At 41.3% G+C, this 60,560-nt stretch overlaps 3 protein-coding genes across 15 annotated transcripts in view; 1 reads left to right on the top strand and 2 right to left on the bottom strand.

The window, feature by feature from the left end:
* Positions 1–238: 238 nt before the first annotated feature.
* On the bottom strand, positions 239–7,283 carry LOC121451240 (zinc finger protein 120-like). Of its 5 annotated transcripts, none has more exons than XM_041656701.1 (3): positions 6,924–7,283; positions 2,946–3,612; positions 239–1,629 (listed from the first exon to the last, which is right to left on the bottom strand). In XM_041656701.1, the coding sequence occupies exons 2-3, from the start codon at positions 3,490–3,492 to the stop codon at positions 1,595–1,597; spliced, it is 582 nt and encodes a 193-aa protein (XP_041512635.1). In that variant the 5' UTR covers positions 3,493–3,612; positions 6,924–7,283; the 3' UTR covers positions 239–1,594. The 5 variants fall into 5 exon arrangements, with proteins under 5 accessions (XP_041512635.1, XP_041512636.1, XP_041512637.1 ...); XM_041656702.1 differs by having other exon boundaries at positions 3,048–3,612; XM_041656703.1 differs by having other exon boundaries at positions 239–1,625; positions 3,048–3,612.
* A 76-nt stretch (positions 7,284–7,359) lies between these two features.
* Tcea1 (transcription elongation factor A1) lies at positions 7,360–32,802 on the top strand. 6 transcript variants are annotated; one of them, XM_041657636.1, is made up of 10 exons: positions 7,360–7,563; positions 14,264–14,326; positions 17,550–17,655; positions 19,666–19,753; positions 22,905–23,047; positions 24,052–24,108; positions 24,961–25,115; positions 27,300–27,446; positions 29,939–30,010; positions 31,425–32,802. In XM_041657636.1, the coding sequence occupies exons 1-10, from the start codon at positions 7,501–7,503 to the stop codon at positions 31,431–31,433; spliced, it is 903 nt and encodes a 300-aa protein (XP_041513570.1). In that variant the 5' UTR covers positions 7,360–7,500; the 3' UTR covers positions 31,434–32,802. The 6 variants fall into 6 exon arrangements, with proteins under 6 accessions (XP_041513570.1, XP_041513569.1, XP_041513573.1 ...); XM_041657635.1 differs by having other exon boundaries at positions 7,361–7,563; positions 22,902–23,047; XM_041657639.1 differs by lacking the exon at positions 7,360–7,563 and adding an exon at positions 7,742–7,852 and having other exon boundaries at positions 22,902–23,047.
* A 5,197-nt stretch (positions 32,803–37,999) lies between these two features.
* Positions 38,000–60,560, bottom strand: part of Rgs20 (regulator of G protein signaling 20) — a 75,290-nt gene continuing 52,729 nt past the window's right edge. For all 4 annotated transcript variants that reach the window (XM_041657258.1, XM_041657259.1, XM_041657260.1 and 1 more), the window contains 4 exons: positions 53,609–53,757; positions 50,396–50,479; positions 42,865–43,099; positions 38,000–39,348 (listed from right to left, as the gene is read on the bottom strand). In XM_041657258.1, the coding sequence (XP_041513192.1) occupies positions 39,160–39,348; positions 42,865–43,099; positions 50,396–50,479; positions 53,609–53,757 (657 nt within the window). In that variant the 3' untranslated portion in view covers positions 38,000–39,159. The remainder of the gene's footprint in view (positions 39,349–42,864; positions 43,100–50,395; positions 50,480–53,608; positions 53,758–60,560) is intronic.

Genomic DNA, 60,560 nt, shown 5'->3' with positions numbered 1-60,560 from the left:
CTGGTCTCGAACTCACAGAGATCTGCCTGCCTCTGCCTCCCGAGTGCTGGGATTAAAGGCGTGCGCCACCACCGCCCGGCTCAATTTAGCCCATTTCTAATCATCCGTGTTGCACCCCAAGGCGCGCTTACCGGGAAGATTCTAGCCTACGTCCATCCTGGGTCGGAGCTGAATCGCGTCTGTCCACGTGGGAGAGCGGAGCATGGCATCTCTGTCTGAGGCATCTTACCTCACTTCCTCTTCCTCCCAGCATTCTGTTCTGTTTACTCCACCTACCTATGTTCTAAGCTATGAGCCCAAGCAGTTTGTTTATTACTTAACCAATGAAATCAACAGATTGATATATGACACTCCCACATCACATGAGGTATTTAGTGTTCCGTACATTCTCCCCTCTTAAGCATTTTAATGTTAACATTTTTAAAACATGTTGACAATAGAGCAAACATTGAGGATATATTATCTACCCTGGGACTTCTACTCAGGGCCTAACAAATAAGGCTCATGAGTACAACTGTGTCTCAGACAGGTTACTGGCATCCAACCTCAGCTGGATAACAAACATCTTAAGGGAATTTGTCAAAATATGAAAAAAAAATAGAACGGCAACCCACTACCCTTTCCCAGACACCCTTATTTGAAAAGAATAATCACACATTGCCCGATATTTAAATGAACAATTGGCTATTGAGATGATGGGCATCCCATTCTACACATTGCAATAAAAAAATATGTCTCTAAGTGAAAGGACAATCAAAGAACAAAGGCCACAGAAGGAATATAAGGAACACAAATTAAATTTGCCTAAATAGATGTGCCACACACATAGCACACTTTGATATCCACCTCAAATGTTGAAAACTAGAAAGCACAATGCAGTGATCTCCACATCAATCTTGAGTCAACATGCTATGTAGTTTGTTTCAAGGCTTTAATGAAAATAGATGAAATAAGCTTTATTTCCTTAACCTGAAGAAACTGTGACATCTAAGTTCTTTACAAAATCATTTACATAAATAGGATTTTTCTCTTGTATGAGTTCTTCCCTAGTTCCTGATATCAAGGCTTTAAAATATTTAAAGGGCTAGAGACATGGCTGAGCTCATTCTCAGCATTCTCAGGAACAAAGACAGAATTTTGGCAACTTCCTGTAATTCATGCTGCAAGATGTTTTGAGGGTCTAACCTTGGGAATCAGAATGTACATATCCAAACAAAGACACACTGATATTGCATTACCTAAATTTAAACAAGTCTTTACACAAGCGTTCTCTCTTGAATGGTTTTCTATCATAAGCATTCACTCCTGTAACGGGTATTGAGACATTTAGAGGCTTGCAGAGTTCTTCTTCATTGAAGTAGTTCATGAAAAGAAAGCTGGCATGTAGGCTTGAATCAGGATTGAAATCAATTCTCAGCTGGTGTTCCCATTCGGGAAGTTTTAGGAAATGCTGCCCTGCTGAAGAAATATGGCACTAGGCGTGGGTCTGAGTTTCCAGTCATGTACCATTTCCAGTTTCTACTCTCTGTTTCACGGCTCAGGCTGAGGATGTAAGAGTGCAGTGTCTTGCTTTAGCTGCCAGGTTTGACAATTGTTACCAAGTCACTTTCTTGATGATCCTGTATCTGTCTGGAACCAAGGGACAAATTAAACCCTTTTGTGAGTTGACTGAGACATTGCTTTATTACAGCAACAGAAAATGCACTAGTAATACCCGTAATGTTTTACTCATGGATTTCTTATTTCCTATGATTAAAAAGAAGTATGAAATCTAAAAGGGTTACTTTATAATTCAAACTCATAGGCTTTTGTCTATGTGAGTGTGCATGTACAAAGACATCATAATTCTTTAACAAATTGCTGATACTTGCCAGGTTTTGTTTTTCCAGAAAAAAATTATCTTGTGTAATGGAATGTAGATATATTAACTAAAGATCTTACCAAATCCTTCATAGTATTTTTTCCTATAGTATGCATTTTTCAGATCATCAAAGATTTATTTATGTGATATGTACAGGCATTAAAAGCCCAGTTACATAGTAAATGTTTACTCTTGTGTAAAGACTACCATGAACTGCATAACTCTGCCACACTGACTACATTAATAGGGTTTCTCTGCAGTATGTTTTTTTCTCAGTATTTTGAAGACTACTGATACATGCTAAGGTTTTACCACATTGATTACATTCATAAGGTTCCTCTTTAGTATGAATATGAGTTCTTTTAAGTTTTAGGAGACTACTTTAACTTACAAATGCTTTGTCACACTGATTACATTCATAAGGTTCCCCTCCAGTGTGAGTTATTTCATGCATTGAACATATCTGTGTTGTGTAATGGCTTTACCACATTTATTGTATTCATAGGGCTTCTCTTCAGTATGTCTTCTTTTATGTCTTTGGTGATGACTGTAATATGCAAAGGCTTTATCACATTGATTAAATTTTAAGGTTTCTCTCCAGTATGTGTTCTTTTATGTTGCTGAAGATAAGCATGACATAAAAAGGTTTTGCCACATTGGTTACATTCATAAGGTTTCTCTCTAACATGAATTCTTTCATGTATTTTGATATTACTGTGATACGCAAAGGCTTTACCACATTGGTTGCATTCATAGGGTTTCTCTCCAGTATGTGTTCTTTTATGTATTTTGAGACTACTCTGACATACAAAAGTTTTACCACACTGCTTACATTTATATGGTTTCTCTCCAGTATGTTTTCTTTTATGTATTACAAGATGACTATGACGTTTAAAGGCTTTACCACACTGCTTACATTCATAAGGTTTCTCTCCAGAATGTATTCTTTTATGATATTGGAGATTACTGTGTTGTGAAAAGGCTTTACCACACTGATTACATTCATAGGGTTTCTCTCCAGTATGTTTTCTTTTATGTATTACAAGATGACTACGACGTGTAAAGGCTTTACCACACTGCTTACATTTATAAGGTTTCTCTCCAGAATGTATTCTTTTATGATGTTGGAGATTACTGTTTTGTGAAAAGGCTTTACCACACTGATTACATTCATAGGGTTTCTCACCAGTATGCTTTCTTTTATGTATTAGTAGATGATTATGCCGTGTAAAGGCTTTTCCACACTGGTTACATTCATGTGTTCTTTTTTGACTTTGGTGATGACTATAATATGCAAAGGCTTTATCACACTGATTACATTCATAGGGTTTCTCTCCAGCATGTGTTCTTTTATGTATCTGAAGATGACTGTGATATGGAAAAGTGTTAACACATTGAATATTTTCAAACAGTTTCTCTTCAGTATGATTTCTTTCATGCCTTCCATGTCTTCTAGAACTTTGACAATATTTTTCAGTATATTTGTCTTCCCAACTGTAGCCTACAGCAGTTAGGTTCCCATAGGTCTCCAGCATCACATCTTTGTACAGATTCTTCTGGGAAGGATTCAGCAAAGCCCACTCTTCCAGAGTGAAGTTAACATGAACATCATCATAGGTCACTGTCTTCATGTCGTGGTGTTGAAGTTCGCCCTGATCTCTTCTCAGTTTCCTGCAGATGCAAAGACACAGCACACAACACTAATGGTGGTAGCTCCTCTTCAAAGCCCAGCCTGAAACCTAGAAGAAAATCTTAAAGAATTGATAGATTAGAAGAAGAATCAATAAAACCAAAAGTTTTTTTGAAAAACCTTTGAATTAAGGAAAATAAAGAGTTACTTTCTTACTTTGGGTTATTATTGCTACGATGAAATAATGACCAAAGCAGCTTAGAGAGGAATTTTACTTCAGCTCATAGGTAAGAGTCCATCACTGAGGGAAGTCAGGACAGGAACTCAAACAAGGAAGGGACCTGGAGGCAGGAGCTGATGCAGAGGCCATGGAGGGGTGCTGCTTATTGTATTGCTCCTCATGGCTTGCTCCACCTGCTTTCTTAGAGAACCCAGGACCACCAGCTTAGGGATGACATCTCCCACAATGGGCTTGGCCTTCTCCCATCAGTCACTAAGAAAATGCTTTATAGGTTTTTCTGCAGCCCAATCTTATAGGGGCATTTTCTTAATTGAGCCTTCCTCCTCTCAAATGACTTCAGTTTATGTCAAGTTGACAAAATTACCTGGCACACTTAATGAAATAAGAATTACAATACTATGAACAACTCTTATGTGTGAAAAGTGGGCTATGGGTAGAACATATGAAGTCATGGGTCCAACCCACAATGCTGTGAAAATATTAAACAACCTAGATAAAAATGAAATAAATTCTTATACAAACTGCCCAGACTGGCTCTAAGAAGACAGAAACAATGAACTTGGATCAAAAAAAAAAAAATCCACAAAGAAAAGCTAGATGGATAGAGATGATTGAACTCTATCAATCTATAACATTAAAAACTGTAGGAGGCTGTTTTCATTATTCCAGACTGCACTATAGCCCAGCATATACCAAAATGGAGCCACTTATTCCAAACTCAAAACTATCTGATCTTCCCAGATATGAAGGGGAAAGTCAAATTTGCCAAACAAAAAAACAAAAAAACAACAAAAAAAAAACCTAGTTTCAGTTAGTATAAGGAAATTCACTCTCCTTAATCCTCACATAAAAGACACATGTTGACTGTATTTTAAATTATTCTTTGTCCTAGCTTACAAGGAAAGTAACTGAGTAATCTAATTTTTTAAATTGTTCTTTAATTTCTGCTTCCTACACCTTTTTTCCTGCCCGTGTAACAGCTCTTGTGATGAGTCCATCACTGGGTTCCACCTCAGTGGGATGGAATCTTGTTAACGCTAAAGAGGTGTTGCAGCCAACTGAGATCTTCACATTGTAATTCTGTCCTTCCACAAAAATACTTTTCAACTATATCAAACTACATGGAAAAACATCTCCAAGCAGTCTATGAAACTAGTATTACCCCAGGTACCAAGGCCCCACTATAGGTTTCCATTCTTTATCAATAGAGATTGTGATAAATTTTTTAAATAAAATACAAGCAAACCCAATCTAAGATCATATTTAAAACTGGGTTATCCAGAATTTAAGAGTGGTTCAACATATAAAACCAGCTGTATACACATTTGTAGTGTTAGATTTATTATTATTATTTTAAAGCATCTATAGAAAGAGAAGACAGGAAGCCAGGCTTGGTCTGATCTAAGTGGAACCATATTTATTCAGGTCAAGGGGACATCTTGTCACCCATGTGTACAGATGGCTAAATGGGTGGGGATGACTACCATAGTCAGCAAGGGAAGCTGGGACCTATAGTAAGTCCTTCAGCAGGAAACTAGCAAATAGGATAAAGGAAATAGCACCTAATCACCTCAACACTAAATTACGATACAACAAATTAAGACAAGGAATATAGCATGCTGAGGAGTGTCCACAAAAAACAGCCAACATCCTACTCCACGATGAAAGGACAAAGCTTTCCCTCTGAGGTCAAGGACAAGAAAAAGAACTATGTTTACTTATTCAACAGCATACTACAAGTTGTCGGGCTACAGATACAGCTCTGCAGTCTTAAGGACCAATCACAGCCACAGTACTGGGGAGAGATTGGAATTCAGCAGACTCACTGTCTTAGGGTTTCTAAGAGGGTTATGTCTTAGGGTTTGATGTGAAGAGACACTATGACCACAGCAACTCTTATAATAAAAGAATTCATTGAAGTGGCAGCTTACAGTTGAGAGGTTTAGTCCATTATCATCCTAGTGGGGAGCATAGTGGTATACAGGCAGACATGGTGCTATCTACATCTTGATCAGAAGGGAACAGGAAGTGAACTGTCTCACTGGGAGTAGCTTGAGCATGAGAGGCCTCAAAGCCCATCCCTAACAGTGATACACTTCCTTCAACAAGGCCACACCTACAAAGCCACACCTCTTAATAGCGCCACTCCCTTTGGGAGCCATTTCCTTTCAAACATCACTTGGGCTGTTTCATGCTCTCTGGAACACTCGTTCCTGGCCCACCTCTGTGTCTAAACTACAATCTTGTGACTAATAGATAAACCTTTTGAAATCTTAACTTAGCAGACCACTGGCTCTATCAACCCAGAAGCTAAGAATATCATTAGACTGCATCCTGGGCCTTTAGAAAAAGCTTCCCATATCTTGCTATAACCACCTCTGATATATCCACCAATGTATTCTAAACTTACTTTGATTTTTAACTTTCTTAGTTCTGTAAAAGTATAAAACTTTTCTGAAACTGCTTCCACACTGAAACACGGAATTTAGGATAAATTAAATCTGTGTTCCTAAGTCATGGTCACTCATAATGACTCCAGAATAAATTATATCTTATTCTCTTTGAGATGAAAACTGGTTTTTGCAGCAATACTTTCTTTTTTCTGGGGTTAAAATTGAGAATAGTACGAATTGGTAGTAAATGGTCTGATTATGTATGTATGTATGTGTATACATACACACGCACACATTGTTTGGGGTTGTTTACCGCTAGAGACCTAGTTTCTCATGTGCCAATGAGACAATTTTTGTCCCCTCTTTATTACCTCACAAGAAGCGTGAGAGGAGAGGTAAAAGAATACAATAGAAAGCAGGAGTTGTGGATTAACACGCCGCTTAAACCCTTCATTACAATCCAAACTGTGATTGGTCAAAACGGAAGTGACTGTGTCACACTGGGAAACTACACTACTTGTTCACTAGAGAGCCCGAAAGAGTGAAAGCACACACTAGTTACTATTTCTATTCTAACAAGATCTTCTTCCATGTTTGATGACACATGTTTAATTGGTGCGTGACACGGCATGTGGTGTAGTTAATTGTTTTCATTGGAAAGAAGACATTTCGAGGTTTAATGTCTGTAATGTTCATTGGCTCCTGATTTATTAGAAAGTTTCACACAGGAACAAAGTAAACAGCCCCAAACAGTGTGTGTGTGTATGGACACATACACGTATGGAATCAGTTTCCTACCTCGGCTAGGTCAAGGCCGTCCTCTCCTAAGTAGGTTTCCATCAGCAGGTGAGAGGGTTAGTACAGCTGAGGCCAAGAGTGGATTTCAGAGCTCGCTCAAGCTCTTGCTTCAAAATGGACCAGCCACGACTACTCCGCGCCCCAAAGGACGCTTACTCGGAGGGCTTCCCTTGGAACCGATAGCCGTCTACCGCCAAGGGCTGGGCTCCCGTAGGCATGAAAGCCCGGGCAAGTCCCATTCCAACTCTCCAGCAACGCGAGTCGCGGTAACAGAGACTTTCTAGACCTCTGCCTCCGGGAGGAGGTCAGGACGGCGCGGGATCGTGCTGTCCTGATCCCAACGAGCCACCCTTCCCAGGCCTCCGCGCGATCGATTGATAGCGCCTGCGCGGCGCGTGCGGCGCTCGACTGGCGCGGCCTAGGGGGCGGAGCGTTCGCCGCCACTGCCGCCGCCGCCGCCGCGGGCCCGGTCTGTGAGGAAAGCCTAGGCTGTGTGCTTCCCGGCTCGTCGAGCGTCCGCGCCGCTTCTCCCGCTTCCCGTCCGCTGCGGCCGGGCGAGCGGAGGCCTTCCTGAGCCATGGAGGACGAGGTGGTTCGCATTGCCAAGAAGATGGACAAGATGGTGCAGAAGAAGAACGCGGTGAGCGGGCGGGTCTCGGGCAGGCCGCGGCCGAAACCGCAGCCCCGGCCCACGCGGAGCCAGCCAGTCAGGGCCGGGCCGCGCCGCGCGCCCTTCCGGCTTCCACGTCGGTGCTGACAACGTCCGCGGGGAGCCCCGGAGCGAAGCCCTCGCCGGCTGAGAGAAGACGCGATGGCCGCGGCTTCTCGGGGTGGCGCGGTCCGTTTCAGGCGGGCGGTAAAGTGTGTTGATCCCAGCTCCGCCTCACCCCGGGCATCGCGATTAGACACAGCCCGCCGTCTCTTAGCAAGTAGGCCTGGGTGCGATGACAGGACCGCCACGGTTAAAAACCACACTCCTTCCTGGTGGGCCCCTGGTGGGTGGCTGTGGTGCTGAGTTAGTGGCGGGCCGGCGACATCGTCTGTGTTAGGAGATCCCACTTTTCCATCCCTTTGCTTGACACCTGAGTTTATTCTTCGGTGCACTCGGCACATTTTCATTATCAAAGTGCTAGAAATAATTTGTCCCCATTTAAGAAATTAAAGCCGTAAGGGGATGCTTACATGTGTGCCGCGCTTTAGAGTCACAAACCCGTGCAGAATTCTTTTGTAGCTAGGACACAGTTGTGAGTATATTCATTTTGTAAGCTTAAGTACTGTGCAGTTGTGGTTGAGCCCGGAGCTAGCTAGTTTTCCACTCACTGCCAGCTTAGGAATTAGTGTTAATACCGAATAATTAAGACTTCGGATATCCTTGTTCCTCTTTTTCTTCAATAGGTGCGTTTGCCCGGCATTTAATTTCATGCCCTGTTAATCTGCATTTGCAATTTTATTTTCAGCCATTTCCTGTTTGTTTTCTGTTCCAGATATTAACCTGTGTCGTTTATCGCCCTTACTGATTGAGCCATTTCATTCCTTGCTGCAAGAGATGAGTTTGGGTTATGATAGGTTGAACATTTTTATTTTTTAGATTAAATTGGAAAACTTTCCTCTATGCCTGGAGGTCCCTAGTTTGCTACACTCAAAGCTCTCAGGAGGAAAAACTTATTAACTGGGTAATTTCTTTTCCCTAATCCGTCAGCATAAACTTCAAGTAATTCTCGAGTCTGTTTTCTGATAGTGCACAACCTTAACCAGTATGAAAATTCGCCTTAAGAAAGAAAGATAAAGCTGGTTCTTTTCATTGCTTTTTCTTTCATTTTCCTCTCCACTAAAATTCAAGCAGGCTGATGAAATAAAGAGAAAGGTCAAAATGACAACTCTTTCTCCGTGAATTCTAAAGTTGAAAAACATTAACTTTTATTTATGCGTGTGCACGCGTGCATAGGTCAGAGGACAACTTGAGGCTTTCTCTGAATAGCCCTGGCTTTCCTGGAACACGATCTGTAGACCAGGCTGGCCTCAAACTGCTAAAGACTGCCTGCCTGCCTCTGCCACTTTAGTGCTGGAACTAACGTCCTGGCCCATAACCCTGCCCACTCTCAACCTCCATTGTGTGTGTGTGTGTGTGTGTTGTTTTGTTTTAAAGATGGGGTCTTGCTCTGTAGCTGGAAGCTGACCTGGAACTCCTGGTCTCATGTGATTCTCCTGAGTCCGTTTCTTCTTAAATGAGATTACAGGCATGAACTATGAAAAGGAGCTATTTTTAAGTTATTTTAGACCATAAAAATGGAAACTGCTTGAAGTATGATAGTTGTCACTAATAGACAAATCTAAGTACTGCTTTTTAATAGGCTTTTTTTTTTTGGATTTTCGAGACAGGGTTTCTCCGTAGCTTTTGGTTCCTGTCCTGGAACTAGCTTTTCTAGACCAGGCTGGCCTCGAACTCACAGAGATCCGCCTGCCTCTGCCTCCCGAGTGCTGGGATTAAAGGTGTGCGCCACCACCACCCGGCAAAGTACTGCTTTTTAAATATCATTTCATTTTAATAAAGCTGTAGAGTAGATGTCACTTAATTAAAAACAGCTACCAATTATTGAGCTGGTACTCTGAGCCATGTATTCCTCTAAATCCACTAATTATAAATCTTTTTTTTTTTTTGGATTTTTCGAGACAGGGTTTCTCTGTAGCTTTTGGTTCCTGTCCTGGAACTAGCGCTTGTAGACCAGGCTGGCCTCGAACTCACAGAGATCCACCTGCCTCCCCTTCCCAAGTGCTGGGATTAAAGGAGTGCGCCACCACTGCCCGGCTACTAATTATAAATCTTACCAGTTTTTATTACTCAGATAGTTTTGCTAGTATAGTAGTCCCATTCTATAAAGGAGAACTTGGAAACGTAAACACCACTACGTACATTGTGTCTTTACTGGTTCTGGAAATTCCATATCAATGAACTCTTACAGAATGTGACATAACTAGTTCTTTCACTTACTGTAGTGTTTTGTTTTGTGTTGTTTTTAGACAGAGTGTCACTATGTTGTCTTGACTAGTTAAGAACTCCCTGATTCTCTTTTTAGTATCTTGAGTAGCTGACTGGGACCCAAGATACGTGCCACCATGCTTCGCTTACTATATGTGTTTTAAAGTCTAATCTGTGTCATGTCTTCTTAATATTTCATATTTCATTCTTCATTATTATAGAATAGTTTTTTTTGGGGGGGGGCACAATTTTCGAGACAGGGTTTCTCTGTAGCTTTTTGGTTCCTGTCCTGGAACTAGCTCTTCTAGACCAGGCTGGCCTCGAACTCACAGAGATCACAGTGCTGGGATTAAAGGCGTGCACCACCACCGCCCGGCTTATAGAATAGTATTTTATTGTACTGGCACTTATATCACATTTGGGTTTATCTTTTTGATGTGCATCTAGGCTGTTTCCACTTTAGGTTGTAAAACTATGCTAAGATATTCTTATGTATGTTTGTGTTGGCGTGTTTTTATTTCTGTTAGGAATATACCTCGGAGTAGAAGTACTGAGCCTTGCAGTGTCTGGATAACATTTCTTTTTATCCTGGGTCTGGATGCCTAGGCAAACACTATATTATTAAACTACACCCCAAATCTACTTAACCATTTAGGAAACTATCAAAAAAAAAAAGTAATTCTTTTTTTTTTCCTCCCACAAAGTGGCTCATACCATTTTACATTGCCATCAGTCGTGCTTGACTGTTTTGATCTCATATTGTTCCAATTCTTGTTGATACTTGTCCTTTAAATTACTCTTTAGTGAAATGCTCTGGACATCTTTTTCATATTTACTGGACTTCTGTGTGTCTGTTTTGAAGATAGATCTATATGGGGCCTTTACTCTGCCCACCAAACTGTCTTGTGCCCGGTGTTTCTGCGTTTTAATATTTCACTGTGTACTAGACCATTTCATCTACCTCCTAGGGGCTGTGTTGTTCTCTTCAGTATGTGAAAAGCTTCAAGAGGATTTTTAAAATTAGAAAACAAGAGTATGGATTGGAATCTAGTCAGGCGGTAATACAGCACATGTTCTTAACTATAAGTCCCTTGTACCTCCTGCTTTTGCTTGTGGAGAGGAAGGATATTTGAATCCTATAGTTTTATATAAATTAGGTTGCCTGGAAGTTTGAATACTGTGTTTTGTAAAAAAAAAGAAAAACCACTTCTGTTAACAATAAGAGCGCTAAAAACGTAATAGAATAGTGTGATAGCTATAGTTTATTTTTCAGTCAGTTCTGTGAACTAAATGTGGCTTTGGAAGTTGAGAGTCAAATCTTTCTGTCTCTTGCATCATTACCTATAGGTGATGCTGCAATGAACTTGATGCTGGAGGTAGGTGACTGGGAAGGACAGAATGCAGCTTTTGTGTGGTAGTAAGTTCAGAGCACAATTGTCAGCGGTGGGCCAGAGGAATGGGAAACACAGTTGTGCCGGAGCACAAACTGTAGAGGTTTTTATTGTTTGTTTTGTTTTAATCCCTGGGGCTGGGTGTATAGCTTGGTAGTAGGTTAGCATGTAAGAGACTTTGGCTTCAATCTCCATCATAAAATGAAATTCTGTGAAATCCTAAGGGATTACTGTCTTTTATTGCTATCTGCTCACACAGAATGGAACTTTCTTTTTTTTTTTAGTTTTTCGAGACGGGGTTTCTCTGTACCTTTGGAGCCTGTCCTGGCACTAGCTCTTGTAGACCAGGCTGGCCTCGAACTCACAGAGATCTGCCTCCCGAGTGCTGGGATTAAAGGCGTGCGCCACCACCGCCCGGCCAGAATGGAACTTTTTATATGGCATTAAGTGTCTGTTGAAGGACTGAAGAGATGGCTCAGCTGTTAAGAGAGGACTTCCTGCTCTTGCCGAGGACCTGGGTTTAGTTCCCAGCGCCCACATTGGGGGCTTAGAATTAACTGTAACTCCAGTCCCAGAGGGTCAACTTTCTCTTCTGGCCTCTACAGGCAGCACACACACCAATACATTGCAGACAAACACTCATTCACATAAAATATACAAATTTTTGAAGTACTTAGCACAATAGCTGGTACAGAGTAACTTGATAAGTTGTCACTGAGTTATAATATAATCATACTTTTTTATTCAGCTCATCTTAGTTTATTTTGTAAAGACCCGTGAGTGAATACTGGTTGTAACAATGGTAGTTGTTGAAAACAAGCATAGTTGTGTCTCTTATCCTTTCCTCCCGTCACAGCCTTGGTCTTCTAAACCTATTCTCCCCCAAGGTCTGAGTAGAAACAGAAAGTCAAGTTAAGGTCACTCTGTTGTCTCTACTTGGAAAACGGCTTAAATCATGTGTTGTGTTACTGATATTTTTTTAAAATCAGCTTTCTGTATGACATGGCATGTGTGCTTAGGAGAGGTGCTGCTTTTTAAGAAGCACCTATAAATTTGATTTGTTAACCTCTTATTGATCTGTAGTCTAAAATGGATCAGAAAGTCCATGAAGATGTGGCTTGAAGAAAAATGTGATTGTATAACAAAAGCCAGGCTGTGGTGGTGGCGCATGCCTTTAATCCCAGCATTTGGGAGGCAGAGGCAGGCGGATCTCTGTGAGTTCGAGACCAGCCTGGTCTTCAAGAGCTAGTGCCAGGACAGGCTCCAAAACCACAGAGAAACCCTGTCTCGAAAAACCAAAAAAAAAAGAAAGAAAGAAAGAAAGAAAGAAAGAAAATAGAGAATACAGATAGATCTACCATTTGTTAAAAGCCTTTGGACTCTTGAGAATTCCAGAATTTTTCATATTGACAAGATATTATGATACCTCATGCTGTATTACGTGATAGTCCTAAAAGGGATTTGGGCAGCTCCTAGTAATGAGGCAGTAACATTTCTATAGTGAATACAGTACCCTTAGCATTAAATGAGGTTATGTGAGGTGTGTAGATGGATTAGCTTTGCACCTCTTGAGACTAGCAAGTGCTGTGAAATGAATTTCTTAAAACTTGTTCTAACAGTTTCACTGTATTTAGTTCACTTTAAGTATGAAGTTTACAGAATTTTAACATAAAAAGGATCTATAAGCTACAAATTGTTAAAATCCTTTGTAATAATCTATTTCATAATTTTTCTTTCAAATTTATGGTTAAAGTAAAATGTTCTATATTGATGTTTTCAGAAGAGATGTTAATCTTTTATTCTGGAAGGTCAGGTCTGACGTAGGATGACTTCAAATAATCATAACTAAAAATATTTTCTTGGTTTTATTTATTTATTATTTTTAAAGATAACAGTACAAAGGACTAGAGTGATACCCCAGTTAAGAGCACTCTTCAGAGGACCCAGATTTGATTTCCAGTACCCCAGATAGTGAATAACAAGGGCTGTAACTCCAGTCCTAGGGGATTCAACATGCTCCTTTAGCCTCCAAATGCACTACGCATGTTTGTGGTGCTCAGACACATACACAGCCAAAACACTTATGCATGTTTACAAAAATACTTTTAAGAGTTTTTAAGGAAATACAGTATTAAAGTCCTTGCTTCTTTTTATAGCATGCACTATGGTTTGGGATTTTTATTGTTCCAAGGTATGCTGTGTTTTCATTGATTTGTAAGGTGAATTATTTTCATATTTTAAGAGTTTGATAGGCAGCATGAGTTACATATATAGTTGACCAGATGGCTCTTTGTAGTGTACTGTATACTTTTATAGCAGAATGTCAAAACTTGTGGAGAGAGGGCAGATGAGATGTCCTAATAGTCCAAGTGCCATCCCTGAAACCCTAAGTGGGGGCAGAGAACCAACACTTGAAAGTCGTTCTCTGACTCCCCCAAGTGCAGTATTCATTAACCAATGGTAATAAAACATATCCACAGCATGCAGAGTGTTATCCCACATCAGTATAGCCTTAGAAGCATAACAGATGTAAATCCTGATTTTTTTTTTTTTTTTTTTTTTTTTTTTTTAGAAATTGCTCTTTACTATTCTGTAAGAACCAGGTAGATAGCAGTGTTCTTGTGACTGATTGTTAGATAAGCAATATTGACCTTCTCCTCCTCTCCATGTGCACGGATAAGCACTGAGACGCTGTAGCAGCTGTTCATTACAGTAAGAAGTTTTACATTTCTTCAGGGGAGACACATTTGAAAATACAATTCAAAATTACTTCACAAGTGCTAGCCATAGTTCAGAAAGCAGGTGTTATGAACCTCTGCTGTTTTAATCTCTGTTGTAAGGTGATGTATATATGTACATGCATATATGTATTGTTGTACTCAAGTGAGTAGATGAGCCATTATAAGTTGTTAATTGGCTAGTCCTTGCTTTACTTCCATGGGAATTCAGTATGAACCTGTTTTATTTTATAGGCTGGTGCATTGGATTTGCTGAAAGAGCTTAAGAATATTCCCATGACTCTGGAATTATTACAGGTATGTGTTTCTGTGTATCACAGTGTTTAAATTGGTAATTGCCATAATTATAATAATGGGTCATCTTCATTACCAATAACATGTTTTTAATCTATCCTTTTATAGAATAGACCATTCTTTTTTTTTAAGATGTCAACATTAATCAGTCAATTGCCATTGATGATGTATGTATATAATAAAATACAATGCTCTTGGTTTGCTCTCAAGAACCTGATGCTGAGAACCCTTGAAGACACTGACTTAATGAGCTTGGAGAAGTTGAGCTGATGCCTGACTAGAAGCTTCAGTCCTATTGACTAGTGTTCATGGTGCTAGAAAGTACATTGTATGGCACTGAAGGAGAAAGGCAGTATCACCCAGCTACAAATCCTGTGACCTGTCTATAAATATACTGTAAAAAATAGTGCACAAATGTTATGGGAGTGAGTAACCAAACACTTTTTTTTTAATGGATTGAGGCCCACTCCATGAAATGAAACCCATATCTGAAATGAATAAAGTGGCCAAGGACCTGAGACTAGATAGGTCGTGTACCTAGCAGAAAAGCTAATACTATTACTTTACTAAAGGGACTCTTTACTAAAATAATTCAGTGACACATCAGTTCCTCACTTCACTCAACCCAATCAGAGATGGTGATTAACACAGAGACCCACAAATGGACTGTGTAGAGAGTGAGAGACTGTGGAGTACTTAGTCCTAATCAGATATCTTCATTAAACCCTTCTCAAGGCTTGGTAGAGGAAGTGAAAAGATTGTTAAGAACCACAGATGACGGATGACTGCAGACACAGCAGGACAGATGCACATTCTAACTTAGCGCACAGGGACTGACAGCATGTGCAGGTTCAAGCCAGCCCTGAGAAGGGAAGGGAAGTAGACACAGTTTTCTACCTTAGCCGGGAATTTATCTGCAGCTGGTACCTAGAAGGAAGGGGAAATCATTTTCCCCCCAGTGGAGTCTGACTTGGGTATATCAACCACATTCCAGAGCAGGCCTCATATCCAGTAGTTGGCCAATAGAAAATGAACTCTGATATTTTTGTGGAATTTTTTATTTCATTTTGTCTGTCACTTTTGGTCTTATTAGTCTTTTGCCTGTTTACTTCTGTGGGTCTTGGGCAATTTTTTTGTTTTTGATTTGTTTTGTTTTCTGAGAGAGACAAAACAAAGTTAGTTGGGTAGGAAGGTGGAGAGCATCTGGGAAGAGTTACAGGAGAAGGGTGAAACATGAGCAAAATATTGTGTAAAAAATCTTAATTACTCAACTAGGAATATAGCATTTCTTTACCATATACAGGGCTTATGTTCTGTCCCCAGAACTTGAAGCAGACAGCTTGTATGTCATGGTGATTGGGATTTCTGATTTGGAGCCATTTGGTCTAGATGTGCAGTCAGTTCCTGAGTGCTCCCTGTCCTGCCACTCTGTCTTCCTCCCTGCCTTTTCTCCTATGCTTGATGTTAAACAGAAACCTTGGTGGATGATGGGCAGTGTCTCTGCTTCAGTGTCACAGACCACTCTTTAGACAACCTGTTTATAATAGTTTCCCATTGGTCTCCATCCTCTGCTTTCTTCCAGTTTCCCAAGTGTGTACTAATTATTGGAAAAGAAACATGCAGTGGTTCTTTTTCACTCCACTTCATCAGCCTGATTTCTTGTCATGGAGCTAATAGTCTCTTCTTTATGTAAGCACATTTATTGTCAAAAGCTGGATTCTTAGAACAGGTGCGAAGAATGGTGGTTTTAATAATCAAAGCACCCTGTGATCATTAAACAGCCATCACCCAACAGCTCAGTTTATTCTTCTCCTTATATCTTGGTCTTCTGCAGGAGTTTCTAGGATACATTTTTCAGCACTGTTGGGTGTTATTCTGTTTGTCATAACAACTCAATAATTCAAGTTATTTCCTCCATATATCCAAAATTAGGATTTTTTTTAAAGATTTATTTATTATGTATACAGTATTCTCAGTATTCTGTCTGTGTGTCTGCGGCCAGAAGTGGGCATCAGATCTCTTTACAGATGGTTGTGAACCACCGTGCGGTTGCTGGGAATTGAACTCAGGACCTTTGGAAGAGCAGGCAATGTTCTTAACCACTGAGCCATCTCTCCAGCCCAAAATTAGGATTTTTTTGTTTTAGAAAATTTGCTTTGTTAACCCCAAATATTGCAGGTGGGTGTAAAATTTGGGATCCTTTTCATTCTTTTGCTATTGAACCTCACCTGCTTTGGCTCAGCTTTCTGAGCGGTACAACACAGGCTACTGCAGCCCCACTATGTATTCTAAATTCTTCTGCTTTTGTGCTGAGGGTTGAATAATTTAGAAGGAAGCTTTTAAGTACCAATTACTTTTGTACCTCAAAGGTATCAGCAGGGATTTTCCTTTATTTTTTAAACAACTAAGAATTTCTTTGTTGTGTTTTTCTTCCATAGACCATGTTTTGAAAGATTGTCTACTAACAACTTGAACTTCTGAATAATTTACCATTGTTATTTACTCTTCATAATTGAACTGTCATCGCTTTTATGGTTTTTAGTGAGTTGGAAAGAGCATTCATTCTAGAAGTGGTGAAGCAGAGATGAAAATTCTAATCGTGCCAATGAGCAATAGTATAATGATGAGCAGGTTATATTGGTATTTCCAGTCTCTTTATCTTTAAAAATAGGTATAATGATCTCAATGGTGAAAGGTTCTTGGGAAGACTTATATACCTAGTTATTCTAGTATAATCCTCGTGTAATATTACTGCATGTTAAATTTTATCTGTATTCTGAAACCCATTTTAATACCAAATTATATGCTGCTTACATAGGATCAAAAAATAAAGATTCTTCTTAATCTCTAGGTGGTAGTTTTGTTTGGATAACTTTGCTATGAGTTATTGGCAGTGCTCTGAGGTATCTCTGTGGAAGAGCTTATGCAGATATCTATCTGTCCACGTAAATTCTACACCTCACCCTCATTTCTCCCTGAGAGACTGATTTCATTTCATTACTCCATTGGCCTTGATAGCACAGTACCAAGTTGTTGATCTCAGTAATGAAGCATTGGTGAGTCCAGTGTGTGATCTGAAGATATGTGTACTTTCACCAGAATGCAAATTATTGAAATTTTTAAATCTGAAATAGAAAAAAAAAGTCTGAAAAAGAAGCAAGTGTGATTAATATACTGAATTGTTTGGGACAGCATTGATGGACACTTTGTTGTTGTTGCCTTGCAGTCTACTAGAATTGGAATGTCTGTCAACGCTATTCGCAAGCAGAGTACAGATGAAGAAGTCACATCTTTAGCCAAATCACTCATCAAATCCTGGAAAAAATTATTAGGTAAAATTGATCTTTGCTGGCATATATTTATGATATCCTGACTTGTTCAAATGGCTGCTGCATTTTTTTGTCTATGAATCTAGACTTTGTGAAATCATTGCTTTCTAATAGGGATGAGGGCCCTGTTTTAATTTGTTTGAAAGTTGTAGGCTGATAAACTCAGTGGTCTCTGACAGTTGTAACTGTAGATAAACTCCTTCAAAACTTTTCTTCAAAGAACAGGTCGTGATGCTTTCTGAAGTGTTTTTAAAATGACTGCCCATAATTCATTTGTTCAGATCAGCTTTTGTTATTTTCTTTTCCTTTTTTTTTTTTTTCAAGACCATAGGGTTTCTCTGTAGTCCTGACTGTTCTGGAACTTGCTCTGTAGACCAGGCTGTCCTTGAACTCAGATCCACCTATCTCTGCCTCCCAAGTGCTGGGATTAAAGGCATGTGCCACCATGGCATGATTTTCCATGTCTAGCGATCTCTCTTAAAAATCATGTGAGAATACTTAAATGTGTCATTTTATTTTCTAATACTTAAGTATAATCACCTCAGAACACTTCCTTTCTGTCCTGGTTTCCTCCAGTTATTTGAGATGGACTCCCACTATGTTGTGTAAGCTGTCTACAGAGGATTTAGAATTGTAGTCATGTGCATATTTTCTTATGCAATTATAATAAAGGAAAGCAAGCATTGGTGTAATACTTTAATTTACAGTTCATGCTCTAATTTGTTGCTATCCCTATGTACCTTTTAGTTTTTTGTTAACTTGATACAAGCTAGGTTTATCTGAGAAGAGGGAACCTCAACTGAGAAATTGTCATCATAAGATTGACCTGTATGCTAGTGTGTGGAACATTTTCTTGATTAATAATAAATGTGGGAAGGCCCAGCCCACTATGGTTAGTGACACCACTGGACATGTGTTCCTAGGTTATAAAAGAAATCAAACAACTATGTACAATAAGCCAGTAAGTAGCATTCCTCACTGTGCTTCATTTCATGACTCTTGGTTCCTACCCTGCTTGAGTCCCTGCCTTGGCTTCCCTTGGTGATAGATGAGGTAAAGCAGATGAACCCTTTCCTACCCACGCTGCTTTTGGTTTTTGTTTTAGTATAGCAACAGAGAACCAAACTAGGACACACTATAATGTCCTTTACAGTTTTTACTTCCTTCAATAGCTACTCCAGAATCGTATTTAGTTTTCTAATTTAATCAATTCTTTAAGCATTTGATTTTTCTCCTGTGATAGCATTTTGGAGAATATAATAACCTTCTCTTATTCTGTTTTGACATTTATTTGTTTGTTTGTTTATTTATTTAAGGCAAAGTGTCATATAATGCAGGCTAACCTTGAACTCAGTGTAGCAAAGGATAACCTTAAACTCCTGATCCTCCTTTCTCTTCCTCTCAAGTACCAGGATTTCAGGCAGGTAGACCAGAGGTGTAGGAGGCTACAGGAGCCAGTGAAACGCAGCTCTATTGACAGATCATTGAGTTAAAAGAGGTGCTGAGTGGACCGTAGTGAGGCTGGAATGGTCTCTATGAAGATGCTCTTTATTTACTTTCCCAGAAATACTTATCTGTGCTGTAGGTGGCACTTTAACATTTTTAACTTCTTGAAAAATCACTTAGATACTATTGTTCTCTGCATGAGCTCTCATTTTCGGGATGGCTGTGTTCATATTCATCCACACTCTTTCCTTTGCATATTCTCCTTTTAAACTTTCAGCTGCCATTGGCATGTGAATTCTTCTTTCTTTCCAAGTGACAGTTTAGGAGTGTTGATTGTACAGGTATTGTAAAAAGTACCTCAATACAGATGCTAACATAATAGTTTGCTTATACTTTATATACAGTTGTGGGAAATTGAAGATTTTAATGTTAAGTTAAAAATCAGCCTCTTTGGGAGCTGATTTTTTTTAAATGTTTGTTTTTGGCTTATATAGGCTATTAATGTGCAATTCTTTGTTTTCATTTTTAACAAAAGTAGACTGTTTAGGAATTTGATAAATTTTGCAGATGGACCATCAACTGATAAAGATTCTGAAGAAAAGAAAAAAGAACCTGCAATTTCATCACAGAATAGCCCTGAAGCAAGAGAAGAAAGGTAACTCACTTTATTTGAATTAATTTCTGCTGCAGTTGCTATTGTAGGGCTTCTAGCACTCAGGAGGCAGAGGCAGGTGAATCTCTTGAGTTCAAAGCCACTCTGGTTTACAGAGTGAGTTCCAGGACAGCCAGGGCTACACAGGGAAACCCTGTCTCCAAAAAGAAGAAGAAGACAAGAAAAGGAAAGAAAGGAAGCCGAGTGTGTGTATGTGTGTGTGTGTGGCGGGGGGAGATTATGATCTAAAGGATTTATTTGGCATACATATCCCAGGACACAGCTCATTGAGGGAAGCCAAATAAGAAACCGGAGCAGAAGCCATGGAGGAATGAATGCTATTTAATGGCTTGCTTCCTGTGGCTTGCTGCCGTCTTGTGCAACCCAGGACCAATAGTGACACCATAGTGACTTGGACCCTTACATATCAATTATTAGTCAAAAAATACCACAGGGACTACTCTAGTAGTCAGCAATCTAGTAGAAACATTTTTCCAGTTGAGGTTCCTCTTACCAGACAGTTCTAGCTTGTATCAAGTTAACAAATAAGCAGACAGGAAAACTAGCTAGTTTGTTTACCTGCGCCATCACTTTGTCCCTGGTTTTCTGATCCTGCCTCCTCTCCTCCTTCCTCTGTCTAGTCAGATGGAATTAGCACACATGTATAGCCATCTTTAAAACATTTAGCAAGATTTCTTAGAATTTTAGAAGAAAAATAGAAGTCTACAAAAAGAAAGCAAGATAATTTATATTATACTGTCATAGTTAGGATTTCTCTTGCTATGAAGAGACACCATGACCATGGCAACTCCTACAAAGGAAAACATTCAATTGGGGTGGTTCACTTTCGGAGGTTCTGTCCATGATCAACATTAGTGGGGACATGGTGATGTGTAGGAGACCTGATGCTGAGAAGCAGCTGAGAGTCCTACATCTTGCAGGTGACAGGAAGTCTACTGACAGGAGGAGTAGCTTGAGGAAAGGGAAACTCAAAGCCCATCCCCATTGTGACACACTTCCTCCAACAAAGCCACACCTCCTGATAGTCCCACTCCCTATGAGCTTTTGGGGGCCAAAACTTAGTAAGTTTATTTATTTATTTATTTTTTTGGTCTAAATTTAGCCATTTAAGAAAATTTTTAGGGCTGGAGAGATGGTTCAGCGGTTAAGAGCACCGCTGCTCTTCCAGAGGTCCTGAGTTCAATTCCCAGCACCCACATGGCAGCTCACAACTGTCTGTAGCTCCAGTTCCAGGGTATCTGACCCTCACACCAATGAACATAAAATAATAATAATAAAATAAATTTTAAAAAAAAAGAAAATTTTTAGTATAGTTTTATTAGTATTTAAAGTTTAGGTGGAATATTTATGTGCTAAAGCCTGGCATCTATCCAGAACAACACATAAGAGTAAACATGACTATCCAGACTTTCCTGGGGTATAATATAAAGGAAGTTGTAAGTCAGATCTGAGTGACTCGAGGTTGACTAAGGTTTTACATTTTGGTGCTAGAATTTGAGAAACTTTAAGTGGTTCAGGCCTATGCATCACATTTTAAGAGACAAGGTTGGTGATAGTGAAGCGAATCAGCCCGTACAGGCAAGTTGCAGTACTTTGGTTAAGTATTGGCCATAGGCAAGAAGCAAAAGCTTTACAGTATTTAAGAAGTTTTGTTTTGTTTTTTAACATTGGTTGGGGCTGGAGATGTAGTTCCTTTGGTATAGTGCCTGCTGAGCATATGCAAAGCCTGGATTCAATTCCCAAAAGCCGTAAAATGGGGCACGGTGGCACATATCTGAAATCCCCGTACTTGGGAGGTAGAAGCAGAAGGCTTGGCTTCATAGAGTTCAAAGTCAACCTGAGCAATGTGAGACCTTGCTGCAAAAATGAATAATTCTTTTTTCATTTACTACTTAGAGATGCCATGCTACACATTGAAAATACATAAAGGATGAGATCCTAGTTCTTGCTTTTGGGAAACTTTGTCTTATAGGAGAGTGAAAAACAGTATACGAACCCTTGTAGACAGGATTTTCTAAGTACATGGTTCATAAGAAGAAACTAACTAGAGTTAGATGATGCTGATAACTTTTCCACAGTGAGCAGTTTCGGTGTTTAAAAGTGGTTTGTCCTGGAGAGAAGTGGAGGAGATGTATTCTTAACAGCAAACACAGCAAGTTAGTTCTACAGTAGATAGGAGGGATGGACAGCTTAATAAGCCTTTGAAAATGACTTGTGATAGCATTTAATTGAGATTACACAGAATCATTTTGAAAAGAACTTGTTTGAGTGAATGTCCAGTAGATGAAGTTAGTCAGATGTAATTGAAGTTTTGGAGTTGACTAGAAAATTTTTAGATTATTCAGATTAAGCCACTATTTTAGAAAGAAATCTTTTTACAGTCTTGATTAGAACCCTGTTGTCTGACTAGTATGTAAGTTTTGAAACAGTTTTTTCCTCTTTCTAGTTTGAGTGCATTCTGCACTCTTTTCTGGCCTCATCCCCTTATCCCTTTACAAAAGCCAAGATCCTTGATTATTCTATACTGTATTGAACTTCGATGTATACTTTTTCCTGCTAAAAAAAAGGTATAGGACTGGGCTCACTTTAATCCTAGTACTCAAGAGGTAGAGGCAGGAAGACCTCTCATTAAGGCCAGCCTGATCTACATAGATAGTTCCAGATTAACCAGGACTATGCAGTGAGCCTCTGTCTTAAAAAGAAAAAAATCGCTGCTGTTAATGTTTAAAGGAAAATAAAGTCAGAATATTTGTTTTTGTTTGTAATTCAGTCTTTTAGAACAGGCTTTCTCTGTGTAGCCCTGGCTGTCCCGGAACTCACTCTGTAGACCAGGCTGGCCTCAAACCTGCCTCTGTCTCCCAAGTGCTAGGGCTAAGGGCATGTGCCACCACTGCCCAGTTTTGTTTTGTTTTGTTTTGTTTTCTTTTTTAAGGCATGAGATTTATCTATTGGATTCAATTTTTTAAAAACGTTTAGTCTATATGTAGGTGACATTTCTGTTACATAATGGTGACTGAAATGCTATCTCATTTAGACCCCAAGTATTTATTTTTACATTGTAATGACAGTGCTATTCAGAAGGTTTTCTTAATTGTTTTCTGGTCTGTGTACTCATGTATGTGTATTTTAGTAGTTCCAGCGGCAATGTAAGCAGCAGAAGGGATGAGACAAACACTCGAGACACTTACGTTTCATCTTTTCCTCGGGCACCAAGCACTTCTGATTCTGTGCGGTTAAAGTGTAGGGAGATGCTTGCTGCAGCTCTCCGGACAGGAGGTAAGTTTAGGGTTGTTTGCACCCCCTTACCATCTCCACCTTCGTGCTGGTGTTTTACATGTGTCTTCCTGCTGATAGTTCTTAGAGGGCAGTAGGAAGGAGGACACTGGCACCAACAACAAGCACAGCCTTCTAGAGTGTTGATACTTTTCTTGGTTCATGCTAATTTAATCATTTCCTATGTAAATCTCAGATTTGCAAACTCATTACCTTGACCTTAGGTTGAGCAGTAACAAGATGAATTGTTAAAATTAGTATGGCATAGAGTATTTAACTTTTATATTAGTAATTCATTTTTATACTTATAGTTAGAAAAGCAATTTACAGTTTACATTTCCATGGGGAATACCAAGAAATACTAATCCTTAGACTTCACATGCCAACGATTTTCAGGTTTCATACTATCGTGAAACACCATGTGGTGTCCCTAAAATGTTTAAGTTAAGAAAGTAAGTTTGGTAGGCAGAATGTTTGACATCTTAAATAAATTAACCCTTTTTCTTTTCAGTTATGCTGAACTGTGCATAGCTATGGTGACCAGTTTTGCTGCTTACTTGACCCTTTCTACTTGAATTTCCTTACTGCCTCTCTGTTTTTCCCTTTTTCTATCTTGCAGTTCTCTTTATTCTTTCCCTTCTTTCGAGCATCTGTGATAGTCTTCTGAGTATGTCTATGTATATGAGTGGCAGATGAAATGAGAAGCTTCTCTGTGTTAAAATCTATGTCATGGGAGACAAGGCATTTCTTCTTAATAACTGTTCTTTCTCTGTCCCTCTGTTGGAACACCCAGAATTTATGGTGTTGTGAAATGAGGAGCTGCCTAGTATATGAAAAGGAGTCATTGGTGCAAGAGTGCTGTGATACAGGTCTTAGATCAACTCCAGAGGAAAGGAGTAGTGGGCTGAAAGATACCAGGTCCTAACAAACTCAGAGAGTCTGTGGATGAGGCAAATGGGACTGAAGAAATAGGAGTGTTTTGATGAGTTTTTCATTTCTGTTTCTAGATGACTACATTGCTATTGGAGCTGATGAGGAAGAACTGGGATCCCAGATTGAAGAAGATATCCTTTATGTTCACATCCATAGCTGTGTGTAGTAATCTGTGAGGTTAATTGTCCCTGTCCTCCTACATAAGTCAAAGGTTTATTCTGTACTTTTTTTTAGGAAGAAGGGCATTTCTGTTTATTTCATTTGTTTTTCTCTCATTCAAAACTAAACAGCATATGATTAATGGTAATTTTTTCAGCCTTTGTATATTGGAAGTGTAGCATCTGAATTTTAGTTGTGTGAAATGGCAGGGAAAATGTGAGGCCCACTCAGTGGGAGGGCCTCAGACTACATAGTCCCTGTTCCTTCTGCCAGCACATGTGTTCATGCCTGGTACCATAGAAAAGGCTGCAAGGAGAGTGCCTATGTGGCAGTGTAAGATGGGAATGTTGTTTTTGAGGAACTGCCCTTTATAAAATATGAGCCCCTCTGGGCCTTGGTCTCTGCTTTGACCTGGCCTGCGTCTCTAGTGTGGCCTCAGGTGCTCTCCTCTCATAAGACCTCTGAGGGAGTTATGGCCGTGCTCATAGATTTTGAGGTCCTTAGTGGGATTCAGACTTAATCAAGTTAAAAACGTGTGATTTTAGAACTCTTTCAAATATCTGATAACTTGGGTTTTGTCAGAGTACCTCTTTGAAATCATGTCGATGCTTGCTTCTGACATTAAACATTTTTAAAAAGCATCATTGAGTCAACAGTTGTAAAGATGAGTACTATTGACCAATTACAGAAGAAGGAATCTGAAAGTATTTTTCTATGGAAAACATTTTTATGAATTGTTTAGAAAATTTAAGAATTTTGAACTTGGCAGAACAAAAAAAAAATGTTATCTTTATAACAATCTTTTTTCCTTAATGGCCAAGTACCTATATATCAAGAAATAAGGAATACAGACATGAAATACAAAAACAGAGTACGAAGTAGGATATCAAATCTTAAAGATGCAAAAAATCCAAATTTAAGAAAAAATGTGCTGTGTGGGAATATTCCTCCTGACCTGTTTGCTAGGATGACAGCAGAGGTGAGCAAGTCTGTGGAAGTGCTTGTGCGAAACTGCTTCGGAAACAAGTGTGATAAATGTATATGTTAGAAACCTCAAGATCACTTGCTCCATTTCCACTGTCGGTTTCTTCCTTCTGTCTTTTTGTTTTGTTTTTCAAGACAGGGTTTCTTTGCATAACTGTGGCTTCCTGGAACTCAGTTTATAGACCAGGCTGACCTGGAACACAGAGATCTGCCTGCTTCTGCTTCCTGAGAGCTGGGATTAAAGACATGCAGCACCACTACCTGGCTTTTCTTTCTTTTTTTTTTTTTTAATCATCCTTTTTTTTCTGTTCTTTGCTTTTGAATTTATGTCAAGAAAATCCCTGGTGTTTACTCTTTCAACCCATGCATGTATACATACTTTTTAAATATCTATTTAAATACTTTTCCGTATGTAGCTACATTATCATTACCACATCCAGCTAAACACATGGCCTTGCCATGGTATGATACTTACTCATATTCACGTCTCCCTGATTATGCTCTACGTGTGCCAGGAGCTGAAGTCTACACATTACCTTTGATTTGTTGTTGTTTTTTTAAGCTAAAGCAGTTTCTTTTGTGGGGATGTTTCCAGACAGGGTTTCTTTGTGTAGCCCTGGCTGTCCTAGAACTTACTCTATGGACTAGGCTGGACTCGAATTCATGGAGATTTGCCAGTCTCTGCCTCTCCGAGTACCACATATATCATCAGGTCTAGCTTAAAGCAGTCTCTTTTGTCCCTCACATCCCCTCCCCCTCTGCCTTTTTCCTCTGTGGTGCTGCTATGTTGAAGAACTAGCTCTTTCCACACATACATTTCTGTGAATATTGCATTAGATCATACTTCTTTATTTTTCTCTCTGCTTGATTTTCCAAATAGTTTTACTATACTTAAGCTTCCCTTTTCTTAAGTGATGGATTTTGCTTCAGATACATTCTGTCAGAGGGAGCATAGTGTCTTGGTACTTTCCTCTTGGCATGCATTTCCTCTTGGGGTTTTTTTTTTTAGTGACTTTGGGTAATGTCAGGGAGTTTTCCCACTGTAAAGTACTCCACTAATCTTCCATCTAGTGAGTTCATCCACTGTTGAGCCTGTTACTTGAGTAGGTAACCACTGCAAGAGAGCCATTTCTAAGATGTCATTTATAGCTAGGATTCTTTCGTAGAAGCAGTTTTGAATATAAATTCAAACTTAGTTACCCAATTAGCTTAATAAGAAAAGATAAACTTAAAATTCTTTGTTTAGTTAAACCGTAATCGGAATGGTAGCCTCTGTTGCTTCTGTGTGTGCATGCCCTCTACTAGGTACTGTCAAGGGACTTGGAGCCGCTTATCTACCTTATGGGGGTTTTCCTTACAGTAATTATTTCAGTGACTGAAGAAGTCATTTTATTTTGGGTCACCAGACTCGCCTTCATGTTAACTTTTGTGCCCATTTGACCCAAACATGATAGTCTCTGTGCTTTCTGGCATTAAAAAAAAAAAATTTACCTGGCATATTCTGTGTACAAAGTCCCTGTTTTCTCTGAGGATGGAATGAGTATTTAAAAGATCACCTTGTGCACACCAGAGGTGTGATTGCTATAGGTTTGCGTTGTTAGTTTATAAGCAGTGTATGTACCTAATTTTATCATAAATATCTGAGTCTTTTAAAGAGATTTTGAAAGAAAATTATTTTAAATCCTCTGAGGGGAAGATTATTAGTTTTTGTTGTTGTTGTTGTTGTTGTTGTTGTTGTTTTTTGTTGTTTTTTTCGAGACAGGGTTTCTCTGTGGCTTTGGAGCCTGTCCTGGAACTAGCTCTGTAGACCAGGCTGGTCTCGAACTCACAGAGATCCGCCTGCCTCTGCCTCCCGAGTGCTGGGATTAAAGGCGTGTGCTAAAATTGTGTCAGCCGATTTCTACTTTTTTTTTTTTTTTAAAGATTTATTTATTATGTATACAGTGCCTGCCCGCCAGAAGAGGGCACCAGAGTTGTGAGTTACCATTTGGTTGCTGGAAATTGAACTCAGGGCCTCTGTACGTGCAGCCAGTGCCCTTAACCTCTGAACCATGTCTCCAGCCCTGGTTTTACTTTTATTACTGATTATTGTTAAGCTTTATGAACATAAAAGCATTCGGGGTATAGAGTAGCTGTCAAATGTATCTGTAATTCATTGATATTGCCATTTCTGTCATAGGAAATGGCTAGTGATGAGCTCAAAGAGATGAGGAAAAACCTGACGAAAGAAGCCATCAGAGAACATCAGATGGCCAAGACTGGTGGGACCCAGACTGACTTGTTCACGTGTGGCAAATGTAAAAAGAAGAACTGCACTTACACACAGGTTTGTGGTTGACTGTGGTCTTATGATCACATTAAGAATGTTTCACTCCTGTTTCAGAGTAAAGATAATTACAGAACCTGATATTTTTCAAGAAAAGATATAAACCTCTTTGGTGAAAAAGTACTTTCTCGGTAGATTCCAACTAATTAAAGATAAGTTGATATATTTGTGTGCTAATGAAAATATTTACTATAAAAACTGTAGCAATTTTATAGAACCCCAGATGTACTAGCAAGCATCTAGTGAAGGGAAGTTCTCCTCTCTCACATGGCCTGTGTACAAATAAATGCCTATTCCTATTTGTAACATGATGACTTTTGCATTCATATATGACAAGATTGACCTTTTTGGTTTTGAGTAACATAAAGAACTGTCAACAAATTTCTGTTGTTATATGTCTATATAAAAATAACACTATCTTCATTTTTGTTTGCCAAATAGGATTTTTTTCTTTACTTTTATTGTTGTATATCTATAATCTCCTAACCTTAGAAATTTTCCCTTAAAGGTCATGTTTCAGGTCATGGATATAGGTGTTGATCCTCCCAAGCAAGAGCACAATTCTTTTAATCAAATTAAGATAACTTTAAACTCTGCTATGTCCCTAAAGCAAGGTTTGAGAAAATTAGCTGTGGTCGAGACAGTGGGCTTTACAATAGCTTTAAAAAAACTGCAAGACTAGGGGATTTCCGAGGGCTGGGGGAATTTTTTTTTTTTTTTTTTTTTTTTGCTTATGTAGAAATTTGGCTGAACATTTTAAAGTTATTTGGCAAAACATCTTATCAAGGTAGATATCAGGATATGGTTAGATACAGGGTGTAAAACACATTAGATTCCAGAAAATTAGTCAAGAACTCTGAGTTTGGTTTTTTATTTATTTGGTTGGTTGCACAGAGATCTGTCTGTCTCTATTTCCCAAGTACTACAATTACAGGTGTGCACCACCTCCGCCCAGCTAGGACTATTATTTTTATCCTGAGGCCTTGTAATACTAGTTTTAGAATGTTTATTCTTCCTCCTTTTAGATTTATTTATGTTTTATGTGTGTACTGTTTTTGCCTGCATGTTCTCATGCACCACGTGTATCTTGGTGCCTTTGGAGATTAGAAGAGGTGTCAGTCATCTATCTCTTCAGCCCTTAGAATGTCTGTTCATTTTTGTGGGCTTTAAGTTAAAATCATATTGATGATTTACCAGAAACTTGTGGCTAGGTTTTGAGCCTGGGGCTTTGTTTGTGATTGGCAAGCACTTTTCAATGGCTGAGCTACGTCCTCAGCCCAGGTCTTCCTGAGTGTTCTATTTTGAACTCTTCTTTTAAGACATGGTCTCAACATTTTCCAGTTTTGCTTTTCTGCTTGCAAATGTGAAATTCCATTCCCGTTAAACTGGGTAGCCATTGACCATTGTGATACTGCCATGTACTTGAATGAACAACAAGTCTTTGAGATGGTAACTTCATTTTGTTGGGCTTTTGTACCACACCCAGCTTTTTTGTAAATATCTTAATCAGTGCACAGTATTCCATCAGATTCATTTACTCTTCTGTGTTCACTTCCAACATATGTGTTGTTATTAAGTGACATTCTTCACTATCCTTATACAGAGATCTTGTATTTCTAATTATGTATCAGAGTAGATGAGAATGCCACGTTCCCTGGCAGAGATATGGGTATTTAACATGACTTTTAGAGAGGTTGTGTCAATTATGTGTGTCAGAAAGAAATGCTTTGGGGCCCGGTGGTGGTGGTGCGTGCCTTTAATCCCAGCACTCGGAGGCAGAGACAGGTGGATCTCTGTAAGTTCAAGGCCAGCCTAGCCTGGTCTCTAAGAGTGAGTTCCAGGATGGCCAGAGATCAGAGCCACACAGAGAAAGCCCATCTTGAAAGCCAAGAAAAAGAAAAAAAAGAAGAAAGAAATGCTTTGGATTTTATTAACATCTTTACTAATGTGTAGGTCATTAACGTGTTAATTATTGGTTTCATGATTATTTTTTTTTCTTTTTTTTTTAATTTTTTTTAATGTTTATTTATTTATTATGTATACAATATTCTGTTTTGCGTGTATGCCTGCAGGCCAGAAGAGGGCACCAGACCTCATTACAGATGGTTGTGAGCCACCATGTGGTTGCTGGGAATTGAACTCAGGACCTTTGGAAGAGCAGGCAGTGCTCTTAACCTCTGAGCCATCTCTCCAGCCCCTGGTTTCATGATTATTAACCATTTGCAAAATGCATAATTTAATGAGTGACTTTCAGAGAAGTTTTCTACTTAACTGGATAAATGACACATGAAAGACGAACAGAAGGATTTAGAAAAACAAAAGTTTGAAATTATGTTCCTTTGCTAATAGTGTATTTGAATTTGTATAAGCTCTTACACTTCTTAGGGTGATATCACTGGAGATACTGTATGTCTTTATGTAGAATATTCTTACATAGGTTGGGTTATTTTTAGTGGTAATTCAAAAGTATTTTTTATTTAATTTTGCTACAGGTGCAAACTCGTAGTGCTGATGAACCAATGACAACATTTGTCCTATGTAATGAATGTGGAAATCGGTGGAAGGTAGGGCACCCCTGGGTTGTATATGATAACTTACTGTCTCTTCATAAACCATCTAAGATAGTACTATGTACCCTCCTGGAGTTTGATCTTAGTAACACATATGTTTTTAATGCAAGAATGGCAGGAAAGAATATTAGATTACCATCACACGACCTATAGATACTGTAGTTATTGAATTATTTCCACTCTTGTTCTTCCAGAAAAGCAGTGTATGTTTATTACTTATTTTAATAAATTTGATTTTGGAAAATGTTATAGAGTTCTATATGATATTGGGGTTTATTTTAGGAATTCTAATGGACTTGGTTCTGGTTTGGTAGCTTTTCAGTAAGCCTTCATATTTATTGTCTCTGTGAATTTGTCTCATACAGGCAAGTTTATTTTTTTTTTAATTACATGTGTTAAGAGTTCTCTGTTCTAATGTTTATTGTATGTGTTCTTTGCTGACTTCACATATGTATATAATGTATTCTGGCTATTCTCACTGCCAGCCTCTTATCTCCCCCTCCCCGTCAGTCCCTTTCTCACATTCATGTTTTGTTTTGTGATTCACTGAGTTTAACCAGGACTGTCTGTGTAACTGCAGTTTTTTTTACTGTCCTTTGGAGCAACTGTCCATTGCTCCTCCCCCAGAATCTACCAGTAGTTAAGAAGGAGCGGGGCTCTAGTCTCTCCTGACTGCTGCTGAAAGCCTGTGCCTGTACAGACCAGTGGAAAGCTAATTTTTGAGGGATTTTTTTTTTTGAGCACCAAAAACAACATATAAAACTAGAATTGCATATCAGCTCCAAAGGCACTTTTATTATTAATAATGATAAGGCTGTTAGTGGTGTGGGGTTGGGCGATGCTCATGGTAGAATCAGTCTTTGTAGTCACACTGTGATTGGAAATCTCTTGTCTCTCACACTCACTGATCTAGTGTTTCCTCATGTAGTCGGCATAAATAATACCTGATCTCACCTGTGTCATTGCTTCTCTTCAATCCTGACGAAGAAACTTGGATGTCTAGATAGTCCTCTTAGATCTGTTACACATGCTGGATACTTTTATCACTGCGATGAGCAAACAGTACAGTTTGTTTTACTGCAAGCAGTTCGCCAAACAGGTTGTGCCATATGGTACTTAAGGAATTTAAGAAAGTTCAGTTTAATGTAGAAAGCTGATAAGAATTGTTAGTTATTTAACCTAGAAACATTAAGAGAAGTACTTTTAAAAACTACTAAAATAAAACTTTACATATTTATTCTTTAGTTACATAGTCCTTGTAATTCTATGGTGGAGGGTCAAAATGAGTGACTATTATGTATAAAGTCTTTCCATAGGAGCCTCTGTCATAGGGTGTATAAAATCGAGATATATACGTCATTGTCTGTATTTTTTAAACCTTACAAAGTATTTCTTTTGTTTTTTGCAGTTCTGCTGAGTTGGAAGAATCAGCAAGGTATCTGGACCATTATGAAAAATGGATTTTGTAATTAGCTTTAAAATTAGGCCAGGCAACTTGTTTCCCTGATATTTGTAAGCAGTACCGTCCCATGGGTCGGTCTTTGTTTTTACCTAACATTCTTTCTTAAAAGCTGTCTGTGGTTTCAGATCAGCTAGGAGACCATAAGAGAACTAGATAATGTGTTGCATTTTTTTTTTATTTTTATAAGTTGATGTTACATTTTATTGAATATTAACTTTTTGAGTTAGAACACACAAAAATTCTGTTGTTCTACATTAATGCAATAAGACAAAATTGCTTTTCTCATTGGTATGTACCTAAAATATTAAAGGAGGAGCAAAGAAGTAATATAAATGTTAGAGTACCAAATATGATATGTATTCCAGTAACTCTTGACCAGCTTATCAAATTGTGCATACTATTTGAACTAGCATATGAATTTGCTCTTAATTACCACGCTCACAAAGCCTCGGATCCCTGATCTCTTGCATCTGTGACTAACTGCAGTCATCTTTTTTTGTATTTCTTATACATGTATATTACCATTTTTAATAGGGTTTTCTTTGGAAATCGACTTGATTTTTCAATCAGTTTGGTTTTATTTGACTTTGCACTCTATTAGTTTAACAGAGCTCTGTTATAGTTTCCTAGGGTTTTCAGGAAGCCCCTCCCAGGCATACTTTTGGTGAATTTTCCCCCATAGAAGACATGCTGGGAAGGAAATGTCAGCATCTCAGTAGAGTTCCTGGAGGCAGCATGGCTGGACTTGCACTTGGAAATCTATTGACCAAGGGTTAAGCCTAAGACCTGTGTAAGTCATTAAGCTGTGCTCTTTGCACGTGGAGGTTGCAAAAAAAGGAAAAAAGAATGTTTTAGTGTGAATCTTTTTTTTTACATGATGATGATGAGCCAACTGAAATGTTGGCTGTAGCAAGTAGTATTACAGTGCATATTTCACAATTAAGTTTTACCTTTGTTTAAATGTGTCCCGCTTGTTTTGCTGGTAATAAGCAGTGGTTTTCACAGTTTTCTTGACACAGATGTTCCGATGCATATAGTAAAGGCCACTGTTGTAAAGCTTATGATTTACATGTTTCCGCATCTGGCCATACGTCTGTGTAAAGACCACTACACAAGCTTTGTGTTTGCTCTGCTCTGCAGACTGTTCGACATAACATAGAAAACAAATGTCCATGTTAAAAAGGATTGGTCCATGGGTAATTTCTGTCACTTTAAAAATAAAGTACATTTTAAAAGAATTAGTTTTAAAATAAGGTTAAAATAGTCCCACTTTTAAGTGATCCATTTTAAAATTTGTAAATCAATAAATTTTTTTGTTGTTAAACAGGTATTATATTTTGTCATTTTATTTAGATATTGAAACTTTCCTCCCCCAACTATTAACAATACTCTGAGGTTCTGTTCTACTTAAGCTTGGTCATACTCAGGTCAAAACTGGTATTGAACAGTGGTTAGAGCCTGTCATTTCCTGAACCCCTGGTGATGGAGAGAACAGTGGTTCTCAGGCACATGAGCTCATCTTAGATGCTCATTCACACGGGACTTTAATTCTACAAAGCGATACAGCAGTATTCATTTCCAAGTTTTGGGTGCATTCTGAAGGGTCTTATTTTACAGTAATTTCCTAGACAGAGTAACTGAAGTGAACACCAGAAACGTGACTTGGGCAAATACATTTGCAAATAATGAAGAGCCATACCATCATGCGGAGAGAAAGTAACAGCCTTGACATTCTTGCCCCTCAGAGTACTGTTGAACATTGATTTATAAATTGTGCTAGGCCGTGACAAAAATTCTGAAATACTTACATAAACTCAAACATCCAAACCTGTATATAATTTACAAATGAAACCACCAGGTGTGGTGGCTCATACCTTCAACCCCAGCAGTGAACAGTCTGGTCTACACAGCAAGTTCCAGGCTACCCTGAGCTAAGTAGAGAGACCCTGCATTAGAGAGGGAGAGAGATGTGGGGAATAAAAGAGAAAAACTCAGAAGTGTGATTTGAGGATTTCATTTCAAAATAAAAACTATAATTAAAAGGTTGTCATTTGAGAAGTGTTTAGTTTTTGTTGTTTCCTTCGAGACAGTCTCTGTAGCTCTTGCTGTCCTGGAACTCATGTAGTCCTGGTTGGAGATCCGCCTGCCTCTGCCTCCCAGGTGCTGGGATTAAAGGTGTATGCCACTATACCCAGCTTCATTTGAGAAGTTTTAATCAATAAATATTCCCTGCTTTTTACCCTCATTTAGCCAAAGGAAATTAGTCATTTGAGAGGAATTGAGATGCATGCTTTTAGTCCTAGCCTTTAGAGGCAGAGGGTCAGGAGTTTATTTTTGGTTACATAAGGAATCCAAAGCCAACCTGGGCTAGATGAGACCCTGTTTCCAAAAATGGTTAAAAATAAAGGGAAGTCCTACCAGGAAATATGATGGGCTAATCAGTGGTAAATGAACTAAAAAGTGAACACTACATACTGAGAAGCCAGGTGCTAACCCACTTCACAGAGAGCTAGCAGCAAATTCCTAGATGGTAACGGGAGAGTAATTGGTGTGTGTTAAGAAGAGTATTGCAGGACATCTCAAGACCATGACTGTCTACAATAACCAGTACCTGTAGCTCTGTAAGGTTGGACTCAGGAGGTCCTGGAGCAGATTTGTTTTCTGTGACTCTGCAACTAGGAGAATTCCTGATCACAAAGTAAGGGGTTCCTGAAATGATTAGTCATAGTAGTGGCAGTGCATAGAAATCAGGGTATAGCTTTTGAAAGGGTTCCACAGATTGGGGATCTGAGAACTACAGATTGAGTAATCTTTTAGACACCCAATTTTGAAAGACAAAATGATCTTGAGTATGGGAGCAGGTAGCCCCTTTTTTGGTGTTTTAATTCCACAGAGTGATGCAGCAGTATCAATTTCCAAGTTTAGGGGTTTTCCCAAATCAACTTCTGTACTCTTATGTCCAAGTAGAGGGCAGAAAATGAAAGCACAGGAAATTGCCTTGAATGAGTCCCCTGTTTTAATGACCTCAAAGACAGAAGCACACCGTGAGATACTCTGACAAAATTAGCCTGTGTTGGTTTTTTTTTTCCTTAACTGGATACTTGAACCTGCTTTGCTTGAAAATTATTTGTGTAATGGTACATTGTGAGATATGGTTGACATTTGGAAGAGTAAACACAGCATTGAGAACCCTGCAGTTGGAATGGCAAAGCTCCAGCTTTTATTTCATTTGCACTGGTTCCTATACACTTTTCTGATTGGTTTTAGGGGTCAGTGACCCTCATGGGTCTCATTCACTGTGTCCTATCCAATGCCACACTATATTGAGGACGCTGAAAAACACCGATGACTAAGCCAACATGAGCCTTTTGCCAAAACAATGCAGCCTTCTGTGATGAAGCAAAGGGCAGTTGATACCTAGACCAGGACAGGCACATGGATACTAGAGCTTCTACAGACTTCTTTCTTTAAAAAGGGAGTCCACATAGATTTCTGTCATTATTATTTCTGTTATTAAAAAAATAATAATAGTTGTGTATTTGAGTTTAATAAACCATGAGGAGGTGGCCCTGAAGAGATGGCTCAGTGGTTAGAGCACTCGCTGCCCTCCTAGAGGGCCCAAGTTTGATTCCCAGCACACTGGGTGGTGGCTCACAACTGCCTATATAACTATACTATCTAGGAGATCTGTCACCTTGCCTCCACAGATACCTGCATGCACATAGTACACATAAACTCATCCAACAGCATGCACGCACACACATCTTATAAATAGACTGAGCATTCTGATGCTTATGTATTGAGAACAAGGGAAAATGCCAAAGAACAATTTGAAGAAGGAATTCAGTGGTGGAGTATATTAAAAGACCTGTGAGGTGGTGACCAGAGACTACAGTGCCAAGTGTGAGATAAAGCCAAAATGAAAAAGTTAACAAGTACTGAAAGGTTTATATTTGTATTTAAGACAGGCTGGAGTGATGGTCCAGCTTTTAACTGCTCTTCCAACCCAGGATGAGTCTCAGCATTCACCAATACTAACCCCAATTCCGAGGGATCTGACTTCCTCTTCTGGCCTCTGAGGACACTGCATACACATAGTACACAGTCATGTTCACAAAAACAGCTATCTACATAAATAGTTTCTTAAAGTTAATTTTTTTTTGAGGTTGTGGAGACTCAAAGAGATAAAGGTTATTTTAGAACATAATGGGTTCTTTTGGTCTGGGTGGAGTAGTAGGCCTTTATCCTGAGATGCTGTCAGTGAACCTCAGAACATGTATGTTTTTGACTAGGCTCACCCGTCATTACTTTAGCTGCTGTAATGTCCTAGTTAGCCACATTACAACTTTTGGCTGGAGAACTGTGCTATTTTGCATGAGAATGACCCCATGGCCTCATACATTTTGAATGTTTTGGTTCACAGCTGGTGGAACTGTTTGGAAAGGATTAAGAAGTATGGCCTTGTTAGAAGAGATATGTCACTGGGGCAGGCCTTTCAAGTTTCAAGACCCCCATGCCATTGCCAGTTAACTCTCTGTGCCTGGTGTTTGTGCATCTAGACTTGAACCCACAGACACTGCTCTAGCTGCCTGCCTCTCTGCTGCCATGGGCCCTGCCATGACGGCCATAAACTCTAACCCTCTGCAACTGTAAGCCTCAAATTAAATGCCTTCTTTTATAAATGGTTTATTCTAGCAATCCAGAAGTAACTAAGACATGAAGTAAGCTATGGCTCTAAGAATGTTCTCTGTCAGGCGTGGACTTTGTTATTGGGTTGTACATGGGGGCAACTGCCAGCCTGGAATTGATAGAATGCCTTTGATTTGGGGACATGCTTGTTAACACTAGTCATCGTATAAGTTCCTCAGTTAATGATTAAATCAAAGAATGAAGTTCTGTTATTGGAGAGAAAACACTTTTTTAAACCTCATGTGGAGAGTCACCAAGGTGGGGCTAGAGAGATGACAGCAGTTAAGAGCATGTATTGATTATACATGCAGAGGACCTGAGTTCAGTTCCCAGCATACATGTTAGATGGCTCGGAATTATCTGTAGCTCTGGCTCCAGGGATCCAACGTCTTATTTTATTTTGTTTTTTTGAGACACGGTTTCTCAGTGTAGACTTGGCTGTCCTGAAACTCGCTCTGTAGACCAGGCTGATCTTGAATTCACAGAGATCTGCCTGCCTTCTGAACGCTGGGATTAAAGGCGTGCGCCACCACCTCCTACAGGATGCAACATCTTACCTCTGTGTGCACAGCACTCGTGTGCACATACCCCCACATACATATACTTAATGAAGTGAATCTTAAATCACCTGAGGGGCCTCAGTGACTGATCTAATTTGATAATTAGTGAGGATGTAAGGAGGCTTAACAGGCATCAACAACACCATGTTAAAATTTTCTGGTGTAATAAATTTCTGGTGCATAAGGAGGCATGATTGTATAGAAACGCAAAAGACGTGATTTCTTCTAAGAAGATGAGTTCTAGAGATAGGCTGCTTGTATTATCTTAAGGGCCTAGGGAAGGATCTGGCATGGTCTTGGTCGTACAGATAGTGTAGAGGTCATTTGGGTTATTAGCCACCTCTGGTCCTGGTTGTAGGAGCTTAGGGGAGGCCCTCGCTATGCAGATAATATAAGGGTCATTTAGGCTAATAAGTATCTTCCGTCTTGGTTGAGAAAGATTCATATGTCCTGGCCCTTCAGATATCAAATATCACAGGCTATTAATTACCTTCAGTTCCCAGCCTCCTGGAGAGAAAAACAGGTTTTTCATCTTTTCTTTTGGAAAGACAACTCCGTTACTTAATGTTCCTGGTTTTACTGGTGACTGTGTGTACAAGGACATTTGTATTCCCAACAGAAGGGCATGGTTGAGAGCTGCCATCACTACTATAGCAGTCCAGGCCCAGACCCATCATGCCCTGGCATCATGGAATCCCAATAGAAGATTAAATAATAAGGATAGGAAAGAAGGGGATAGAAGGGCAAGCAAATGTCCTGCAGCATAGGAAGTCTGCAGATGTGGTGGTGTTGGGAGGGGAACTCGGTGGCTGGATGTGCTGTTGACCTGTTTCAACCATGTGTCATCAATGTTTTTATCAGCACCATCATGGCTGCCTTCTTGTGGTTTGGTTGCCCACTTGGTCATTGCCATCTTTAGTCAACCCATTTGACCTCTTCCTGTAGTCAGCAAGCAGACCTGCACGTGTGCAAGCCCACTTCCCTCCAGTGCAATCGTCTTCTTTTCTCTTTTGCCCTTCATTCTTGTTCCATCCATTACAAATGTTCATATATATATGTATATATATATATATATATATATTCTTATAACCAGCAATTCCCCAGTCCTAGCAGGTTACACAGAGAGAGAGAGAGAGAGAGAGAGAGAGATCTGTGCACAGCCAGTGAACTTCTTAATGAAGAAAGTTAGTTAAGAAAGGAATTAAATCATCAGGGAATTCTAGAGGGGAAGGTTAGTGGGCTACACAATGTTTTCAGGCAGTAGGAGAGCTAAAAGGTTTATTTTCAGCAAAATTATGATGAATAGGGTACAGATCGTTTAAATCAGTATATCTCTTCTTTTCTCCCAGCATGCATAGAATCAGGTAGCCAAGCAACCTGTCCTGACTTCCATCAGTGACGAACAGCAATGTGAATGTGTAAACCAAATAAACCCTTTCCTCTCCAACTTGCCTTTTGGTCATGGTGTTTCGTTGCAGCAATAGGAACCCTAACTAAGACAGTGGCTTAGGTCTATAACGACTTTTACCTGTAGACTATGAGGTCATTTCATTTGCTGTGATAAAAAACAAATCATGGCATGTAAAGACAGAACACTCGTCTGGGAGGTGAAAGATGGATTGCATGCATCCCTGAATGATCCATGTTCCTCAATTCCATTTCAAATAATTCAAGATTGAGAGAAAACTTTTATGCTTTATTTTTCCTTGTGAAAATACCCACATTTCTTTCGATAAAAATTAAAATATGCTTATTTGAAGCTTTGTGAACATAACGAACGAACTATTAAATTGAAAATTCATTCTTCAGGTTAGTAGATTCTGATAATATGGCCATCCTTTCTGACGGAAGCATCTTCACTTCAGCATCGCGTTTCTTGGCAAATACCCAAGGCTGGCCCACCTAGAGCACAGTGTGCACCACCATGACCCATGCTGGCGGTTACTGTTTCTTTCACAAGGAATTGTCACATCTTCATGAACTGTGACTTTCAGTCCTGGCACGGTGCTAAGTGAAGTATTCAGACTGTAGGAAGGGTTAGTTAGGAAAGACTTGAATGCCTTGTCTTTGGAGGGGGAACAGGATTTTAACTCATGCAAAACAAAAGTGTCGCCATTTGCTCTCTGTGTGTCCGCTGCAGGCAGAGCAGAGGCTAGTGCATGCCCTGCCCTCGAGAACACGCTACTGTTACTGTGAGTGGGAGCGGACAGTCTTTCTAAGGCTGTCCTACCACCCTTTTTTCCGGACAAGTATTACTAAAGGCGGTTGCAGTTACACTGTGAGTCTCTAGCTCTCTGAAGAGGGAGACATTGTTGCTACAACAGTCCGAGAACCACTCTAGCAGAGGACATCCTACCTCTAGACTTCCTGGGCTGGATGCAGTCCGTGAGTTATTTTCTGGATTTATTAATAATAAATATATTCAAAGCCACCTATGCCTCCACTGCTTTCTCAGCTAAGGACTTGAGCAAATCCTTGTAGACGGTGGAGTTCATGAAGCGGGGGTAGGAGTCTCTGTGCATGAGGGTGTAAATCTGAAGCTGGGCATCATCAAATATGTGCTGGGAGGGATCCACCATGTTTCTGTTGATGCCTTCCCGTACTCGGGAGTCCAAGCTGACCTGTGGACGGAAGCAGAGCTGGATGTGTTACTTCTCTTGTAAAACCATTCAAACGCCATGATTGTTTTAGCTTTCGAAAGGCCCCAAACCAAACAAGATCTCCCAAAGTCTGAACTGCTGAGAGAAACTGACAGGTGAAAGAAGGGAACACTGGGACTTCCATGGCCTCAGTGACCCCAGCAGGAGTGGCCCCAGTGGCCCCTGAAGGTTTGTGGGGCAGACTACTGCACCAATGCCAGAGGACTTCGTAGGTCATACTGAGGGGCCATGCCCTGTATTTCTCACAGGTCATAAGGAACGCTGGCTGCTTTAGACTATCACACACTGCTTTACTTCTTCTAAACAAGTGTGAGATGGCCTTTGAAGATGGAAGGTGGTGAGCATGGACCCATGCCTGTTAATGAAGGCAAAAACCTGGGAGCTGCAGGCGCCCAACCAGCTAGAAACTGGGTGTAGGTTTCTGGTGTCAGTCCAGGTGGAAGGGAAGGGGTCTGTAAAGTGAAGGGCTCCATCACAGAGTCTGGGAGCCAGTGGCATCCAGGTTTCCATCTGAAGGGACTCTAGCCCACTTGAACAGGTGGCTCTGGCAAGCCTTGCCCTTCTCCCCCATTCTGGAAGCTAGCCCCAAGGTCCATTCCCTTATTTAGCCACTCCTTCTTCCCCGAGGCTGATTACAAGGTCCAGCCACCAAATATTGAAGTCCAGCAATCAAAAGCCCCCTTTGGCTCACCTAATCTCCATGCCCAATTAAAGTAAACACTTCATCTTAACACAGGGTTTTTCCCTGGTATGTTTACAAACTGTCATTTTCCTATGTCTCCTCTCTATCCTCTCTATCTCCTTTGTCCCCTGGGACAGATATCCCTCTCCACTTTCCCCCGTTCCCTTCTCCTTCTCCCTCTATCTCCTGTCTGTGTCCCTTATCCCTGCCCTCTGACCCTTTGGGAGAAATAAATCTCCTTTGTTCTGCTGACGCCTTCACTAGCCTCGCTGTCACTGCTGTCTCTATAGTAAGCTAAGTGGAAATTCCTATTAATGAACTCTTCTTGGAAAGTCAAATGGTGGTTGTTTCTAGGCTCGTTGGTTTATAAGGTTTGTTTGGTTGGTTGGTTTTCCGAGACTGGGTTTCTCTGTGTAACAGCCCTGGCTGTCCTGGAACTTGCTCTGTAGACCGAAATGTCCTTGAACTCCAAAGGTCGCTTGCCTCTGACTCCCAAGTGCTGGGATTAAAGACATAAACTCCTACCACCTGGCTGTTTATAAGTATTTTTATTAGAAATAAAGTATTTGAATACTAGCAAGCTCTTTCAAGAGAACCACCCATTCTCCCAGTTTAGTGCCCTATGTATCTCTTATTTTCTTTCTCTTTCTACCTGCCCACCCATTCCTTCGATCTCCATTTCTCTCTTCCCCTCTCCCTCTCTCCTCCTTTCTGGACAGTCTCACTATATAATGTATCTTGGTGTCCCAGGTGTTCAGATCACAGGCGTGAACCACTGTCCCGCTTTTCTGACACATTCGTCTCTCCCCTTCCCTCCGCCACGCCCTGTGTTGCTGGATTTGTGTCACCGTTTCCCTTCTGACCTTCTGGAGTCTGCCCACCACCTCTCCCAACACACTCTGTGATTTGGCCAAGGGGCTCTTTCTACAGTGCAAACTCCATCCTGAGACTCAGCTGTGCCTTGCCCTGGTTTGCTGGATTAAGTTCAAAGTGGAGCAGTCCTATGACCCGTCCATGGTCATTTGCTTCCTGTAATTTCCAGCTCCACCTTACTCTTCAACTCCACAGGTGTCTGAACCACTTGGGATTAAAAGAAGGAAGGACCTAGTGTTATGATGATCTGTCCTGTCAACTGGTTACCCTGTCCCCTTAAGAGACAAGCTCCTCCCCCATTCTGCAGAGGCAAGTGGATCTTTAGCTTCATCCAGCCTCCTCTCCCCTTTTGAAGAGGTGGCTGCTGTCATTCTCTCTCTCTCTCTCTCTCTCTCTCTCTCTCTCTCTCTCTCCCTCTCTTCCTCCGTCTTCTCTCCTCTTCTATCCCCCTCCCCCTCCTCCCTCCCTTCCAGAACCCACTAAATAAATTTCTATCCAAATTCTCTCTGCATGGTGTATCCGTCTGTCTCACCCGCCTGAGACCCATCGAGGTGGGTAGTGGGACCGGCTGCCCCTCGTGGCCCACCACTGTCCTGCTCAGGTCACCCGCTGGGGTCTCCCACCTGCCAAGGGGACCCAGCCTTCACCACTGACCAGCCCGCTGAGGTTTCTGTCTGGCCAGCCGCTGCCCCGCTGGGGACACCTGCTTTTTTTTTTTTTTTTTAGAGAATAACACCTAGAAAGGTCTTGTTTTGTTCTGTCTGGGTCAGCTGCTCCCTCCATCTGCCTGATGAGGTAAGTCCACTAGAGATGCTATAGTGAGCAGAACTGTCTAGTGGGGAATTCAGCCACAAGGCCACACTGGTAGTTTTTACTGCAGAACAGTAAAAAAAAAAATTTTTTTTTAAAGTTATAAAACAAGGCACAAACGGAACCTCATTTTGGATAGCTCTACCAAGAAGAAGCTCCTTTTTCTAGGTCTGCGGCTGTCCACCACAGCTCTGGTAATTTGCCTGCACCCAGTACCGCGGGAGCACCTGCTGCCGCCATGTTCATTGCTCAAACACTGCAACACCCTCACCTGTGGCTTCACTGATCCTAGTCCCAGGATATCCTCATTCCCTTGAGCTTCTGACAATTTCCTTTTCATTATCCTTTGTCTAGCTTCCTCCTCTCTTCCTATGATTCATTCACTGCAATCCCACACTGAGATGCTGGACCATCATCATGCCATGGATGCTCGTGGTTCTGACCGCCTCTGTGAGGTCCCTGACCACAGAAGAGAAACTCTGCCTTATTAACCACAGTCTTAGCAGAATACAGCAGGAGATAACCTTGATTGTGAAATTGCTGATACAAGGCACCTGGATCCAAAAACATGGCAACTTTCAGTGCTGCAGACTTGAAGAAACGTGCTAAGTTGAACTTGCTTAGTCTCACTTTTATGGCGTTTGTCTGTGATGTTAACACAACGCTGTGGGGGAGCTCGGCACCTGTTCAGCACTTTCAGCAGTGCTGTAACTAGAAAGACACCCCAGAAAAAACTTTACTCAAAATAGTGGAATAACTCTACTTGAATGAGTGTTTATAGGGTACGGTGTTCTTAAACAACAGGAGGACTGAAGAGTACTTATCTAGGCAGCCCTAGGCTTATCCTCAGAGCCACAGAACAGAAAGCAGAGCAGAGGCAAGTGTCAGTGTGAGGGCCAAAGCTGCTGTGAACCATGGGCGCGTAAAAAAAAAAAAAAAAAAACCTAAAAAATGCTTCACGCTTCTCTCAGGGTCCTCAGGATCTGAAGGCTATGATGGGGAGGAGCCCAGGGCTGTGCTTTGAACTATCTCTACCTGTGCAAGCAGTGTGACCAAACACAGAAGCAGGCAACTTCGAATGGCTTTCAGGAGACAGGTTTGCAGACACACACCTCTTTAGGAGACAGAACAGAAATGTAGTCTTCGTAGATTATCTTGGCTTTCTCCTCGATGGTGCTTGGATCTGCTTCCCTCTTCAGTTCTTCACAGGCCATCCAGAAAAGCATGTTTTCTTCACTGAACTCCGTCCGGAGGAATTCCCGGAATGCGTTTCTTCCAGCCGGAGTGACCATTAGGTTATCAAAGGACTGGGCCCAGGCACAGACTTCTTCCAGACTGGGAGTGGGGCTGAGCAGTGGTCCAAAGGAACAAAAGGAAGATGTTACTGCTGGGGAATCCAGTTTTCATCGCAAAGTTACAACATACTGCTATAAAACACACAAATGTTTGGCCCTTCCAGAAAGGGAGAATACCCCTCTCATTTCCTTAAGCCTTTGGCTAAAACACTTACAAGCCGGATTTGTATTTATTGGAGTGTGTTGTAGCTTCATTTTTTTTTTCTTTTTTGGTTTGTCAAGACTGGGTTTCTGTGTGTAACAGCCCTGGCTATTCAGGAACTCACTCTGTAGACCAGGCCTGTCTCTGTTGGGAATCAAAGGCAAGAGCCTTCATGCCCAGAGCATTCTTGTGCAACCTTACAGCCATACTTTGTTTATTGTTGACAGTACTTTTAAATTACAGAAGCGAAGAAAAATCCGGCTGCCGCCTGACCCCAAACCTCTCAATTATCCCAGACAGGGCTAAGTTCCACTTCACACAGGCCCAGCAGAACATGAGTGGGCAATGCCCACTGGCTGCTTTTGAAGATCCACGTGCCATTTGAGAAAAAGAAAAGAACATACACAATACAGTCCCAAGTGAGGACTGTGATTCTCCATGGCCACCATGTCTGTCCTGAGTTCCCAAGTGATGGCACCTGGGCTCTGACGTGACCTTGTGTCACAGGCAGGGACTCACCACAGCCTTTGCATAACTCAGTCTCCAGACAAACCTGGCAGACCAGGAAGTCTTGCACTGCTGAGAACTGCTTAGGTAATGGTTGCTTCAGACAACTCCTAGATCAGATAAGAGGTTTTACCTTGCTGAAACTGCCGTGCTAAAGGTGTCTTTGGCGTAACAATAAAAAGACTTTTGCAGTCATGAGGCAGTCAGTTCATTAGAAGCTGACTCTCCAGTTGCTGCTAAAGTGTACAACATTCTGGAGTGACCCAACTAACACAGACCACAGACAAGACAGTGACAATATGATTGGCTAAGGAGATGTCCTTGCCCTTAAGAGCCAGCCATGATTGGGTAAAGAAAGCTATTCACCCCAAGAGGCCTGCTGGGCTTCACTTCCGGCTACCATCTTTGAGGGGTTTTTGTTTTTTGTTTCTGTTGGTTTGTTTCTTGTTTTGTTTTATTTATTGTTGTTAGTCTTTTTCATTTTTCGAGACAGGGTTTCCCTGTGTAGCCCTGGCTGTCCTGGAACTCTGTAGACAAGGCTGTCTTCAAACTCAGAAATCTGCCTGCCTCTGCCTCTGCCTCCATGCTGTTGTTAAAGGGTGTGTACTACCACTGCCCTTGAGTTTAACTGCACTGAGATTAGAAAAAGCCTATTTAACAGTGATCCTTAGTATCTCCCTTCTTTTGCCTTTTCACAGTTCCGTATCTTTATGTTTCATTGAAAAATGTATTCTGTAACTTTTAAGATTTTTTTTTTTTTTGTCTTTTCGAGACAGGGTTTCTCTGTGGCTTTGGAGCCTGTCCTGGAACTAGCTCTGTAGACCAGGCTGGTCTCGAACTCACAGAGATCCGCCTGCCTCTGCCTCCCGAGTGCTGGGATTAAAGGCATGCGCCACCACCGCCCGGCTAGCTTTTAAGATTTTTATAAGATGGCAAATACATTGTTTTCTGTGACTTACTTTCCCTATTTTGTTAAGATTTACCCATATGGCCTTGTGAGTAGGATTCTCATCTCACTTCCTGTTTTTATACGGATTTTGGCATCCCTGGTAATAAGAGCCTCTCAGATATATAGAAGATGAATGACCTACTCCCGACCATCTTGTGAAAGTGGCCTATTAAACTGTCTAGCTGCAATGCTGACTCTGGATGCAAAGTTACTGGTTAGATTGCATCACCCAAAGGCAGTCCAAATGCCCAGAATCTCAGAATTATGGCTTTATTCAGAAGTGGGTCCTTGGACTAGAGAGATGGAACTTAACTCAGCAGTTAAGAGAACCGGTTTCTCTTCCAGAAGACCTGGGTTCAATTCCCTCCCAACACCTACTTGGTGGCCTGTTGGGGCCCTAGGCACTCATGTGGTACACCGATACACATGCAGGCAAAACATCTACCTATACATCTCAAAATAAATTATTACAAAGGAAAAAAATGGCTCCTTGTAGACTTAACTTAAAATGAGGTCACTAGTCGAGGCGTCATCTGGGATGAAACGGAAACTCTTATTAACAGGGCAAATTTGGTATAGATGTGAGCAGAGAGAGAAGTTCTGAAACACATGGAGAATATGGTCACGTGACTGGAGCAATGTGTGTAGTGGTCAGTGGACCCCAGAGGTGCAGGCAGCTGACCAATGCCAGAGGAGACAGGAAGAAAGTCTGCTCCAGGGCCTGGGAATCAGTACAGAGAAATCTCTGCTGACACTCGATCTTGGATTTCTGGTCTTGGAACTGTGACATAAAAGATTTTTGATGTTTTAAGCTACCCAGGTTTGAATACTTTTTTAAAAAAATATTTATTTATTATGCATACAATATTCTGTCTGTGTGTATGCCTGAAGGCCATAAGAGGGTACCAGATTCCATTACAGATGGTTGTGAGCCACCATGTGGTTGCTGGGATTGAACTCAGGACCTTTGGAAGAGCAAGCAATGCTCTTAACCTCTGAGCCATCTCTCCAGGCCCTTGAATACTTTTTAATGGTAAATAAATTTAGAAAGTTATCACAGTTTAACAGTCTGGAACTATTTGGACCGTTTCCTTATGTCTAAGTTTCTGGACCATATGTTAATATCTCTTTTTCTGTATGGAAGTGGGACTTCACTCACTAATGCTTAATCCCAGCACTTGAGAGACAGAGGCAGGCAGATCTCTGTGAGTTCGAGGTTGCTCTAGTCTATATACTGAGTTCTAAAACAGCTAGACAGCTAGGGCTACTTAAAGAAACCGTGTCCCCGGCTCCCCCCACCAAAAAAAAAAAAAAAAAAAAAAAGAGTAACTAAATAAAAACCTAAGTATTGAGATTTACGTTTGCTCTGTTTATTGTATTCTCAGCATTCCATAGTTTGATATGATTACATTTCCATATAGTTATGTTATTTCTTAAAATGTATTATGATTTATTTATTGAGGATATAATGAATTGATAGTGATCTTAGAAATATCAAACAGAATAGGATTTTACTGTACATGTTTTTAAAACTCTGGACTTTGGTTTTAATTGCTTTGGGGCTAGTAGTACAGTCTGCTGAATAATGATCCTAGTAATATATCCAGACAGTTTACAAAAGCCAGGCCAGGATGGTGGTGCACACCTCTAATTCCAGTACTTCGGAGGCTATGGAAGGAAGATTGTACATTTGGGGCCAGTCCGCTCTATGTAGTGACTCCCGTCTTTGAACAAAACTTTTTAAAAGGGCAGAGATAGTAACTAAGTGGTAGAGCACCACTTAGCATGTGCAAGGCCCTGGATTTGATCCCTGGTACTGTCCCAAACCCAAACAATGCAAGCAAAAATCAATCAAACAACAATAACAACAAAAACCACAAAAAGCAAAACCAAACTTCATGAGAAAAAGCATATTCAACAATTACAAATATTTTCTGTATGCTTGAGAATTTTTTCAGATGGCCAAAGCCGTGCAACTTATTTTAATCATAAACTATAGCTAGTTAGTTGTAGGCCCATATTTCTGTATGGTGTGGCAGCCAAGCACAAAAGCCATAGGCCCGATCTGAGGTGGTCACGTAGCTCTGCAGACAAGCTGTCTCTTCCTAACAAGAGGTCAGGAAGTTGTTGCTCCTTTCTTTGTAATTTGGAGGATATCTTATAGAGATGCTAATTCAGGCCTACTTGACAGCTAGCATACAGGTAGAATGCGGATGTGACTAAAGCCCATTCACCTGGTTGCCTAGGAGACAGCCTAATGTGTTTTCCCTGCTCAATTTATGTGATGGTATATTAAGATGTTTGGAGAATAAACGAGAGAGTTCTTCAGGAGATCGTCAGAGGAAAAGACCCTGAGATGCCCTTCCATCATGACCGTGTAAGCTGTGTCTGATTATTCCTCGCAACTCCGTACCAGTTCAATTAAGGGAAATAATTATCTGTGTTGGACCTGCATGGCCTCCAACAGTTAGTTTGTCTAATTCTTCATCCCTTAGGGTAGCCATGTGGTGGCAGGTTTGTAATCTACTCTAGAAACTTTTGTTTACATTGGGAACTACAACTTACACTTGGTAACTTAATGAGTTTTGTTTTTCAAGTATTTTATTATTTTCTTATTTTTTGTATGACATTTTAAATACACGCAAAAACTAAGGTTTCTGCAATGGGAAACTCTATGATCTACAAATCAGAAAGATAAATCTCGTGTTTTTTTGTTTTTTTGTTTTTTTTACTTTGGTAATGCCAGCCGAACACAGGGCCTTGTGCAGGCTGCCTAAGGGTGAAGGGTGTACACCAAGAATTTGATACGTAGATGTCCTAGTTAGCTTTCATTGTCAGCTTGGTCCAGCCTATATTCACCTGAGAAGAAAGCCCCACTGAGGAACTGATTCCACCAGACTGCCTTGTGGGCATATCTGTGGGAAACTCTCTTGATTGGTAATTGACACAGGAGGGCCCAGCTGACTGTGGTCTGCACAATTCCCTGGGCAGACTGTCTCAGGCTGGTTAAGGAACTGAGCCTGAGTGAGGAATTTAGCATTGATCCTCCATGGTTTCTGCTCTACATCCTGGACTGTAAGTTCCCTGGTTTGAGGTGACGCTGCACAAAACAGCAAGCGGGCTTTCTTCCACGTTGTTGCTTCAGTTCCTGTCCTGACCTCTCTTAGTGATGGACTGCGGCATGGAAGCATAAGCCAAAAAATTCCTTTCTTCCCATAAGAAGTCAGGCACAAAACTGACTGGAAGATTAAACATAATTAATAGTGAATGAGATGACTGCTAGTATAATTAACTTCAAATGCCACTTAAAAAAGCCAATATAATGTTATTTTTACCTAAAATGTTACAACAAATAGAGTCACACAAGACAAATGCAACTAATTATGTGTACCTAGTATCTGAGCATATGACAGCAAGTGACACCAAGCATATGAGTACCTAGTACCTGAGCAGATGGCAGCAAGAGGAACCAAGTGTATGAGTACATAGTACTCATTGGATGTGACTTGGAACAAAGCCATGGTGTGGGAAGTCCTTCTGTATATGTTTTATTGGTTAATGAATAAAGAATCTGCATTGACCTGTGATAAGGCAGAGTAGAGCTAGGTGGGGAAAACTAAACTGAATGCTGGGAGAAAGAAGGTGGAATTAGAGAGATGTCATGTAGCCACCAGAGGGGAAAGTGAGCTCCCAGCTGAAAGCTTGCTGGTAGGCCTCAAGCCTCACGGTAAAATATAAAATAATGGAAATGGGCTAATTCTAGATGTAAGAGCCAGCTAGTAATATGCTTAAGCTATTGGCCAAACAGTACTGGAAATAATAAAGTTTTTGTGTGATTATTTCGGGTCAGGGCAGCTGGGAAATGAACAAGCGGCCTCCTACTACGAAGCCAGGCCAAGCTACACTGGATATTTCCCTTTTCCCTTTGGCCAAACTCACTTCCTTATTCAGAATTCACAGCCACCCTTGGCTGGCTTAGCTACAAAAACTATTATCATCCTTGTTTTACACACACACAAATGAAGGCAGCATGTGGCCATTATTAAAACAAAGCTGGAGGCCACACAAATAGGACAATCAGATTTCTGCAAGCTGCTGTAGCGCTTGGGAGCCTGTGGCACAGAATACAGCACCCTGGGGTCTGTGAGACACCTGCTGTTTCTGACCAAGAAACAGCATATACTGTGTGGAGTGGGGCAGGGTGTTGCTGGATCTCCCAGACTTTGAAAACCTGGGCAAATATACATAAGGTAGAGATGAAAGGAAGTTTACACAACCGAGACGGGCTACTCTCCTATCTCCAAAGATAAACAAATTAATAGAGAACTATTTGAACAATGCTATTAGTAAATTTGTCTAATGTCTGCACTTATAAAAGGCCTCATATTAAGAACAGGTATAAAGGGGCTGGAGAGCTGACTTGGCAGTTGGTAGCATTGGCTGCTCTTGTAGAGGAGTAAGGATTGGTTCCCAGCACCCACATGGTAGCTCATAGGCTCCTGTAACCCCAGTCAGTCCCAGAGGACCCGACACCCCTTTCTGATATCCATATGTACCAAGCACGCACCTGGTGTACATACATACATGAAAGCAAAATACATATATGAAAAAAATATTTAAGAAAGAATAAACTAAAGAATAGGTATAAGAATAGTTAAGGAAAGGTAACTCCATAGGAAATTTGGTAAAAGAAAAAGAGTCAAGGGAAGAACTATAAAGGGAAAACCAATACGAAGCTGGGTGTGGAGGTTGCACACCAAAACCCAGCAAGAGGAGTAACAGGAAGTGAGCATCAAATACCCCCAAATTAAACATTAAAAATGGAAACATAAAATTTAAGGCCAAAACTTTACATTATGTATTTTTTTTTTCTTCTTCAAAACACTTAGATTTTTAAATAGCAGATTGCTAGTGGTTTCCACTGAATTCGAACATTCTGCTGCAGGAAAAGGGAGGCTCACAGTCCCAGGCTTCCGGGTTCTGCAGGGAGGGGGAGGCTCACAGACCCAGGCTTCCAGGTTCTGCAGGGAGGGGGAGGCTCACAGACCCAGGCTTCCAGGAAGCAGAAGTATGAAATAGACACAAGGCGCTTCCTTGAGATTATACGAGCAGTCATGACTGCTAGGCAGGGCCTCTTAGTGCCCCTCTCCCAGGCCTGTGAGCGTTCAGGGGTGCAGCTTTTTTGAGCTGTGCTGAGTAGGCTTTGGAAATGAATCTGCCTTGGAGTCACCCTGTTTCTGCAGGTAACCCCTTGCCTATGTCCATGTGAGTAACTCCAATACACTTACTGGCTTCAAGTCTCGGATATCCGTCAGTGCCCTATCTGGTAATTTGTAACTGAAAAAATGGAATCCTTCAATTTTCCTGAAGACCAAATATGATGTATCATTATGGTTTTTACTTTTAAAATATAAAAATAAAATTACATCATTATGGGTTGTGAGAAGGGATCAACTTCTATTTGAATTTCAGTATTGGGACCAAAGAGTGGGCTGGCTTTTCTTCCTGATAGGAAATGAATTAAAAGGAATTCTGCCGAAGAAATTCAAAGCCACATTGAGATCTGATGTTATTAAATGGTAGTTATGGGAACATGTATGTGTTCTGTTGAAACTTGCAATCGAAAAGGCAAAAGGAAGATGCTGGCATCTCTGTCAGTATCGTGAGCTAATGAAAACACAAGAGTTCACCTTTCCTCACAGGCTGGAATGTCTGTCCTGAGTTCATAGGCGGCTTTTCCGGGTCTCTGGTCTTCCTGGTTTCTGACAGTGAGGCTGTAAAAAACAAAGACAATTATTGGTGACTGAGAACGTCTGAAGAAATGTATTTCCTAAATAAATATGTTAAAGATAATTTTAGATACTCAAATAGAATTATTTTTTTTAAAGATGTGACCCTGATTACTACTACTACTACTACTATTATTATTATTTTTATTATTATTATTATTATTATTTGAGACGGGGTTTCTTGGTGTAGCTTTGGAGCCTGTTCTGGAACTTGCTCTGTAGACCAGGCTGATCTCCAACTCACAGAAATCCACCTGCCTCTGCCTCCCGAGTGCTGGGATTAAAGGAGTGTGCTACTTACTGCCTGGCTTCTGATTGTTACTTTTAGGAAGACCAAAGTGGGAGAGATGGTGAGTGGTAAAAGCACTTTCTGCAGAGAAACAGGGTTCAGTTCCCAGCACCCACATAGAAGTTCACGTTCCCAGGGATTGAATATCTTCTTCTTACTTCTGTGGACACCAGTCACACACGTAGTACTAATATATGTTTAGGCAGAACACACAATAAAAAAATAAAAATAAGTAACTCCTCTAAAAGAAAGAAAAAAAGCCAGGGGTGATGACACATGCCTTTACTCCCAGCACTTGGAAGGCAGAGGCAGGTCTGTTGATCTCTATGAGTTCTAGGCCAGCCAGGGCTCCACGGTGAGACCCTGTCTCAAAAATCAAAACAGAAAGAAAACGAGTTTTGTTTTTTCTTTGGTTAGGATTGGTGAGATGGCAGGTGGTCCATTTCTGCCTTTTGAGGAACTGACTCCTTCTTGGGTAGCTGGACCAGTGTTCATTCCTGACCCATCTGATGGGTCTCAAGGGATGCTTTCCCAACTGTTATTAGCTCAGTGGATTTGAAATGTCACTGTGGTTTTGATGTGCATTTTACTGATGGTTGACATTGCCAAGCCTCTTTGCATCTATCACTAGCTATCAAATATTTTCTCTGAAGACATATCTTTTTCTATTCCTTAACATTTAAATATCAGTATATCTTTTACCTTTGAGATATATGGCTTTATACATTTCAAAGGTTTTATTTTTGTGTACATGGGCATTTTGCCTGAATGTATGTCCATGCATACATGCATGCTTGGTGTCTACAGAGGTCAGAAGAGGGCATTGGATGGATCCCTTGGAGCTGGGGTTACGAGAGTTTGTGAACCACTGTGTGGATCCTGGGGACAGAGTCCATGTCTTCTGCAAGAGCAGCAGGTGTTCTGAACTGTGGCAGCTTTAGATATTTTAGATACAAGCTCGAATGGCAGTTATTTTATGGACGTTATATTCTTCTTCTTTACTCATCAGTTTTAATAAAGGTTCTTTTGGACTTTCGGGGTGTTCTTGCATCATCGAAAATAGGGAGGCTTTTTTCTGCTCTTTTCAAGTCCTAGCTCCGTCTATACTCTTCCTCTTGGCTGATGCCTACCACACACTGTTAAACGGGGGGAGAGGCTGCCATGTCTTTCTCTCATTCTAAATTTTAGCAGGAAAGCTTCAGAAGTCCAGCAACTTAAAATGATGTTCCATTTTGATGCTGAAGACCAAACCTAGTACTTCATGAATGTTGAGCATGGGTTTTTACCCTCTTAACGTCTAAATGGATTTGTATCCTTGGTGATGGAGGCTTTTTGTTTTGCTACTGCATTATCAGTGTTTCTGTTCATTTTCCAAGGCTTTTCCCTAACATTCTATCTTATAAAAGTCTTTGAGCCTGCTTTTAGCAATCAGTTTTGTAAGTTTTTTTTAGTGTGTGTGTGTCTGTGTGTGTGTGAGAGATAGAGAGACAGAGACAGAGAGACAGAGAGAGAGAGCTATTTTTACATAAAGGCAAAATCATTAAAATTTCAGAAATCCTTTTTACTTATTTCTTTTATGAAGCTAAAGCTAAAACGTTTCAATAAATAATGATTTTTAAAAAAATGAAACAAAACAAAATAAAAACCCATTGGGAGGCACTGGGGTGGCATCCTATGAATGCACCAGGCAGCATTTATCCTGCCTGACTTCCTGGCTTTTTTGTAAGCAGAACATGTGACTGCACAGTGGGTATGAAAAAGCAAAGAGAAAAAGGAATTATGAATTTGACACAAGGCTGCAAAGAGAATTGGAGGCTATATTGTGAATTTAATAATGCATAATTTACCCAAGCTTTGACATTTTTCCATCTTATTTTGCTAAAGCAGAGCAAGTTTAAAGGGGAAAAATGTCCTCTAGAGAAAAGGCACAGGGTATTCTTATGGTTCACTGTGTTTACAGGGGTCAACTGTGGCTGTTATCCCAGAAGACAATGACGAACACAAGCCAAGGCTCTGCTTGCTACACTTCAGCAATGTTCTATAAGACTCAGGGACTTCCCTTTCCAGTAAGAATGGAGGGGGACACCCTCCAGCATTACAGAAAACAATAAAGTTCATTGCTTTGTTAGCAACTGCTAATTATATGACTTTTCCACACATGAATATAATGCATTCTGACCACATCCATTTCATTGCTGGCCCTTGTCCCCATCTGAGCCTGTTCTTTCCAACCAATCTTTCTACCTTTATGCCCCCCCCCCTTTCTTTCTATTTAGTGGTCTGGTGAGTTAGTGTTCCTTACATGGCATGGGTGATGTTAGTGTTCCTTAGGTGGCATGGGTGACGTTAGCATTCCTTACGTGACATGGGTGACGCTAGCGTTCTTTTATATGGCATGGGTGACGTTAGCGTTCCTTAGGTGGCATGGGTGACGTTAGCATTCCTTACGTGACATGGGTGATGCTAGCGTTCTTTTATATGGCATGGGTGACGTTAGTGTTCCTTTATATGCCATGGGCGACAATAGCGTTCCTTACATGGCATGGGTGACGTTAGCGTTCCTTACGTGCCATGGGTGACGTTAGCGTTCCTTACGTGCCATGGGTGACGTTAGCGTTCCTTACGTGACATGGGTGACGTTAGCGTTCCTTACGTGGTGTGGGCGATGTTAGTGTTCGTTAGCGTTCCTTTGGAACGGCAGCCTGGGAGGGCAGGCTGGGCTACAAACAAACCAAACCAAACCCACTTCCTGGATGTGTCATGAAAAGGCTGTAGTCAAAGGCCCCCTCCCAGACAATGTCTCAGTAAAAAGCCCCCAGTGTTACCAAGAACAGCTGCAGCAGCAGCACCAGCAAAAGCAGCAGGCGTTGGAGCCATGGCTCCCCGTGCCCTGCTGGCTTTGGATGGAGCCCTGGGTCTCACTTCCGCTGCACATCTGCTGCATCCGCATCTCAGTCCTCTCGGATCCCACAGGCTGCAAAAGAAAACAACAACAACAACAAAAGCAGTTGTGATCAAAATCCAGGTATTTGTACGTTTGGCTCACAGAGAAGGCGCTACACGATAATACCCAGGCTGTTTTTGAAACTGCTGAGATGTGCTGGACTCTGATGAGAACATATTTAGCAAAGTTAATGGAACATGGCATAAGTTCCAGGAGTAAAATGGAGAAAAGGCTTGCCCTTAGGTCGTTAACTAAGGGGAGGCAATTGGTATACAGAGGTCACTGGTAAGTTATGACCACTGGAGCATTTCAGGTTCCCTCTAGACTGAACCACAGCAGAGCAGTTAAAAGGGACAGTACAGGACACACTGACCCAGGAGTCTGAGCGCAGAGATGGACAGATGCGAGCTATGCCAAAACGGTCCACTGGACATCTGGAGGAGGTGGTGAGGTGTGGCTCCGGTCTAAAGGCAGATCCATGCACGCTATTAATGTCTTCACTAGCTGTGTGGCATTCGCTAACTGCCCTCCAGCAGCACAAAACTAAGAACACTGGTTACTAGGTAGCAATTGCTTAGCCTTTCCCAGGAAGCCAGGCCTTGAGCCAGCCTGGGATCTGCCCCGTCCCTGCAGGGACACTGCTCTTGCCCATCTCCATGGGTGCAAAGCCATCACACATCTCGCCATCAGCCTGCTTGTTGTTGCTGTTGTTGAAGATCAGAAGATTGAATGACAGAGGTGGGCATATGAGCAGCAAAGGAAAGGAGAAATTGCTACGTCCGATTTTGCTTTTGAAAACTATCATTCAACGCTTGATGGAGCTAACTGAAAGCTAAAATGCCACACACACACACACACACACACAAAAACTTTAATAGAGCTTTAGAATTAAGTGCTAGATTTGTTTATTCCTATTGACTGTGATGTAATCCTATGTGCAACTGGATTCATTCATTCATTCCGAAATGAGGTCTTGCCTGTGTTGCTCAGGCTGGCCCTGAACTCATGCTCAAATGCTCCTGCTGCCTGAGCCCTATATATGGCATCTGGATTTCTTTTAATTAGCCAGGCCCATAAGCTTTAGGTTAAGAAACAAGAATTAGCAAAAGGCTAAGAAAGTTGGAAAATTTCCAGGAACCTGACACTTAAGGGAATCTTTCAAAAGTTCAGAGCAAACTCTGGATTAAAAAATTATTCATTATTTATTTTGTGTATGTGTGGCGGTGTGTATGGTGTGTATACGTGTGTGTGCAATGTGGTGTGTCTATGTGTGATTTGTGTGCATGTGTGATGTACCTATGCAGTATGTGCATGCATGGCGTGTATGCATGACGTGACGGCAAGTGTCTTTATCTCCTGAGTCATCTCGCCAGTTCGCTCTTCATCTAGATTGCGTTCTTTTATTAATTTGAATTAAATGTAGTGTCACTAGTCAGAAAAATATTAAGCTATAATTAGCTCAGTAAAGCTATTGTTAATTTTTCTGGTGGTTTTAAACTGAATGACTTTACTTCATTAGCAGCTGCTTACTTCATTATAGTTATTATAGCTTCCAGTTTTTAACAATAGCCATTATTGAATCACACACTGAGAATATAGTCAGGATAATAAGAATAAAATTTTTACAGAGGGAAAAACATCTTGTCTTTTATGGCCCAAGACACAGGTTCTTGTTTCATGAGGACATAGCATCATAGATGAGGTCCCAGTCAAGGGAAACAAACTCAAAGGGCAGAGACTCAAAGACCCTTAGAAGCAGGATCCTACCTCCAAGGGACACATGCAGGCCCCCAGATTTAGACCACAATATAAAGGCAGAATACGGCTGGTTGTGGTGGTGCATGCCGGTAGGACTTGCTGAAGGAGGCAGAGGCAGGAGGATCACGAGTTCGAGGCCAGCCTGGGCTACACATTGCCGGGCGGTGGTGGCGCACGCCTTTAATCCCAGCACTCGGGAGGCAGAGGCAGGCGGATCTCTGAGAGTTCGAGCTACAAGAGCTAGTTCCGGGACAGGCACCAAAGCTACAGAGAAACCCTGTCTCGAAAAACCAAAATAAATAAATAAATAAATAAATAAATAAAGGCAGAATACAAAGGATGAGTCGCAGGGAGATCCAAGCACAAACACATCTATAGCACTTCCGTTACTGTGACTCCTGAAGTGTTTCACAGGAGGCCGTCTGCTATTCTGAGGCTGCTCTACAAGGCAGGGTCTCAGGTAAATCTGTGGCAGTGGGACGTACTCCCGGGAGAACTTGCCAGTGCTCCCTGTAACCAGCAGCGGGAAGTACTCCCAGGAGAACTTGCGAGTGCTCCCTGTTACCAGCAGCGGGAAGTACTCCCGGGAGAACTTGCCAGTGCTCCCTGTTACCAGCAGCGGGAAGTACTCCCGGGAGAACTTGCCAGTGCTCCCTGTTAGCTGTGCCAGGCACAGACCTCTGACATTTGTCCACTGGTTTGGACTGAGCTCTGACATCAGGCCTAACAGGTCAAATGGATCTCAGTTTGCTCATGCTAAAGTCCTGCACCACCATGCAAAACTGGGTTATACTTATAACCTGTGGAGGGGTCAGGAGACAGAGAACTAGTAACCACGTCTCCAGTTAGGGCAATGTTAGCCCATAAGAAGATCCTTCTGTGTTGACCTTCACAGAAAAAGGGACTTGAAGGAGCCAATGATTTCATTTTAGAGTTGTTTATCTCAGCCCTTTTACCTATCTGTAAAGCTGGCTTTTTCATTTTGGCTGGTGGGTACACAGAATGAGTCTAGAATCACAAATGTAGGTTGTCAGTGAAGAACTTCACACCGAATCTGTGTGACTTTGTCTTTAGGCGCATCCTGCTTAGTTTTATCTTGTCACTTTACTATCCTGCAGAGAGCCCGCCCTCTGATCTGCTTTCTTTTATCACAGACTTTGATCAAATTCTGTTCCCAAATCTCCCGGCTCCTGTGTCTTGTAGATATATATGCAGAAAACCATTGAGAATTGCTATAGCTCAACAAGAAAGACCGGAAGCCTGAGGTTTTTAAATCCACATTCCAGTAGCCCTGGGGAGTCTGATCAAGTTGAGTTACTGAGTGCCTACTCTGATCACCCATTTTCTGTCCAGTCAAAAATCTAGACATAGGCTGAGCTCAAACACAAGGCAAAAGGAAATGTCAATCATTGGCTGGAATAGCCCGAGTAAGAGGCATGGATGATGTTGCTCTAGAAGGAAACAGGAATTAAAGTGAGCATGGGTGTTAGGATTCAGGCATTACGCTGGCCTGGCCTGTCATATGGCAGGATATACCCAGGCTGTGCCATGGCCAACCCAGGGCCCTAATCTGTACATAGGTGCAAAGGTCGCTTTAAGATACAAGCTCTGCGCACTCCCTCTTCCCCCCATTCTCTGTCTCCCTCTGTCTCTCTCTTGTTTCTCTTCCCCCCTTTTCAAGCTGCAAGTCGGTATTCTGTCACCTGCCGCAGTTTGGGCCCAACCCACTATGGGACACCGCAAAAGTCCCTCTCTCGCTGTATCTTAACAATTGGTGCCTGGATATCAGTAAAACAACCAGTTACTACAAGACATGACCGGCAACCCAGCTTCCTCAGGATCCCCACGATTTCAGTGCCCACAAATCAACAGGGAGCAGTCTTGAGAACCCTGCGTCCTTATCCCTGTCCTACCTGCTATTCCCTTTAATCTCCCCACCTTCATATAATAAGAAAAAGCTGGGAATATTAGGATTCAGGCATTATGCTGGCCTGCCCTGTCATCTGGCAGGATGTACTCAGGCAGTACCCTAGCCAGTCTAGGGTCCTAGTTTGTATGCAGGTGCAAAGGTTCCTTTAAGAGACAAATTCCACCCACTCTTTCTTTCCTGTTGCTCTTCTGAAGAGGCCAGTCTCTGTTTCTCTCACTCCCTCCCTTCTCTCAGTCTCTGTCTCTGTTAGTGAACCTCTCACCCTTCCCTCCCAATACCTTCTTCTCAAAAAACTCCGTGCTCAAGCTCTCTCTGCATGGTGTATACTGTTACCTGCAGGGGTCCTCCCCTGACCTGCTAAGGTCCTCTCTCTTGCCATCTTAACAGCAGGGAAATGAGGTCTGGCGATGGAGTCACTGTTTTTAAATGCAAAGAGGGGAGTTGAGAGTGCAGTCCAGTTTGTGGGGTGTTTAGTTAAAATGCCAGAAGCCTAGGTTTAATTCAGTTCCCAGTACCAAGTAAACAGTCAGGCATGGTGGGGACCCGTTATCCCAGCACCAAAAAAGTGAAGGTAGGAAGATCCGAAGTTCAGGATCACCCTTGGCTGTAGTGGGTCCGATGCCAGTGCCGGCTACATGGGATCCACTTCAAACAAGGCGACAGCACTTCTATTTCGAGAGGAAAAGGTGCCTCTGTACTACATACTGTAAGGTGGAATCGGGATATCCAGGTTGTAAAGCTTGGTACACATTTCTTATGTCTTGTCTGTTCCAAGTTAACCTTTGACCTAGGCTGCATTGCGGGAGGAATGGGTGTGAGAATCCACAGCACAGAAACTGTCAGAAGTAGAGGGACAGACACAAAACCCCCCAGTGTTACCCTCGGCAGCCTGAGGCGTTCCTATAGACTTTTAATGGAACCCCACTCCGGCCACACCCTGATTATAATAACAGGAACAGTCCGTTTATGAAGCAGAGATGGAGATTTGACTAAGATATTTTAATGTCCGTTTAAATGGGAGGGTTAAGAGAAAAAGAGGCTCTCAGAATTGTAAGACACACGCGGAGTACAGTGTGGGCTTCTCAAGGCAGGAGTGGCAGAAAGAGACTTTCAAGTGTGGGTGTGAGCTTCTCAGGAGAGAAAAAACAATTCATCTCAGCGGCAACCATGTACACCATGTTAATGACTCTCAAGTTACATCTCAGGGTTGCTAGGAAACTCCACCCCCTCCCCTTCTTTAATGACATGGCTCTGCGGAGATGCTTAGACAGAATCATAATCAGATAAGGGGAAGCCAGGAGTTGCTGGGTCTGCAGAGGGGTTAGTATAGGCCCTCTTCCCATAGCGGGTTACTGGTGAGATTCCTGGAGACCAGAAGCAGGTGGGAACTGATCAGTAAAAATATCCTCTGGTAGTGGGTAACTCCGCTGATATAATAAACCAATGAATTAAAGTTCAGGTTTTAATCCGAGCAAAGCCTTCCTGGATGATCCCAGGGGAAAAGGAGAAACCATAAGGGGAAACCACAAGGGAAGTTTATGGGCCAGACCTTAAATACCCTCTGGGGTGTGGAGCCACTGCTTGGTGGGCTTTCTTTTTGGAGTCTGGAGAGGACGGCTCCAGGGAGCTGCTGCTTGGCCCCCTGAGAGCAGGGCTTGGAATGCCCCCCCCCCCCCCACCGCCACCGCAGCAGGAGATCTCCAAGGATACCTGCGCTTTGGGAATCCCTGCTCTATAGCCGGCAAAGGCTTCAACTGGATTCCAGGTCTAGGAGACTCCTTCCTTCTCATGTCCCCTAAATTTCCTGTCTTCAAGCCTTCGTCATTTTCCCCTATGAAATTTTGATCCCTTAAGGGTGTGAAGGCAGAAGGTCCCTCTTCCTAAGGAGAAGCACCAACACCAAGGGTCTCAGAGACAAGGCTGACCCCCTGACTGGAGAACAGCAGCAGTGAGTGGCTGTTCATGCTGTTCCCAGTTAGCACTCAACCCTCAACCAACCTCCCTCCTTCCTTCTCTCTCCCCCTCCCCCTCCCTCTTTGTTTTTCCTCTCTGTTTCTCACGTGTGGATCAGACGTGAGCTCTCAGCCAATGTCCCAGCACCACCCTCCCTGCCATAATGGCCATGACCTCTAACCTTCTGGAATGATGAGCCCCAACTTAAATGCTCTCTTTTATAAGTCACCTTGGTCATGGTGTTTCAAATGCTCACAACATTTGAAAAGTAATTAAGACAGTGATTATGGCCAAGAAAATAAGGCTCCCTTCATGCTCTGGTCCCCACATTTAAGACAGAAGCTCTAGTTAGATAATAAAGATTCTACAGGGGCTGGAGAGAGAGGTTAGTGGTTAGGAGCATGACTCAGGTGTGGTGGCTCACAGCCAGCCAGATCCTCGCTCCAGGGGATCTTATGCCTTCTTTTGACCTTAGTGGGCACTGCACATAAGTGGTGCAAAGACACACACAGGCAAAACAAACAACAAAAGCCAGGCGGTGGTGGTGGCGCACACCTTTAATCCCAGCACTAGGGAGGCAGAGGCAGGCGGATCTCTGTGAGTTCGAGGCCAGCCTGGTCTACAAGAGTGAGTTTCAGGACAGATAGGGCTGTGACACAGAAAACCTTTGTCTCAAAAAAAAAAAATCAAACAAACAAACAACAAAAGCTAAAACAATTCTTTAGTGAGAAGAGCCAGGACCTAGGCTGTCCACCCATATTCTCAGAGTAGAGACACAGCTACAGGGAAGTATGGGGAAGTATGCTATATGTACAGTGTTCTTTTGTTAGGAAGTTCCAGGCTTTCAAGACAAAGACTTTGGGGCTGGAGAGATGGCTCGGCGGTTAAGAGCATTGCCTGTTCTTCCAAAGGTCCTGAGTTCAATTACCAGCAACCACATGGTGGCTCACAACCATCTGTAAAGAGGTCTGGTGCCCTCTTCTGGCCTGCAGGCATACACACAGACAGAACATTGTATACATAATAAATAATTAAATATTAAAAAAAAAGACAAAGATTTTGCAGTTTTACCCGAAGGAACTACAACTTTAGTGAAAGAGTGACTGAGGAAATTGAGAGAAGCTGGTGATTGCCGTGGCAATCAAGGCAGAGCTAGTTCTCCTTGATACTAGCAATACACAAAAGGCAGATG

This window comes from Microtus oregoni, unplaced genomic scaffold, assembly GCF_018167655.1.
Source record: "Microtus oregoni isolate MIOR12 unplaced genomic scaffold, Mior012 000008F_ref0000371, whole genome shotgun sequence".
NCBI classification, from domain to species: domain Eukaryota; kingdom Metazoa; phylum Chordata; class Mammalia; order Rodentia; family Cricetidae; genus Microtus; species Microtus oregoni.
This window is presented reverse-complemented; position numbering and strand designations above follow the sequence as displayed.

Coding starts and splice junctions, on each gene's coding strand:
- LOC121451240 (XM_041656699.1), bottom strand. CDS start 3,492: ATGAAGACAGTGACCTATGATGATGTTCATGTTAACTTCACTCTGGAA.
- Tcea1 (XM_041657635.1), top strand. CDS start 7,501: ATGGAGGACGAGGTGGTTCGCATTGCCAAGAAGATGGACAAGATGGTG. Junction 17,656..19,665: donor ATCCTGGAAAAAATTATTAG/GTAAAATTGATC, acceptor TAAATTTTGCAG/ATGGACCATCAACTGATAAA. Junction 24,109..24,960: donor GGGATCCCAGATTGAAGAAG/ATATCCTTTATG, acceptor ATGGCCAAGTAC/CTATATATCAAGAAATAAGG.